The following is a 72,089-nucleotide window of genomic DNA, read 5'->3' as shown; positions in this document are numbered from 1 at the left end:
TTAAATATTAGACAAAGATAATACAAGTTTTTAAATGAAGGTCTTTATAATTAAGGGAAAAATATATCCAAACCTACAGGGCCCTGTGTGAAAAAGTGATTGCCCCCTAAACCTATTAACTGATTGGGCCCCCCGTAGCAGCAACAACTGCAATCAAATGTTGACAATAACTAGCAATGAGTCTTTTTCAATGCTCTGGAGGAATTTTGGCCCATTCATCATTACAAAATTGATGTGATTCAGCCATATTGGAGGCTTTCCGAGCATGAACTACCTTTTAAGGTCATGCCAAAGTAACTCAGTCGAATTAAGGTCAGGACTTTAACTAGGCCACTCTGAAAGTCTTAATATTGTTTTTCTTAAGTCATTCAGCTCCAGATGATTACATCACCACCACCACCATATTTTACTGTTGGTATTATGTTTATTTTCTAAAATACTGTGTTAGTTCTACGCCAGATGTAATGGAACATACACCTTCCAAAAAGCTAAAGTTTTGTATCGTCAATCTACAGAGTATTTATCCCAAAATTCTTAGTTTTGCCAGAAAACATATTGATGATCCCTGAGATAAGCCTTTATGTTGTTATTGCTCAGCAATGGCTTTTGTCTTGGAAATGTACCATGCGGGCCATTTTTGCCCAGTCTCTTTCTCATGAATACTCACCATAACTGAGGCAAGTGGTGCCTGCAGTACTTTGGATGTTGCTGTGGGGTCTTTTGTGTCCTCTTGGATGAGTCATCGTAGTGCTCCTGGGGTGATTTGGTTGGCCGGCCAGTCCTGGGAAGGTTCACAACTGTTCCATATTTTCGCAATTTGTGGATAATGGTTCTCACTGTGGTTCGCTGGAATTCCAAAGCTTTATAAATGACTTTTTCAGACTCATAGATCTCACTTACTTTGTTTCCTAATTGTTCCAGAATTTGTTTGACGTCTTGCTTTTGTGGATCTTGTTGTCTGTTTCTCAGGTAGGTCCTATTTAAGTGATTTCTTGATTGAGAACAGGTGTGGCAGTAACCAGTTCTGAGTATGGCTAGGGAAATTGTACTCAGTTTACCAAAGATCTGATAAACCACAGATAATTTATGCTTTAAGGTGGGGGAGGCAATCATTTTTTCACACAGAGCCCTGTAGGTTTGGATTTCTTTTTCCCTTAATAATACAAAACCTTCATTTGAAAACTGTATTTCTGCTTACTTGTGTTATCTTTGTCTAATTTTTACATTTTTGGGGGATCTAAAACATCTAAGTGTGAAAAACATGTGAAAGAATAGCAATTCACGAACAGAGCAAACATTTTTTCACACAATTGTATGTCAACTTGGAGAATATTTTCAGAGCAAAAAAGTGCAACAGATTTTGCTGTAATTCTGCTATATAATCTTCATAAATTATATGTGGATTTGCTATGCATTTCATGGTAGATTTTGAGGAATTCATACTATGTATTGCAGATTTAAATAGCTGGTAATAATTAGCAGGATAAATTGACAGTCTGATCATTTTAAATACACACTGCAGGTCTAATTCTACTTAAAAGTGGATCAAAATTGTATTACTCAGTATATCGTAAAATCTGCAGTTTATGCATTCTAATGTATGTTAACATGTCTGAAAGAAAATACTCCACTTCTTTTTTACTCTATCTTTTCCATTGAAAATATGCAAAAACAATTGGTGTTTGCTGAATTTTACAGTCTTAGGTCTTGATCGAGAGTATGAAAAATTGTCTGTATTTATTTGAAAAAAAACCCTAATGATTAATCTGTATGTTCCATTTGTCAATTGTTTTCAGATTTGTATACATTCTATAAATATCTTTCTGATATCCATCTTAGATCTTTTTGTAATATTGACAATTAAAGTAAGTAATAAAGAGCCTGTTATTGTTTCGTATATAATCTTAGAAATTGATCTGTAAAAAGATGTTATATGAATGGTGTCATCATGGCCTCATTTTTTATGCACCCATTCAAAAATTTAAAGGGACTAGTGCACACTGTGTTTTTTACATGAATACTCATTCAATAAAGTATCCCTTTCAAATACATTGGTCTGTGTTGTCTCCTTATGCTTTTTTATTTTGCACACTTGTAATACACCAACCTAATAATTGCTGAATATAGGCTTACTATCTGAACAGCATGACTTAAAATTCTTTCCCAGGAGTGGGCAAATCTTATAATGGGCAATAAATGTGATGTTCAAGAAAAAAGCTGGAAATTCCAATAGAATTATCAGCCTTATTCGAAATCCATTAAAATATCATCAAGGTAGTACATCTAAACAGGAAGTTGACACATCTTAACCCTCTGATCTTAATTGTAACATGTAGAACATATGTAACTGGATCATTTATAAAAATGTTTACCACTCCCCCATTCATGACATCACTTAATAAAAGGAGTGGTCTGGTATCAAAAATGTCCTTTCTAAATATCACAATAACCATTTTTGTAATTAGCTTTATTATGCAAGACCCTACATTTTGCCTTATCTAGCTGATCTCAAAATGTGTTTTTACGTCACTTTCTGGGACATTTCATTTGAGAGGAGTCTCAAGGTGACCGGGGTTGCACTCACTTCTCCAAAGCATCTACCACCCTTTATCAGAGGGCAGTACCGCAGTTTACTGCAGTTTTTTTGCATCACTGCACTCTGGAGATGTCCTGGATTCATTGTGATAGAATCCGTGGGAGAAGCGAGAACAGCATCGGCAAGAGGGCGAAGATAGAAGCAGTGAGTGACACCAGTACGGCATCAAGACTTCTATCATTTATCTGAAAAGAAACATCAACAGGGGATAGTGAGAGACACTGGTGGTACCCCATAGCTTCAGCACTTACCACAAATCAATCATTATCAGGAGCTGTGATAAAAGCAGTGAGTGAAACGAGCACGACCCCACTTCTTCTATTACCATCTCCTGATGACGATATTTTTGAGGGCAGTGACAGAAGCTTTGGGATGGCGCACGTGTTACTTACTGCTCCTATCTCCATCCCCTGACAACATCTTCTTCAACAATTAGCAGCAGAGTGCCTGAGCTGACTCACACCTCCCACAGATTCTATCATCATGACCATGTATTCAGGATATCTTCAGAGGGCGTTGATGCAAGAAACTGCAGTAAGTAATTGTTCCAGAAGGTGTGATAGACGCTGCAGGGATGTGAGTGCAGCCCCAGCATCCTGTAACATCCTGTTTGACACTCCTCTCAGAAAAATGTCACAAAAATGTAGTAAAAAAAAAGCACAATTAAGGTATAAATATATAGGGAGAAGTGTAGAGTATTGCATAAAAAAGCTAAGCTCGGTTCCCACTGCGTTAGTGTGACCCGTTTAACGGATTACGTTACACCGCGGCATAACGCGGTGTAACGTAGTCCATTAACGCCGCCATTACTTTCAATGGCGGACGCATCGCTAGCACACACCCACAATGGGCATGCGCTAGCGATGTGCTATCATTGAGTGACGGACCCGAGACGCGGGCTGCAGCGTTTCCGGGTCCATCACTGCTAGCGCACTGCTAGCGAAGATGGAGCTAGCAGATGCTCCATCTGCGCTAGCGCTGTGCAAACATCGGCACTTGCGTTAGTGCAGTCCGTTTAACGGATGTGTTGAACGGACTGCACTAACGCAGTGTGAACTTAGCCTTACAAAAGTGGTTAGGGTGTAAAAAATAGATATTTGGAAAATACATTTTAGTTATCGGACCACCCCTTCAGCTGCAAATATATATGAGGAAAAAGATTTAAATTACATTAGAAATGTGGAAAATCATGGTTGTTTTTAGTAAATATACATCAGATCGCTGGGAAGACCCAAGGATCGAGTTGTATCAACATCTTGTTTTATTGTTCTGTTGTGATGATAGTAGTTGGTAATCGCTAATTGTTTTTTCTGGGATTTTCAGCTTTTTTCCTGGGTTTGCTGGATTTGTTGTGCTATATTCAGTGGTGGGGAAACGATATTTGTGATCTTAACTCTCTTTTGCTGCTAATTGTAATGTTTGATCTGTAAATGTTAAACACCATCCCTCATTCTGCAGAATAAAATGGCCACCACTGAGTCACCTTTAGTTCCTTTCCAGACAAAGAGGGACATCTTTAAATGTGTCTTTGATGGTACTACTATTAACCCATAAAATCCATATTATTGCCGGGGAAATTGCTGGAAAAATATTGAAGGGTCCAACTCTAAGTCTTATGTTGTTTATCTTAGAATGTTAGTATTTATTTTTGCTTTTCAATTAATGTAGTTATATAATGTATTTTATTTGTTACTGTTCAAATGGTCATATTCATTCACATTCACATATCATCATAGCGTTACAAGGGACTTGAACTGACTCAGACATTTAAATATATAAAAGTGGTGGTTGGATGGTTACATTTCTAAAGAAACATTTTGCAAAATAGCATATATGTGCTGTTATCTACAGTTGTAAGATGCTCAATCTCTCATTTATTCATCCTTATCCTTGGCCATCGAGCTATTCCGTCTTCACGTATGCTATTTTCTATAAGAATAAGGTTTCAGATGCATAAACACTACATTTCACTAACTAGCTCCTTCCCATTTAAAGCACCTAAGAAATATTCTTCTAATTAATTAAAAGATGAAACCAGCCAAACATTTCCTATTAGCATTGCTAATTTCATTGAAAAGTCAATTAGACTGTTTCATTTTTCACAAAAGGTTGTCTCAGCAAAGCTCGGAATGCTCTTTTTGTATCATTTACTCTAATGTAGCAGAAGATAATTTTAAAGATCAGAAATTTGGAAAGGAACTCAAAAATGAAAAAAGGAAAACCCAAACAACAACAACTTTAAATTAAAGTACGGAAATTGCAGCAAGAACAACCACTTTTCTATTATAGCTTAGTGTAATGAAGATAGAAATTCTAGTAATGTTGAAAATATCTCACAGAAAAGAAAAAGTTTGAATGTCAAAAAAAATGTCAAAAAGTTAGCTCAAATTTATAGTGTTAAGTCTAGAAATAGTTTTTTGAGTCATTTTCCTTAAGCAATTCTTCAACTTTACACTTAGAATTTCCAACTAGAGCGATAGGCTCTCTCTTTTTATGACTGCTGAATTCTATTAAGTGTCCAGATGTTGTTGAAGTGACCAAAAAAGTATGACAAATAATTGGCAAAATTGTAAACAAATAAAATGTAATTCACATGTAATCAAGAAGTAACAACTGGAAAGAAATCTGTGTACATCAACTTTTCTCATTTTATATGTCAAGCTCCTTAGGTCTAGGTCTTTTCGCTTGGAATCTCCAATGAAATCACTATATGCTTTTTTAATCCTGTAATTGAGATTTTCCTCATGTAAAGGTCTGTAATTTCTAATGGCCGTCAGCTCTTCCAGTTGTGCTGTGATGGAAATTTACTGACTAAACAGATATATATATATATACATTTTTTTTTTTTTTAAGAACCCATGAATTGTGCTCTAAACATGAGTGTATTTAAAATAGTGACAAATGTAACAAAACTTTCACTATCATACTATGTACTCAACCATAACCTTCTGTAAAAAGAGAAGAGCGCTCGATAAATCTGTCCCTGTCCCTCCGTGCCAGAGGGCCGCAGTATGGGTCAGGGACCAGTAACCCTTCCTAGCCAAAGTCAAGGGAGACACAATCTCCCTTGGCTTTGTCATCTTGTTCTCAACATCTGCCTAGTTTCCACTCAAGAAAAATTAGGAGTTATCTATGGTTGGCTCCCTTTCCATAAGAGGATTGGCAGGGTTTTTCAGGGGAAATGGAACCTGATGACCACACACTCCCCTTAAGAAAATTAGATTGGAATCCATAAGGGAACCACATGCTAAGAGGTCTTATTTACAAGGACACACATGCAAAGGGTGAAAAACAAGTGAAAAGCAATTAAATAAATAGCAAAGTTTTTCTAGTGTAATACTAGCCAGACTTTCTACTGGAAATTAAAAAATTCCCCATTGTAGCAAAAAAAAAACCTGGAAAGGGTGAATTCTCACTAAAAAAAAATTAACATCTTAAGTACAGTGCAAAAGTGGCAAAAACTCAACTGGGTTTCCCATGCCCAGTGAGTTAAGGCACCCCAGGGTCACTACTCCTGGGGAACTTGACACCTCAGACTCTCAAACTTGCCCAATCTAGTGGCTTTGATCTTGGAGGGTCAGAGTTTCCACCGATGACCATATAAGACAGTCTTCATAGTGCCTAGCGCACTGTGCCCAGTGTGCACGGTGTATTGATCAACTAGGTCGGCTCAGGCTAGACGCCTTTTAGAACAAATGCTACACTTGATCTTGGCCCAAATGCCAAGAAGCGATATGGCTTATTTGGCTAGAGTGAATTTCCAAGAAGATAAATTGAGACACTAGCAAATAGATGAAAATCCGATAAAGATGCAATACTTATCCAAATTATGGTTACTCTTAAGGGCATAACTACTAGGCTAGAAGGTGTAGATACTATAATGAGGACAAGAGAATGAGTGAGATATGTCAAATGTTAAAGGGGCAATCTAACCCTAACATCACTATTGACATTTAAGAATGGTAGCTAATATCCTCAAATCAGATTTTCACAATATTGTGGCAGAAATATTGTCTTTTATGAGAAATGCCGCAGTTTGTAATTTTCTTTAGATTTGCCTTTAACCAGCGGAATTCACTGCTATTAATTTCCACAAACAAAAATTGAATTCTATTGATTCAGAATATTGAGAGATTTCATTAGCAAAATCCATTTAGCTGGATTTTGAGCGCTAGGACGAGATTAGGAAACCCAAATTTAATGGGGCTCTGTCAGTGGTTGCCAGGCAGCTCTAAAATGGCTACATTGACAGGCGTAGCACAAGCCATTCTGCATACCAAATCTCAGGGGTTACCTTGGCCTTCACTCATTAAAGTCTATACAGGGAGCTGGACTACAGTGGGTACAGAAACTATTCAGACCCCTTTAAATTTTTAAGTCTTTGTTTCATTGTAGGCATTTGGAAAATTCAAAAAAGTTCATTGTTTCATATTACTGTGTCCTCTGCACCCCATCATGGCTGAAAAAAACCCAGAACTGTTGTAATTTTTGCAAATTTAATAAAAAAGAAAAACTGAAATATCACATGGTCACAAGTATTCAGACCCTTTGCTCAGACACTCAAATTTAAGTTACATGCTGTCCATTTCCTTGTGATCCTCCCTGAGATGGTACTACTTTTTCATTGGAATCCAGTTGTGTTTAATTAAACTGATAGGACTTGATTCGGAAAGACCCACACCTGTCTATACAAGACCTCACAGCTCACAGTGCATGTCAGACCAAATGAGAATCATAAGGTCAATGGAACTGGCCAAGAAGCTCAGAGACAGAATTGCGGCAAGACGCAGATCTGGCTAAGCTTACAAAAGTATTTCTGCAGTACTCAAGGTTCCTAAAAGCACAGTGTCCTCCATAATCCTTAAATGGAAGAAGTTTGGGAGCACCAAAAGTCTTTCTAGACCTGGCCATCCAACCAAACTGAGCAATTGTGGGAGAAGAGCCTTGGTGAGAGAGGTAAAGAAGAACCTCGAGATCACTGTGGCTGAGCTCCAGAAATGCAGCAGAGAGATGGGAGAAAGTTCCACAAAGTCAGCTATCACTGCAGCCCTCCACCAGTCTGGCCTTTATGGCAGAGTGGCCTGACGGAAGCCTTTACTCAATGGAAGAAATATGAAAGCCCGCATAAAGTTTGCTAAAAAACACATGAAGGACTCCCAGACTATGAGAAATAAAATTGTATGGGCTGATGAGACGAAGATAGACCTTTTTGGTTGATAATTCTAAGTGATATGCGGGGTGTTTTTCAGCTGCAGGAGCAGGATGACTGGTTGTCATTGAAGGAAACATGAATGCGGCCAAGTACAGAGATATCCTGGATGAAAACCTCTTCCAGAGTGATCTGGACCTCAAACTTGGCCAAAGGTTCACCTTCCAACAAGACAATGACCCTAAGCACACAGCTAAAATAACAAAGGAGCACCTTCAGAACAACTCTGTTACCATTCTTGACTGGCCCAGCCAGAGCCCTGACATAAACCTATCTTATATCACCAGTGCTGCCGCAGAATGAATACTGTGGCACGTGATGACACAAGCAGAAGTTGAAGAGCAGGTCCTGTTGGAGATTTGACACAAATAAACTCTTATGAACTTCTTCATTGTCCTCCGCATACCTGTGTTGCCACATTTGCTCTTTGTATGGACTTATCGCTGGTCTTTTTCTCCCTCCTGATCAATAACATCAAACATGTGCTTTGCACAACACATGTCCTTGTGGGACTAGGAGGAGAAGGACACTGAGGAAGAGATAAGCAGTGGACAAGGTGGGTACAGGTGTTGGGAGGGTCAAGGAACCCTCGCGTCTATTTGAGGTTTTTTTTTTTTTTAAAAAGGCGTTTCTTCGCAGATTAAATTTGCGCTGATTGTATTGATGCAAATTGAATTTACCAAATGCTCCCACTCCCCTGAATTGAAGAAATCTTATCAAGTCAAGTTTAAAAAAATTTTCTTAGCAGCACTCTTCAAGCATCTTGTGCAAGTATTGCTATTTCATTGAATACATAGCGCACAGATGCCATTAAATCTAGAACTGGCCCCGTAACCCAGAACTACTCCCAGACAGAAACAGCATTTCTGGAATATTACAAATCCCTATACCACCTATGCCCAACTGAAACACCAAAAACAAAAAACTCAAAGAAGCCAAGATATTAGAACATTTTTAAACAATCTAAATCTCTCTAATTTACATGACTCCCATCAACAACTCACTAGACCATTCTCTCTTGGGGAGCTCCAGTCTGCCCTGTCGAGTTGCCCTAAAGGAAAAGCCCCTGGACTGGATGGAATCACTGCTCATTTTTTCAAATCCTTCACTATAACACTATTCCCCACCTTCTTAATATGTGTAACTCTCTTCAAATGGGCGAAGAGGCTCCACGTCAGTTTCTGGAGGCCAGGATCTCACTGATATATAAAGAAGGAAAAGTTCCGGAGCAGTGTGGCAGTTATAGGCCAATTTCATTGTTTATTACAGACCTAAAATTGTATGCAAGGATGTTGGCCAACAGAATTGCGACTATGTGTTGCCTCTAATAATCTCTCAAAATCAATGTGGATTCATAAAAGGGAGAGAGGGAAAGGACAATACTTATAAAATATTGCATTTATTACAGTATGCAAAAATTCATAAAACCCCATTAGTATTAATGAATGTTGATGCAGAAAAAGCATTTGACAGGGTACACTGGCTGTTCCTAAGAGAGGCATTAAGAAAATTCAATTTTCCCTCATCAACAATAACCACAATTTCGGCAATGTACTCAACATAGTAACATAGTAACATAGTTAGTAAGGCCGAAAAAAGACATTTGTCCATCCAGTTCAGCCTATATTCCATCATAATAAATCCCCAGATCTACGTCCTTCTACAGAACCTAATAATTGTATGATACAATATTGTTCTGCTCCAGGAAGACATCCAGGCCTCTCTTGAACCCCTCGACTGAGTTCGCCATCACCAACTCCTCAGGCAAGCAATTCCAGATTCTCACTGCCCTAACAGTAAAGAATCCTCTTCTATGTTGGTGGAAAAACCTTCTCTCCTCCAGACGCAAACAATGCCCCCTTGTGCCCGTCACCTTCCTTGGTATAAACAGATCCTCAGCGAGATATTTGTATTGTCCCCTTATATACTTATACATGGTTATTAGATCGCCCCTCAGTCGTCTTTTTTCTAGACTAAATAATCCTAATTTCGCCAATCTATCTGGGTATTGTAGATCTCCCATCCCCTTTATTAATTTTGTTGCCCTCCATTGTACTCTCTCTAGCTCCATTATATCCTTCCTGAGCACCGGTTCTGTTGTGAATTCTGTGGCAGAGCTCCCTCCTGTGGTCACAAGTGGTACTTCGGCTGATTCTCTCTGTGAGCTTCTGTTGGTGGAGGGAAGTGGTACTGCGGCTTCTGAGTTTCCTCCCTCAGGTGATCTGGTGAGGTCGTTAGGTGCTTCTCTACTTAACTCCACCTAATGCTTTGATCCTGGCTTCCTGTCAATGTTCCAGTGTTGGACTTGCTTTTCCCTGGATCATTCCTGTGGCCTGCTGCTCTGCATAGCTAAGTTCTTCTTTGCTATTTGTTTGCTATTTTTTCTATCCAGCTTGTCTAATTTTTTGCTGGAAGCTCTGGGACGCAAAGGGTGTACCTCCGTGCCGTTAGTTCGGTACGGAGGGTCTTTTTGCCCCCTTTGCGTGGTTTTCTTTAGGGTTTTGTGTAGACCGCAAAGTTACCTTTTCTATCCTCTATCTGTTAAGAAAGTCGGGCATCACTTTGCTGAATCTATTTCATCTCTACGTTTGTCTTTTCATCTTAACTCACAGTCATTATATGTGGGGGGCTGCCTTTTCCTTTGGGGTATTTCTCTGAGGCAAGGTAGGCTTACTTTCTATCTTCAGGCTAGTTAGTTTCTCAGGCTGTGCTGAGTTGCATAGGCAGAGTTAGGCGCAATCCACGGCTGCCTCTAGTGTTGTTTGGAGAGGATTAGGGATTGCGGTCTGCAGAGTTCCCACGTCTCAGAGCTCGTTCTATGATTTTGGGTTATTGTTAGATCACTGTATGTGCTCTGACCGCTATGTCCATTGTAGTACTGAATTGCCTTTCATAACAGTACAGGAAGCCAAAAGTACTAATGATTCTCAATAGAGGGAAAAAAGTTCTGAGACCATTTTTTTTTCTTTGCACTGTGTTTTGCCTTTTTTTTCCCCTAGACATTTGGGTGGTTCAGTACACAGGTGTAGCGATGGACATTAGAAGTCTGTCTTCATTTGTGGATCAGCTCTCGGCAAGAGTACAAAAGATTCAAGACACTATTGATCAGAAAGCTATGTTGGAACTAAGAATTCCTATTCCTGATTTGTTTTTTGGAGAAAGAACTAAGTTTCTGAGTTTCAAAAATAATTGTAAATTATTTCTGGCCTTGAAACCTCGCTCCTCTGGTGATCCAGTTCAACAGGTTTTGATTGTTGTTTCTTTTTTGCGCGGCGACCCTCAGGACTGGGCATTTTCTCTTGCGCCAGGAGATCCTGCATTGAGTAATGTCGATGCGTTTTTCCTGGCGCTCGGATTGCTGTACGATGAACCTAATTCAGTGGATCAGGCAGAGAAAAATTTGCTGGCTCTTTGTCAGGGTCAGGATGAGATAGAGGTATATTGCCAGAAATTTAGAAAGTGGTCCGTGCTCACTCAATGGAATGAATCTGCGCTGGCAGCTATGTTCAGAAAGGGTCTCTCTGAAGCCCTTAAGGATGTCATGGTGGGATTTCCTATGCCTGCTGGTTTGAATGAGTCTATGTCTTTGGCCATTCAGAACGGTCGACGCTTGCGTGAGCGTAAATCTGTGCACCATTTGGCGGTATTACCTGAGCTTAAACCTGAGCCTATGCAGTGCGATAGGACTTTGACCAGAGTTAAACAGCAAGAACACAGACGTCTGAATGGGCTGTGTTTCTACTGTGGTGATTCCACTCATGCTATCTCTGATTGTCCTAAGCGCACTAAGCGGTTCGCTAGGTCTGCCACCATTGGTACGGTACAGTCAAAATTTCTTCTGTCCGTTACCTTGATCTGCTCTTTGTCATCGTATTCTGTCATGGCATTTGTGGATTCAGGCGCTGCCCTGAATTTGATGGATTTGGAGTATGCTAAGCGTTGTGGGTTTCTCTTAGAGCCCTTGCAGTGTCCTATTCCATTGAGAGGTATTGATGCCACGCCTTTGGCCAAGAATAAGCCTCAATACTGGACCCAGCTGACCATGTGCATGGCTCCTGCACATCAGGAGGTTATTCGCTTTCTGGTGTTGCATAATCTGCATGATGTGGTCGTGGTGGGGTTGCCATGGCTACAAGCCCATAATCCAGTATTAGATTGGAAATCCATGTCGGTGTCCAGCTGGGGTTGTCAGGGGGTACATGGTGATGTTCCATTTCTGTTTATTTCGTCATCCACCCCTTCTGAGGTTCCAGAGTTCTTGTCTGATTACCGGGATGTATTTGATGAGCCCAAGTCCGATGCCCTACCTCCGCATAGGGATTGTGATTGTGCTATCAATTTGATTCCTGGTAGTAAATTCCCAAAAGGTCGACTGTTTAATTTATCCGTGCCTGAGCACGCTGCTATACGCAGTTATGTGAAGGAATCCCTGGAGAAGGGGCATATTCGCCCGTCATCGTCACCATTAGGAACAGGGTTCTTTTTTGTAGCCAAGAAGGATGGTTCGCTGAGACCTTGTATAGATTACCGCCTTCTAAATAAGATCACGGTTAAATTTCAGTACCCCTTGCCATTGTTATCTGATTTGTTTGCTTCGGATTAAGGGGGCTAGTTGGTTCACCAAGATAGATCTTCGTGGTGCGTATAATCTTGTGCGAATCAGGCGAGGAGATTAATGGAAAACTGCATTTAATATGCCCGAGGGTCATTTTGAGTATCTAGTGATGCCATTCGGACTTGCCAATGCTCCATCAGTGTTTCAGTCCTTTATGCATGACATCTTCCGAGAGTACCTGGATAAATTCCTGATTGTGTACTTGGATGACTTTTTGATCTTCTCGGATGATTGGGAGTCTCATGTGAAGCAGGTCAGAACAGTTTTTCAGGTCCTGCGTGCTAATTCTTTGTTTGTGAAAGGATCAAAGTGTCTCTTTGGTGTGCAGAAGGTTTCATTTTTGGGGTTCATCTTTTCCCCTTCTACTATCGAGATGGATCCTGTTAAGGTCCAAGCCATCCATGATTGGACTCAGCCGACATCTCTCAAAAGTCTGCAAAAGTTCCTGGGCTTTGCTAATTTTTATCGTCGCTTCATCTGCAATTTTTCTAGTATTGCCAAACCATTGACCGATTTGACCAAGAAGGGTGCTGATTTGGTCAATTGGTCTTCTGCTGCTGTGGAAGCTTTTCAAGACTTGAAGCGTCGTTTTTCTTCTGCCCCTGTGTTGTGTCAACCAGATGTTTCTCTTCCGTTCAAGGTCGAGGTTGATGCTTCTGAGATTGGAGCAGGGGCTGTTTTGTCGCAGAGAGGTTCTGATTGCTCAGTGATGAAACCATGCTCTTTTTTTTCCAGGAAGTTTTCGCGTGCTGAGCGAAATTATGATGTGGGCAACCGAGAGTTGCTTGCCATGAAGTGGGCATTCGAGGAGTGGCGTCATTGGCTTGAAGGAGCTAAGCATCGCGTGGTGGTATTGACTGATCATAAGAACTTGACTTATCTTGAGTCTGCTAAGCGGTTGAATCCTAGACAGGCTCGTTGGTCGCTGTTTTTTGCCCGTTTTGACTTTGTGATTTCGTACCTTCCGGGCTCTAAAAATGTGAAGGCGGATGCTGTGTCTAGGAGTTTTGTTCCTGACTCTCCGGGTTTGTCTGAGCCGGCGGGTATCCTCAAGGAAGGAGTAATTGTGTCTGCCATCTCCCCTGATTTGCGGCGGGTGCTGCAAAAATTTCAGGCTAATAGACCTGATTGTTGTCCAGCGGAGAGACTGTTTGTCCCTGATAGGTGGACCAATAAAGTTATTTCTGTGGTTCATTGTTCGGTGTTGGCTGGTCATCCTGGAATCTTTGGTACCAGAGAGTTGGTGGCTAGATCCTTTTGGTGGCCGTCTCTGTCGCGGGATGTGCGTGTTTTTGTGCAGTCCTGTGGGATTTGTGCTCGGGCTAAGCCCTGCTGTTCTCGTGCCAGTGGGTTGCTTTTGCCCTTGCCGGTCCCGAAGAGGCCTTGGACACATATCTCTATGGATTTTATTTCTGATCTTCCCGTTTCTCAAAAGATGTCAGTCATTTGGGTGGTCTGTGATCGCTTTTCTAAGATGGTCCATCTGGTACCCTTGTCTAAATTGCCTTCCTCCTCTGATTTGGTGCCATTGTTCTTCCAGCATGTGGTTCGTTTACATGGCATTCCAGAGAATATCGTTTCTGACAGAGGTTCCCAGTTTGTTTCTAGGTTTTGGCGAGCCTTTTGTGGCAGGATGGGCATTGACTTGTCTTTTTCCTCGGCTTTCCATCCTCAGACTAATGGCCAGACCGAACGAAATAATCAGACCTTGGAAACATATCTGAGATGCTTTGTTTCTGCCGATCAGGATGACTGGGTGTCCTTTTTGCCTTTGGCTGAGTTCGCCCTTAATAATCGGGCCAGCTCGGCTACCTTGGTTTCGCCATTTTTCTGCAATTCTGGGTTCCATCCTCGTTTCTCTTCAGGACAGGTTGAGTCTTCGGACTGTCCTGGTGTGGATACTGTGGTGGACAGGTTGCAGCAGATTTGGACTCATGTAGTGGACAATTTGACCTTGTCCCAGGAGAAGGCTCAACGTTTCGCTAATCGCAGACGCCGTGTGGGTCCCCGACTTCGTGTTGGGGATCTGGTTTGGTTATCTTCTCGTCATATTCCTATGAAGGTTTCCTCTCCTAAGTTAAAACCTCGTTTCATTGGTCCGCATAGGATTTCTGAGGTTCTTAATCCTGTGTCTTTTCGTCTGACCCTTCCAGATTCTTTTTCCATACATAACGTATTCCATAGGTCATTGTTGCGGAGATACGTGGCACCTATGGTTCCATCTGTTGATCCACCTGCCCCGGTTTTGGTGGAGGGGGAATTGGAGTATATTGTGGAGAAGATTTTGGATTCTCGTGTTTCTAGACGGAAACTCCAGTATCTGGTTAAATGGAAGGGTTATGCTCAGGAAGATAATTCCTGGGTTTTTGCCTCTGATGTCCATGTTCCCGATCTTGTTCGTGCCTTTCATGTGGTTCATCCTGGTCGGCCTGGGGGCTCTGGTGAGGGTTCGGTGACCCCTCCTCAAGGGGAGGGTACTGTTGTGAATTCTGTGGCAGAGCTCCCTCCTGTGGTCACAAGTGGTACTTCGGCTGATTCTCTCTGTGAGCTTCTGTTGGTGGAGGGAAGTGGTACTGCGGCTTCTGAGTTTCCTCCCTCAGGTGATCTGGTGAGGTCGTTAGGTGCTTCTCTACTTAACTCCACCTAATGCTTTGATCCTGGCTTCCTGTCAATGTTCCAGTGTTGGACTTGCTTTTCCCTGGATCATTCCTGTGGCCTGCTGCTCTGCATAGCTAAGTTCTTCTTTGCTATTTGTTTGCTATTTTTTCTGTCCAGCTTGTCTAATTTTTTTCTGGAAGCTCTGGGACGCAAAGGGTGTACCTCCGTGCCGTTAGTTCGGTACGGAGGGTCTTTTTGCCCCCTTTGCGTGGTTTTCTTTAGGGTTTTGTGTAGACCGCAAAGTTACCTTTTCTATCCTCTATCTGTTAAGAAAGTCGGGCCTCACTTTGCTGAATCTATTTCATCTCTACGTTTGTCTTTTCATCTTAACTCACAGTCATTATATGTGGGGGGCTGCCTTTTCCTTTGGGGTATTTCTCTGAGGCAAGGTAGGCTTATTTTCTATCTTCAGGCTGGTTAGTTTCTCAGGCTGTGCCGAGTTGCATAGGCAGAGTTAGGCGCAATCCACGGCTGCCTCTAGTGTTGTTTGGAGAGGATTAGGGATTGCGGTCTGCAGAGTTCCCACGTCTCAGAGCTCGTTCTATGATTTTGGGTTATTGTCAGATCACTGTATGTGCTCTGACCGCTATGTCCATTGTAGTACTGAATTGCCTTTCATAACACGGTGCCCAAAGCTGGACACTGTACTCCATGTGCGGTCTATCTAGGGATTTGTACAGAGGCAGTATAATGCTCTCATCATGTGTATCCAGACCTCTTTTAATGCACCCCATGATCCTGTTTGCCTTGGCAGCTGCTGACTGGCACTGGCTGCTCCAGGTAAGTTTATCATTAACTAGGATCCCCAAGTCCTTCTCCCTGTCAGATTTACCCAGTGGTTTCCCGTTCAGTGTGTAATGGTGATATTGATTCCTTCTTCCCATGTGTATAACCTTACATTTATCATTGTTAAACCTCATCTGCCACCTTTCAGCCCAAGTTTCCAACTTATCCAGATCCATCTGTAGCAGAATACTATCTTCTCTTGTATTAACTGCTTTACATAGTTTTGTATCATCTGCAAATATCAATATTTTACTGTGTAAACCTTCTACCAGATCATTAATGAATATGTTGAAGAGAACAGGTCCCAATACCGACCCCTGCGGTACCTCACTGGTCACAGCGACCCAGTTAGAGACTATACCATTTATAACCACCCTCTGCTTTCTATCACTAAGCCAGTTACTAACCTATTTACACACATTTTCCCCCAGACCAAGCATTCTCATTTTGTGTACCAACCTCTTGTGCGGCACGGTATCAAACGCTTTGGAAAAATCGAGATATACCACATCCAATGACTCACCGTGGTCCAGCCTATAGCTTACCTCTTCATAAAAACTGATTAGATTGGTTTGACAGGAGCGATTTCTCATAAACCCATGCTGATATGGAGTTAAACAGTTATTCTCATTGAGATAATCCAGAATAACATCCCTCAGAAACCCTTCAAATATTTTACCAACAATAGAGGTTAGACTTACTGGCCTATGACTTCCAGGTTCACTTTTAGAGCCCTTTTTGAATATTGGCACCACATTTGCTATGCGCCAGTCCTGCGGAACAGACCCCGTCACTATAGAGTCCCTAAAAATAAGAAATAATGGTTTATCTATTACATTACTTAGTTCTTTTAGTACTCGTGGGTGTATGCCATCCGGAGTCGGAGATTTATCTATTTTAATCTTATTTAGCCGGTTTCGCACCTCTTCTTGGGTTAGATTGGTGACCCTTAATATAGGGTTTTCATTGTTTCTTGGGATTTCACCTAGCATTTCATTTTCCACCGTGAATACTGTGGAGAAGAAGGTGTTTAATATATACTCAATACCTACAGCAAAAATTAGACTGAATGGCTCCCTTACTGATTTGTTTCAAATTTGTAATGGTACAAGGCAAGGCTGCCCACTGTATCCGTTGCTTTTTGTTATGGCAATGGATCCTCTCTTACAAGCTATTCAGCAGTGTTCCGAGGTAGAAGGTATAAAAATACAAGACACTCAGTATAAATCAGCTGCTTTCGCTGACGACTCTTTATTAGTATTATCAAATCCACTGAAGGGCCTACCTGCAGTAATGAGAATTTTGGACCACTATAACAGTCTCTCTAACTTTAAAATGAATGAAGCAGAGTCCTGCGCCTGGGTTTAACCAAATATGTTGTAGATAGACTTAAAGTTCAATACCCCTTTGCCTGGCAATCTAGGAGTTTAACGTGTTTAGGTATTAAGTTAAGTGCCTCAGATAGAGATTAGTGATGAGCGAGCACTGAAATGCTCGGGTGATCGTTGCTTGGGTCGAGCAGATTGGAATACTCGGGTACTCGGCCAGAGCAACGAGCCCAATATAAGCCTATGGGATACCCAAGTATTTTTACTGCGATCCCCCTGGGGGTCCTTTTAAGCTCTAAAAATGTCTGAAGATGATGGAAACACTGCTCAAATGACACTGGGACATTCATGCCATTTTTCTCGGTGCAACAAAAAACACACTAAGACAAAACCAAAATGGATTTTGCTGGGAAATATGCCAAGGTACATCCTTTGAAGGTTAATGTCTTGCCTGTAAGGCCAAATAATTAACCCCTGGCCGAAAATTTCCTCCCCCCCTTGGGCTTACTTCAGAGGCAGCGTTTTTAAAGCGTTTTTCAACTTTAACATTGCTTTCAAGCACTACAAATACATTCACCGTGAAATGTCACTGTAACATTTAACACCCCTAGCTGGCAATGTGGTGTGTGACACACAAACAGACCCATCTTGTTTCATTTATGAAGGAGGGACTCTTAAAGTCACAGAGCCTATTTTTACTGGTGCATCAGGCAGCATTAATCTTATTAACCCCTTTCTGACTTCGGACGGGATAGTACTTCCGCGTTCAGAACCCCCGCTTTGATCAAAGCCAGGACATGTCAGCTGTTTTGAACAGCTAACATATGCCCGCAATAGCGGCGGGTGAAATCATGATTCACCCGCCGCTATTAACTAGTTAAATGCCGCCGTCAAACGCTGACAGCGGCATCTAACCGGCACTTCCGGCCGTCCGGCTGGAAATAAGCGCATCGCTGACCCCCGTCAGATCGGGGGTCAGCGATGCATCAGAATGGTAACCATAGAGGTCCTTGAGACCTCTATGGTTACTTATCCCAGCTAGCTGTGAGCGCCACCTTGTGGTCGGCGCTTATAGCATACCTGCAATTCTGATGATCGCTGCTATGTAGTATCGAGTTGTGCCTGCTTCTAGCCTCCTATGGAGGCTATTGAAGCATGGCAAAAGTAAAAAAAAGTTAAAAAAAGTAAAAAAAAAAAAAAAAAATAAAAGTTTAAATCACCCCCTTTCGCCCCATTCAAAATAAATCAATAAAAAAAAAATCAAACCTACACATGTTTGGTATCACCGGGTTCAGAATCGCCCGATCTATCAATGAAAAAAGGATTAACCTAATCGTTAAATGGCGTAGCGAGAAAAAAATTGAAACGCCAGAATTACGTTTTTTTTGGTCGCCGTGACATTGCATGTATCTGCACCAAAATGGTATCATTAAAAACGACAGCTTGGCACACAAAAAATAAGCCCTCAACCGACCCCAGATCATGAAAAATGGAGACGCAACGGGTATCGGAACACGGCGCAATTTTTTATTTTTTTTTAGCAAAGTTTGGAATTTTTTTTCACCACTTAGATAAAAAATAACCTAGACATGTTAGGTGTCAATGATCTTGTAATGACCTGAAGAATCATAATGGCAGGTAAGTTTTAGCACTTAGTGAACCTAGCAAAAAAGCTAAACAAAAAACAAATGTGGGATTGCACTTTTTTTGCAATTTCACCGCATTTGGATTTTTTTCCCGTTTTCTAGTACATGACATGCTAAAACCAATGATGTCATTCAAAAGTACAACTTGTTTCACAAAACATAAGCCCTCACATGGCCATATTGACGGAAAAATAAAAAAGTTATGGCTCTGGGAAGGAGGGGAGCGAAAAACGAACATGGAAAAACGGAAAATGCCAAGCTCAAAGGTCATTATTAAACAGTGGGTCTCCTAAGCTGTTGCAGCCTATGCTGTGAATGGATGAGCTGCCAAGAATTACAACGCACCACAATACCCCTTTCATAAGATGTCCAGGGGGGACTCCTGAAATGTGTTGCATTGAATTCAAGGCCTGCCCTGCTACAAATTCATTATCACCCCAAAAAGCCTTTGAACCCACATACTGGTTGGGCCCCTGAAAATCCATTTCACAAAATGCATTTTGTACTCCGTACTCCTTTGTTTTACACATTGACAGCAAGGCCAGCCCTGCTGCATAGTCATATGCACCCCTTTACGCCTTGGAACCCAAATGCTGGATAGGCCCATGAAAATCCACTCGTATTTTATGATGGATCCCTCTTTTCAGAATTATTTACAGGAGAATTTGGCAATTTAAGTTCCATGTTTTTAACACTAAGGTTCAGATACAGCTTTAAATAAGGCTAATACTTGCAATACAACGCAATTGTATTGCAAACTACAAAATTCAAGGAATAGTATGGTTGAATAGTGTGAGTGCGTACACTTTTGTATATCTTAACATACAAAGGTTAATAAGTGCATATAAGGATTGCATACATATAGTGATTACGTATATATGAAGATTAACTACATACAGTATACTTACATCATCCACAAGAGGCTTTTAAAAGCAACACCAAGACAGAGAACCTCTGGGAGATTACTTACACTGCATGGGCATCCCCAATTATGCAGGTATCAGCACACTGTACATGTACAGGAATCCGAGTTTTGGAATCTGTCTTAGTCATGTTTCTCTGGTCTTATATAGTGATTTACACTATGTAGTAACTCTAGTTTCACCCAGACCTTTAAGTGGCCAGCTTTCAAGTTCGTATGATACTGAGATATCATGGAGTCATCAGACAAGGAGCCATAAACCCCTAGAAAATAAAAGCCACCAGGATTTAGATCAAACCACCACAGGCAGAGTTCCAGTAAACCTTAATGTTTTACAATGACAAACAGCAAACATATAGAGGCTTAGAACTGTTTGTGAAGTGTATAAACAAACATTTCTCAAGATTGTGTCACTATGATCATTGTCTGTCACATCTGTAAATGTTTAACAAGAAATGCAGCTATGTGATTGAATGCATTCGGTATACAGTATTTTAATCTGGATTCCAAATCTCCATTTGTATATTCGCTATTTGTACATTTTAGGTAGCCAAAGTTATCGCTCTCAAGGAGAGAAACTAATATAGTCGACAAACAAATATTTGAAAATGAACTACTGAGCCAAACTAACAGCATTGCTATATCAAATTTATATGAAGTGTATTGAGTCCAATGTGAGCAACCAGGCAACACAAAAAGGAGCTTTTCAAGTGAGCTCTTTAAGGTACACAAATGTTATGAAGTCTTTGCCAACAAGGATGTGGTTTCACCAATGGGGGTACCTTTTTTAAAAATATACTATTGCAATCACAGCCCCCCTTGCTCAAAATTCTGTTGCCTACAAAAGTACAGAACACATTCACCCAGGCCATGTTGTTGGAGATAAGGAAGAGACATTGCACGAAGCAGAGTTAAGAAGAAGGCCCAATGTAGGGGTGTGGGTCTCTGAGACTTGTAATGGAGGGCATGAGCTGACAAACAATTCCCCAATGTGGGGTCCTTTTTTTATTGCCATCACAGCCCCATTGCCTAAAATTCACCGTACAGAGCAAGTTCACCCTGGTGATCTGGTGGCAGTTAAAGGACAAATTGCAGGAGACAGAGTTAAGAAGTAGGCCCAATGTAATGTAATGCCCAATTCCCCAAGTTGGGGTCCTTTTTTTACTATATAAAATAGTGCCATCACAGCTCCCTTGCCCAAAATGCACCATATAGAGCGTTAGGTGTCGAGTTGTGGTCTCCCATTCTCCTGCAGCCGCAGTGGAACCTGCTCAGCGGAGACGTCGGTCCCAGCATCTGGCTCAGCCTGATACTGTGCAAATGGTTACTGTTGCCTTTCCAGGCTCTGCCCTTGTAGCCAGCACTGGTCAGCGGCGAGCAGGCTTTTCTGGAACTAAGTCCTGCTTTTCACGCACTGAGCATGCCCACGGGAGGACCTCTCATTGGAGGTCAGGGATCACACGCTCAGGCCCTGTTGCAGCTCCTATTGGTCCACCTGGAAGGTCCTGTAGAGCTGCAACTATAAAAGGCTTGCATGGCCGCACGGCCATGCGCTAGTATCAAATGTATTTGGCTTATGCCAGTGGATACTATAACACTCTTTACATATGTGGTGTGAGGCTGTAGCTTTGGGACTGTACACTCAGGCAGGCAGCTAGCGTCAGTGGGGGCAATTAGCCTTGGCTTAGTATCTAGTTCATTCATGTGTGCGGTTATCACAGAAGAGTTCCAGAGCAAGCACAAACCTTAGTTAGAGTAATAGTTTGTGTACAGCGCGACTCTGTGAGTCAACAGAGATCGCTTCCAGTTCACACGGGGTGAAGCTTAACCCACGGGTGAGCTCAGACTTTATCCGCCATTACTTTGCAGCAGATTTCTCTGCAGGGTGGACCCCAGACTGCGAACGCACCTTGTAGCTACCAATCTATACTTGGTGCGTTCCGCTAGCCCTAACACAGAGCACATTCACCCTGGTGATATAGTGGCAGGTAAAGGACTCATTGCAGGAGACAGAGTTAAGAAGTACTAATAGATACAGAAAAGACAGGCTAACGAAGCGCCAGGCTGGCGGTCAGGGGAGATGTTGCTTGAGAAAGGTCCGATGCAGCTCCTGCCGGGTGCCTCAGGAGAGGAATAAACAGTGAGTTGCAAAATACGCCGGTCACATGGAAGCGCACAGGACACAGATGAAAGGATTAAAAGTTTCTTTGTTTATTGAAATCCACAACGCGCTTCGACGGAACAGCTCCGTCTTCATCAGGTGGCGCCACCTGATGAAGACGGAGCTGTTCCGTCGAAACGCGTTGTGGATTTCAATAAACAAAGAAACTTTTAATCCTTTCATCTGTGTCCTGTGCGCTTCCATGTGACCGGAGTATTTTGCAACTCAGAGTTAAGAAGTATGCCCAATGTAATGTAATTCCCAATTCCCCAATGTGGGGTCCTTTATTTACTAAATAAAATAGTCCCATCACAGCCCCTTGCCCAAAATGCACCGTACAGAGCACGTTCACCCTGGTGATCTAGTGGCAGTTAAAGGACATATTGCAGGAGACAGAGTTAAGAAGTAGGCCCAATGTACAACATCTACACTAAGAAGATGAAGATCACAGCTTCAAAACATGTGCAAAAAAGGCCGGGAATGTCTGGAAAATCATTTTTTCTTGGGCAAACTTTCCCTCTTACTAAATTTGTACCAAATGATGCATACACAGCTGTCATGTCTATTTAGCGTGAGATGGTTGAAAGATGATGTATTCTGTTTTGTCCATGTCCACTTTTTGAAAGCGAGAAAAGAAGGATGAAATAGCGTGAAGACGTATGATTTTGGTCACTAAGGAGGTGATCTCCTGATGATATAGCAAACCATGCCATTACATCAGCTGTCGCAGGCCGAAGGTGTAGATGGAGAAGACTAATGGTCCTAGAACTGAGCCTTGGGGAACAACGAAAGACCGGAGTCAAAGTGAGGAGGTGCTGTGGGAGAGGGAGACACTGAATGTCCCTGTAACAGCCTGGTGGTTTTTTAAAGACTGTGCCGATAAACCCAAAAAGGCCATTTGCAAACTGGCCATGCCCGTAGCAGCAGGGGTAGCAAACTCCCATCCTAACCACCACAAGCATGATCCGGCACATGACAGCAAAGCACCTGACTTTGTTGGTTGAACTCAAGGTTCCATGAACAGTGTCTGCGGGTGATACCACTGCTTCTTTCAATGTTGTGCGTGCAAGCCAATCCACTGTCCATGGTGCATTTTAAGATCCCTCACTCCCTGCATCTGCAATTGCACACAAGTGGAAATAGCACCATCAAAAAGCACGTCCACATCCTTGTTCAAGCGCAGTGTTCAATTGTCCATACCCCAGTCCTTGAAACACAAGCCGAAATATGCAACCAACGCCACAGTACTAAATTCACACATTTGTCATATTTGCTTGCACTGGAAATGTTGCATTTTATGCCCGTGGGAGATATAAGCTTTCCTCAACCTGATGGTGGTGACCATCACAAGGTACTCGTTACCCAGTCACCACAATTTTTCCCAGTATGCTGTCACGACATCACACAAGCAAACATGTGTCCCACAACATTACCTGTGCCCTCCACAATGCTGTTATTGGTAAAGTCCACCGAACCACAGACACGTGGACAAGTGCATGTGGTCAGGGATTGTACATTTCACTAACGGCACACTGGATTAACATAGTGGAAGCCGGGACCCAGTCCGACCTTGGGATGGTGCACATCCTCCAAACCCCGAGTATTGGAGGCCTTACGTCAATCTGGGTTGCCCCCACAGTCTACATCTCCTGTACCTCCTCTTTCGTGTCTTCTTCAGCCTCCATATCCAAAAGTAACACATCAGTCACAAGCTGGAAGCACTGCAGCACTGCCTCAGCCAAGCGGCAACAGGCTGTGCTGAAGGTTATATGCTGTGACAAGCCGCACAATGATGAAGAGTTGTGGACAGCTCTGAAAGAGCAGGCAGATCTGTGGCGGACACCGCTCAACCTTACAGCCATGCATGGTCGTGTGTGACAATGGCTGAAACCTGGCGGCTGCTCTGTGTCGATGCAAGCTCACACATGTGCCATGCCTTGCCCTTGTGCTTAACCTCATTTTTGAACGTTTTCAGAAAAGTGACACGGAGGTGCCAGATCTGCTAGGAAAAGTACGAGGCTCTGCTTACCCATTTTAGAAAGTCAGCTACAGCTTCATCAGCCCTTGCTGTGATTCTGCAGCACTTGCAGCTTCTGGCTCATCGACTGATGTATCATGTCCTCCCCATGCATTTGAACTCTACACTGCATATTTTGGAAAGGATTTGTGAGCAGAAGTAGGCATTTGTAGACTACCAGCATCAACAAGGCCGTCAGTATTCAGTTCTGACTTCACACATAAGATATCAGGTGTGGACATGGATGTCAGACATATGCACCATCCTCCAAAACTTTGAGGAATTCACCAAGATGGTAATCGGCAATGAAGCCATAATTAACATCTCCATCCTTCTTTTCTGTGTTCTAATATCAATATTTATAGTTATTTATATAGCGTTAGCATATTTACAGTTTCAAACACAACAACCCTAAGTAACAACGATAACAATACAATAAATAAACAGAAATCAAAATACCCTGCTTGTGACAGCTTGCAATCTACACTAAGTAACAATGATAACAATAATTACCCCCCCCCAAAAAAAAATGAGTGTGACAACTTACAATCTACAATGAGGTGGGGGAAACAAAACTACAGGGAAATGTATTTACAGTGATGTATTTACAATGATATTTGTTGTGAATTCTGTGGCTGAGTTCACTTCTGTGGTCACAAGTGGTATTGCAGTCTCTGGGCTTCCTCCCTCAGGTGTTTTGGTGAGCTCGTTGGCTGCCTTGCTATTTAGCTCCACCTGAGTCTGTCTTCCTTGCTCCTTGTCAATGTTCCAGTGTTGGATCTGAGCTACTGCATCTTTCCTTGGGCCTGCTGCTCTGCTAGATAAGTGCTTCTAGTTTGTTTTCTGTTTTTTCTGTCCAGCTTGCTATTAACTTTTGCTGGAAGCTCTGAGAGGCAGAGGGGTGCACCGCCGTGCTGTTAGTTCGGCACGGTGGGTCTTTTTGCCCCTTTGCGTGGTTTTCGTTTTAGGGTTTTTTGTAGACTGCATAGTTCTCTTTGCTATCCTCGCTCTGTCTAGAATATCGGGCCTCACTTTGCTGAATCTATTTCATTCCTACGTTTGTCTTTTCATCTTGCTAACAGTCATTATATGTGGGGGGCTGCCTATTCCTTTGGGGTATTTCTCTGAGGTAAGTCAGGCTTGTATTTCTATCTTCAGGCTAGTCAGCTCCTCAGGCAGTGCCGAGTTGCATAGGTAGTTATAGGCGCAATCCACTGCTGCTTATAGTTGTGTGAGGATAGATCAGGTACTGCAGTCTACAGAGATTCCACGTCTCAGAGCTTGTCCTATTGTTTTTGGTTATTGCCAGATCTCTGTATGTGCGCTGATTACTGCACGCTGTGTTGCCTGATTGCCAGCCATAACAGTACAAGGAGCCACACCAATGATTCCCAATAGAGGGAAAAAAGAAATCCTGACATCATTTTTTTTTTCTTAGCTCTGTCTTCAGTCTTTTTTTTCCCCTAGACATTAGAGTGCTTCAGGACACAGCTGTGGACATGGATATTCAGGCTCTGTGCTCCTCAATGGATAATCTCGTTGTAAATGTACAAAAGATTCAAGATACTATTGATCAGAAATCGATGCTAGAACCAAGAATTCCGATTCCTGATTTGTTTTTTGGTGACAGAACTAAGTTCCTGAGCTTCAGAAATAATTGTAAGCTATTTTTGGCCTTGAAACCTCATTCTTCTGGTAATCCTATTCAACAGGTTTTGATTATTATTTCTTTTTTGCGCGGCGACCCACAGGACTGGGCGTTTTCTCTTGCGCCAGGAGACCCTGCATTGAGTAGTGTCGATGCGTTTTTCCTGGCGCTCGGATTGCTTTACGATGAGCCTAATTCAGTGGATCAGGCTGAGAAAAATCTGCTGGCTTTATGCCAGGGTCAGGATGATATAGAAGTATATTGTCAGAAATTTAGAAAGTGGTCAGTACTCACTCTGTGGAATGAATCTGCACTAGCGGCTTTGTTCAGAAAGGGTCTCTCTGAAGCTCTTAAGGATGTAATGGTGGGATTTCCTATGCCTGCTGGTTTGAATGAGTCCATGTCCTTGGCCATTCAGATCGGTCGTCGCTTGCGCGAGCGTAAATCTGTGCACCATCTGGCGGTATTGTCTGAGAGTAAACCTGAGCCTATGCAGTGCGACAGGACTATGACTAAAGTAGAACGGCAAGAACACAGACGTCTGAACAGACTGTGTTTCTATTGTGGTGATTCTACTCATGCTATTTCTAATTGTCCTAAACGCACTAGGCGGTTCGATAGCTCTGCCGTTATTGGTACTGTACAGTCCAAATTCCTTTTGTCCATTACCTTAATGTGCTCTTTGTCATCGTATTCTGTCATGGCGTTTGTGGATTCAGGCGCTGCCCTGAATCTGATGGATTTGGATTATGCTAAACGTTGTGGATTTTTCTTGGAGCCTTTGCGGTGTCCTATTCCGTTGAGAGGAATTGATGCTACACCTTTGGCCAAGAATAAGCCTCAGTACTGGGCCCAGCTGACCATGTGCATGGCTCCTGCACATCAGGAAGTTATTCGCTTTCTGGTACTGCATAATTTGCATGATGTGGTCGTGTTGGGGTTGCCATGGCTACAAACCCATAATCCAGTATTGGATTGGAACTCTTTGTCGGTAACCAGCTGGGGTTGTCAGGGAGTACATGGTGATGTTCCATTTTTGTCTATTTCGTCATCCATTCCTTCTGACATCCCAGAGTTCTTGTCGGACTTTCAGGATGTATTTGAAGAGTCCAAGTCTGATGCCCTACCTCCGCATAGGAATTGTGATTGTGCTATCGATTTGATTCCTGGTAGTAAATTCCCTAAGGGTCGTTTATTTAATTTGTCCGTACCTGAACACACCGCTATGCGCAGTTATGTGAAGGAGTCCCTGGAGAAGGGACATATTCGCCCATCGTCGTCACCATTGGGAGCAGGGTTCTTTTTTGTAGCCAAGAAGGATGGTTCGCTAAGACCGTGTATTGATTACCGCCTTCTTAATAAGATCACTGTTAAGTTTCAGTATCCCTTGCCATTGATTTCTGACTTGTTTGCTCGGATTAAGGGGGCTAGTTGGTTCACCAAGATAGATCTTCGTGGTGCGTATAATCTGGTGAGAATCAGGCAAGGAGATGAATGGAAAACGGCATTTAATACGCCCGAGGGTCATTTTGAGTATCTGGTGATGCCGTTCGGACTTGCCAATGCTCCATCTGTTTTTCAGTCTCTTATGCATGACATTTTCCGTGAGTATCTGGATAAATTCTTGATTGTTTACTTGGATGACATTTTGATCTTCTCAGATGATTGGGAGTCTCATGTGAAGCAAGTCAGAATGGTTTTCCAGGTACTGCGTGCTAATTCCTTGTTCGTGAAGGGATCAAAGTGTCTCTTCGGTGTGCAGAAAGTTTCATTTTTGGGGTTCATCTTTTCCCCTTCTACTATCGAGATGGATCCGGTTAAGGTTCAGGCCATCCAGGATTGGACTCAGCCGACATCTTTAAAAAGTCTGCAGAAATTCCTGGGCTTTGCTAATTTTTATCGTCGCTTCATCTGTAATTTTTCTAGCATTGCCAGACCATTGACCGATTTGACCAAGAAGGGTGCTGATTTGGTTAATTGGTCTTCTGCTGCCGTGGAAGCTTTTCAGGAGTTGAAGCGTCGTTTTTGCTGTGCCCCTGTGTTGTGTCAACCTGATGTTTCTCTTCCGTTCCAGGTCGAGGTTGATGCTTCTGAGATTGGTGCAGGGGCGGTTTTGTCACAGAGAGGTTCTGGTTGCTCAGTGTTCAAACCATGTGCTTTCTTTTCCAGGAAATTTTCTGCTGCTGAGCGTAATTATGATGTGGGCAACCGAGAGTTGCTGGCCATGAAGTGGGCATTCGAGGAGTGGCGTCATTGGCTTGAGGGTGCTAAGCATCGCGTGGTGGTTTTGACTGATCATAAGAACCTTACTTATCTTGAGTCTGCCAAGCGCTTGAATCCTAGACAGGCCCGTTGGTCGTTATTTTTTGCTCGTTTTGATTTTGTGGTTTCATACCTTCCGGGCTCTAAAAATGTGAAGGCGGATGCTCTGTCTAGGAGTTTTGTGCCCGACTCTCCGGGGTTATCTGAACCGGCGAGTATCCTCAAGGAAGGAGTCATTGTGTCTGCCATCTCCCCTGATTTGCGGAGAGTGTTGCAGAAATTTCAGGCTAATAAACCTGATCGTTGTCCGGCCGAGAAACTGTTCGTCCCTGATAGGTGGACTAGTAAAGTTATCTCTGAACTTCATTGTTCGGTGCTGGCCGGTCATCCAGGAATCTTTGGTACCAGGGAGTTGGTTGCTAGATCCTTCTGGTGGCCATCTCTGTCACGGGATGTGCGTGCTTTTGTGCAGTCCTGTGGAATTTGTGCTAGGGCTAAGCCCTGCTGTTCACGTGCCAGTGGGTTGCTTTTGCCCTTGCCGGTCCCGAAGAGGCCTTGGACACATATTTCGATGGATTTCATTTCTGACCTTCCCGTTTCTCAAAAAATGTCGGTCATTTGGGTGGTCTGTGATCGCTTTTCTAAAATGGTCCATCTGGTGCCCTTGGTTAAATTGCCTTCCTCCTCTGATTTGGTGCCTTTGTTCTTCCAGCATGTGGTTCGTTTACATGGCATTCCTGAGAATATTGTTTCTGACAGAGGTTCCCAGTTTGTCTCGAGGTTCTGGCGAGCCTTTTGTGGTAGGGTGGGCATTGACCTATCTTTCTCCTCGGCCTTCCATCCTCAGACTAATGGCCAGACCGAACGAACCAATCAGACCTTGGAAACATATCTGAGATGTTTTGTTTCCGCTGACCAGGATGATTGGGTGTCATTTTTGCCGTTGGCTGAGTTCGCCCTTAATAATCGGGCCAGCTCGGCTACCTTGGTCTCTCCATTTTTCTGCAATTCTGGGTTCCATCCTCGTTTCTCTTCAGGACAGGTTGAGTCTTCGGACTGTCCTGGTGTGGATTCTGTGGTGGACAGGTTGCAGCAGATCTGGACTCAGGTGGTGGACAATTTGACCTTGTCCCAGGAGAAGGCTCAGCTTTTCGCTAATCGCAGACGCCGTGTGGGACCCCGACTTCGTGTTGGGGATCTGGTTTGGTTATCTTCTCGTCATATTCCTATGAAGGTTTCCTCTCCTAAATTTAAACCTCGTTTTATTGGTCCGTATAGGATTTCTGAGATTCTCAATCCGGTGTCTTTTCGTCTGACCCTCCCAGACTCCTTTTCCATACATAATGTATTCCATAGGTCGTTGTTGAGGAGATACGTGGCACCTATGGTTCCATCTGTGGAGCCTCCTGCCCCTGTTTTGGTGGAGGGGGAATTGGAGTATATTGTGGAGAAGATTTTGGATTCTCGTGTCTCTAGACGGAAACTCCAGTATCTGGTCAAATGGAAGGGTTATGCTCAGGAAGATAATTCCTGGGTTTTTGCCTCTGATGTCCATGCCCCAGATCTTGTTCGTGCCTTTCATGTGGCTCATCCTGGTCGGCCTGGGGGTTCTGGTGAGGGTTCGGTGACCCCTCCTCAAGGGGGGGGTACTGTTGTGAATTCTGTGGCTGAGTTCACTTCTGTGGTCACAAGTGGTATTGCAGTCTCTGGGCTTCCTCCCTCAGGTGTTTTGGTGAGCTCGTTGGCTGCCTTGCTATTTAGCTCCACCTGAGTCTGTCTTCCTTGCTCCTTGTCAATGTTCCAGTGTTGGATCTGAGCTACTGCATCTTTCCTTGGGCCTGCTGCTCTGCTAGATAAGTGCTTCTAGTTTGTTTTCTGTTTTTTCTGTCCAGCTTGCTATTAACTTTTGCTGGAAGCTCTGAGAGGCAGAGGGGTGCACCGCCGTGCTGTTAGTTCGGCACGGTGGGTCTTTTTGCCCCTTTGCGTGGTTTTCGTTTTAGGGTTTTTTGTAGACTGCATAGTTCTCTTTGCTATCCTCGCTCTGTCTAGAATATCGGGCCTCACTTTGCTGAATCTATTTCATTCCTACGTTTGTCTTTTCATCTTGCTAACAGTCATTATATGTGGGGGGCTGCCTATTCCTTTGGGGTATTTCTCTGAGGTAAGTCAGGCTTGTATTTCTATCTTCAGGCTAGTCAGCTCCTCAGGCAGTGCCGAGTTGCATAGGTAGTTATAGGCGCAATCCACTGCTGCTTATAGTTGTGTGAGGATAGATCAGGTACTGCAGTCTACAGAGATTCCACGTCTCAGAGCTTGTCCTATTGTTTTTGGTTATTGCCAGATCTCTGTATGTGCGCTGATTACTGCACGCTGTGTTGCCTGATTGCCAGCCATAACAGATATTACTGAGGTTTGCCAAAAGTCGTGGAGGCCTGAAGACAAGGAGGAGGAGGAGTCCATGATCAGTTGTCCTCTTGGTGAGGACATGGAATTATTGACTGTTAGCAGTCTTGCACGCATGGCTGAGTTTATGTTACGCTGCCTTTCCCATCACCCTCGCGTTCTTAAAATTTTAGGTGACAGGAAATACTAATTGTTGACAATTCTAAACCCACTCTACAAGGAGAACTTTATATCTCTTATTCCAGAGGCAGACAGGTGTACTACAATGTTGGAGGACCATTGGGTCCTTCATGCTGAATTAATAAAAAAAATTCCCATCTGAAAATGCTGGCAGAAGAGGTCACAGTTCATTGGCCAAGCAAGGAGTACAGGTGAGAGAGACACAACTCCAATCCAGCAGAGGCAGTGGAACACTGACAAAGTTCAGGGAGAGTTTTCTCAGACCCTCCTATCGCCCTGGCCCTGAGGCGTGGGGGACTCTCACAAGGAATGCTTTGTTAGGGAAAATGCTGAGGGACTACCTTGCTGACCGTACCAACGTCCTCTGTCATTCCTCTGTGCCCTTTCATTATTGTTTTGCAAAGCTGAACACGGAGCATGAACTGTCTCTCTCTACTGCTAACGTGTGGTGTACTCACGGTCATGGAGCGCACGGTGCCTCACTTTCTGGCAGTAACTGTGAACATGGCTCCTCGCTTTCTGGCAGTACCGCTTTTATTGGCGGGAGCAAACGCCTTCGTAGTAGAGAGACAGAGTACAACACAGCCCAGGCATTCACACTCTGCTCCTCAGACTTTCTATGTGACTAAGTGACTGCCTATAGGCAGAAGATGATGATGGTGGTAGTAGTAATTGGAGCATTTAGCAAAGTCATGAAGCAGCCATAACAACTTGAAAGAGAAGTATTTTTAATGAGACACCACACTGTTCGATGTGTGGCCTGTATTTCTTAATGTTTTAAACTAAAACAGTGTAACAAACTAGGGTAAAAGACAGCAAATAAAGCTGAATGTAGGCCTGAATTTCCACAATTTGTAGGCCACAAATACATCAGACGTCTGACAGCGATAACACACTGCCAAATATGTGGCCTGTATTTTTTTAAATGCAAAAGAATGCTGTATATAAATAGAGTAAGAGACAGCAAAAAAAAGTGGTACACCGGCCTACAATCCCCAAACTTGAAGCACGCAGATATATGAGGCCTTTTTAGGTGAATTTAAAACACACAAAAAAAATAGTAGAACAAGGCTAGCACACACAACTATGCTACATATGCATGAAAAACTATGATTTTTAAACAGGCCTCTGTCTGACAGAACAGACTATATTTTTTGGGGGGGATTAATTTTTTTGAAAAAAAAAAATTGCAACTAGGTATATAGCAAAGAAGCTGCAGCAGCAGACAGTTATGGAGCTTTGGGAGATATTCAGTGGAGGCTATATACGCACATACAGTGCCTGCAGGCCTTACACTGATGTGGATATGCCATGCCCTGCCTACCTAGAGCTGCAATATCGGGACCCACAAATTAGCCCTAAAAAGGACTATTGGTTTCTCAGGAGCTGTGGATTTAAGAGCAGGTCGTGCGGCTGTATGCGGATGCTTCCGCATGCGTCATTTTGACGATGTGGCGACCAGCGTAGGACGCAGCTGGTAGCAATTTCTTTTTTGGTCCGCATCGTCAAAGCGATGCATGCGGAAGCATCCGCATAGAGCGGCACGACCTGCGTACCTAATGTTAAAGATCAGTACGCAGGCCGCATGCAGGCCGCATGCAGAAGTAGGCGGAGCTAGCAGCGGAGGTGCGGCTGAGGGCGGGGCTTCACAGAGGAAGTCCGCTGCCCTCCACAGCTCCTCAAAATGCTAGTGTGAAACTAGCCTTACTCAATCTTAAATGCAGATCCCAGAGTGCTATCTCCTTTCCCCCTATACCCCTACCTTCACAACTTCATCCTTCTCTCACCTTAATCACTCCCCTTGCCCCCTGTCCTCTCCTACCCATCTCTCCTCTTTCCTTCTTGATGGTTCAACTTCTCTCCCTCTTTAAAGCGAGTTATAGCTCTTTTGCCTTAAAGTATTTGAGTCTCTTTTCCCCCTTATCTTCTAGTTTTTCTCAAACTTGTCTAGAATAAAGACACTTATTTACTATTATTATAAATGTTAACTGCACTTACTATTGTCATAGAGCATATCTCTAATCATTGTTATCGCATTTAAACTTTTCAATAAAAAGAGCATTGAAAGAAAGAACACAAAGCGCACAGAGACATCGACAACAAAGAGAAAGACACGCACTTATATTATCCCTTAGGGCAATGTAGAACGTGCTATAAAAAGTAGGGTCATCTCTGGACCTCCCCATGCCCCTGGACCTTGGACACCGACAACAAAGATAAAGAAACTCACTTATATTGTCCCTTAAGGCAATGCAGAACCCAATTGTAACAAGTAGAGTTATCTGTGCCCTGCATCTCCCTTTACTCCTTCACCTTGGACCTCTGGACCTTGGACACCAACAACAAAGAGAAAGACACTAACTTACATTGTCCTTTGGGGCAAAGCAGAACCTCATTATAACACAAAGTCCTAGATTTCCCTTTACTTCTGGACCTTGGATAAACAGATCAGTATAGGAAGCATTAATGAGCATTAATATGTATTTAATATTATTTATGAATGTTTTCCCACAATGAAGACCCCTACTGTGGCAATTAAGGTCAACATTGGATCTCTACTAGCCTTTGGACCTTGAATAGGTAGATTCATTGATTACTAGAAACTATTAATGTGCATGTATTATTAGTTATAGTTTTAATTCTAGCTCATTTTGACAAATTCTGCTCCAGACAGGTGTATTTTTAGATCAAGCATTGTTTACAGCATTACCATATACAAGCCGGTGATAGCGCCATCATTGTACTGCACCCCCGACAGATTAGAAGGAACTTGTAGAAGAATAAACTGTACTTCGCTCTATTCCCGTCACATCTCCTTGCCTGTATTTTGGGACACCAGATGTTCTTGTTCTTTCATCTCCCCCAGTCATGTCCTTGTTTGGAATACTGCACAGTAGGGCTGAAGCACAAACAAAAAGTGTTTTTCTATCATTTGAGCAGAGCTGCTGTCCTGCTATTTTCATGTGTTTTCTAAGAGCGAAATTCTCCTGTGTGCTTGAGACACATTAGTTCAGCCTGCTGTATATTATCAGCACTCCGGCATACCCCTCCCCTGTCATACAAGTGAAAAGATTAGCTTCCTTTTGACTGACAGATCTTTAAATGCTAGAAAAGAACACGGTTTTAGTCCTTTTGTCTGAGTTCTTCTGGGGATAACGGCTCGGCGATATTTTCAGAATGAACTTTAGCAGAAGTTAGGCCAATTTCAAACTATATTTTCTGCATTCAAAGAATTAAAGAACAAAAAAAAATGTGGTTGACTATAGAAGAAGGTTACAATAAGAGGTAGAGTGTCCTTCCAAAAATGTGTAAAGAAAAATGACGAGTTAATATTTAATGGGATATTCCATTTTGAACATAGAACAGTAGACACATTTACACCCATCAGTATTCCCTTAAATGTTTTCCCTAAACCAATCAAGTATTGTGATCCGTTGCCTTTTTTTACTTTTAGTTTAGTTGGAACTACTGTATTATGGAAACCATTGAATTTTCCAAACAGAAGACTTAAGTTTGTAATATCAGCTTCTGGCCCAAACTAAGGACTGAGGACATTATTTGACATTGAAACCATGCTAAATTAAAGTTGTACATACCACCGAGAAAGACAAATCTGATAGTCTGGAGTTAGAGATGAGCAAATTATCAAAATTTGAGTTCCCCAAATACACTTTTTTTTATCATTTACTTACAGTAGTGAAAATCCTGCAAAATGGTGGTAAACCACCATTTTGCTAGATTTTAGAGGACCAGAAGTTAAAATGAGGACATTTATTTATTATGATTTTCTTATATAGAGCTATCATATTCAGCAGTGCTTTACATACATTATGGTCACTGTCCCCAATGGGGTTTAATATCTCATTTCTCTATCAGTATGTATCAGAGAAAACCCACGCAAACACATAGAAAACATACAAACTCTTTGAAGATGTTATCCTTGGTGGAGTTTGAACCCAGGATCCCAGCGCTGCAAGACTGTAGTGCTAACCACTAAGCTACCATGCTGCCCGCACATGGGGGTATACTTGATACCAAAGATGCCAGGAGCTGGAGGAGGACACTGTACCACAATGATGAAGAGACCACACTGGAGAAAAGAAGGCCACCAGAATAGAGCTGTGCATGGAAAAGATGAGGGCCAAGTGAGTATAATTTTCAATTTAGTTGTATCTGTTAATTAGGCTTTGGGGTCAGTTTGAATAAATTTGATGCTATTAAAATCTGGCCTTGAGCAAATTTGATTATTCATTGCAGACCATTGTTCAACATTCCTTGAACTTCCCTATCCATTTATATGTAAGGAGGAGAGACGGCCACGGTGTGCCTTTTCCGGTACGAGTGGGGAATCATCGGTGCTGTCACCCATGTTGCAGGGGTGAGTTTAGCTCCCCGGACAGACTTTTGAACTTAAGACCAGGGGGCGTGGAGGACATAAAAGGACGACAATACACGGGAACCAGATCAGTTTTGGTGGGAAGCAATAGTGTACGGGAACAGAGTGCAAGCCTTCCTGCACAGCATGGTCAGGACAAAGTAGGCCTAAGCCAGAGGGGCCTATGCCAGCTTACCGGAGACCACAGGTGCAGACGCTTCCAGAAACCTCTGACCGTGCTGACTCCTACAGCGTTACCAACCGTAAGTGGTTCCTCTCTGCAGCCAGACCGTAGAGGGCGCACTGCCAGAAGGGATCAACAGACCGCAAACAGAGTGCTGCTACCTGATATACCCGCCCAGTACACTCTCGTATTGTGTCGGTACTTAAGAGAAAGGGCAGTTCCTCCTTCAGTGAATCTTCCCCTTGAAACCAGAACCAGAGACCGGACATTCCAGGACAACCGATGACACCAGAATTCAAGGCCCTTTCCTACAAGCTTTAAGGCCGGAATGCCACCGCGACCATCTCAGAGTTTACTCCTCATTAACGCTGGATTGATAAGTTTGATGCTTTGAACTCTTCTTTATCTATTCATATACCTGTTGCCCCTAAGTTAACCGTACACAGTTTTACTGCCCTATCCATTTATACCCTCCCTGGGTGGAGTAACACTGCTAGATTAAATTCCTCTGCTAACCGTTGCTCTACCTCCGACCATTACTGCATCCGCTCACCTGTTTTCACTTGGCGTAGTTGGCAGGATGCAGTTTTCAAGTTCATAGGTGGAAGACCAAGCATCTGGTGCACTCCCCAGGTCCAATATCTCCCTGGGGGCTATGCTACCTAACTTACCAAAGTTTAATGGGAACAATATCATGTTGGGGAGCTGGACTGAATGTATCAGGGGATGATGAAAATTCACCCTATGATGCCCACACGGCAGGTGGAAATCACCATAATGGCCCTAGAGGGAGAGGCCAAAGATTCAGTGATGTTGAGACCCCCCCGACAGAGTGACATGTTTGACATGGTCCTATACTGTAATAATTGGACAAGCCTGCCAAAGATACAAGCATTGTTTGGTGATGGTGGATCATTTTACTAAATTTGCGGTAGTAACTTCAATTAGAGACCAAACTGCAGAATCTGCAGACCATGCTATCTGGAAGAATTTAATCCAATTGTATGGTTATCTGATTCAGAACAGGGGGCCTGCTACCTGGGGAACGTAATGGAGGAGATACATGGCTTAATTCGTATTGAAAAGTCATGGACAACCCCTTACCACCCTCAGGGCAAAGGGGCCTTTGAATGTTTCAACTGCACTCTCATCCAAATGTTGAGGACCATGGAGGAGGATCATAAGGCCCCTTAGCCAGAATTTTTGTCAGAGCTAGTGTGGGTATATAACAACAGAGTCCATAGCACTACAGGACAAACCTTACTCACTACTTTTTGGCAGGTCCAGCAAGGAGATTACTGAGCTGGAACTGGACCCAGAGGGGGACTACACATGGACAGGAGTGTTCAACTGGGTGCGAGTACATCGGCATTGATTGCAGACCCTGTTTCACCTGGTACAAACTATGTTTCAAGAGTTGGAACATGTTGCAGTGGTCCTACTGCGAGGGACAGTTCTACAGACCAGAGATGGGGTGCTGGTGAGAAACAAGCGTCCGTGAGGTAAGGTCGGCTATCGGTGGGAAGAAACACCACACTGGGTCATACGTCTGGCCCTCCCTGGAGGGCCAATCTATAAGATTCAACCCGAAGAAGAAGAAATTGCCCCTCCTGAATGGTGCATCAAAACTTGCTCTGGTCGTGTGTATCTCACGATCCGTATCTAAAAGAAGAAGGGGTTTCTCCTTTCGGAAGCCATCCATTAATTCAGGTTGAGGAAGCGGAAGATGCGGAACGATTGCCAGCAGGAGAGAAAAAAGAACAGACAACTGAGACTCCTGTAACTCCAGAAATGACTGTTCTAACTTAATCGGGCATGTCCCCAGCCCTGTCGGTCCAACCACTTCTCAGGACTTGACAGAGACTCCCAGTTTGCGTCGCTCTGAACGCTCCACCTCAGGAAGACCTAGCTGATTTGATCAGGAACATTTTGTCTAGCGACAAATTGTGAAAGGAATAGGAGAATGCAAATGCCTGCAGCAAGAAATCTCACCAGTGGAATGGCGAGCACAAAGAAGGGAGAATGGAAAGAGGAGAGACAACCACGGCGTGCCTTTACCAGAATAAGTCACCCGTGTTGCAGGAGGGATAGTTTAGTTCCCCGGACAGACTTTTGAACTGAACACCAGAGGGCATGGAGGACATAAAAAGGTGACTATAAGCGGGAACCATGAAAGTTTTGGTGGGAAGCGATAGTGTGTGTGAGCAGAGTGCAAGCCTTCCTGCACAGCACAGTCAGAACGAAGTAGGCCTAAGCCAGAGGAGCCTGCGCCAGCTTACCGGAGACCACCGGCACAGACATTTCCAGAAACCTCTGACCTTGCTGACTCCTGTAGCGTTACCAACCTCCCAGCAGCCAGATCGTAGAGGGCGCACTCCCAGATGAGATCACCAGGCCGCAGACAGAGTGCGTCTACCTGACATACGCGCTCCCGTACACTCCTGTACTGTGTCGGTACTTAAGAGAAAGGAATGTTCCTCCTTCAGTGAATCTTCCCCTTGGACCCAGAAACTATGACCAGACTACCAACCACACCAGAATTCAAAGCCCTTTCAATATCAGGACAACACCGGATTCTTTAAGCATTCAGGCTGGAATGCCACCACGACCATCTCAGAGATTACTCCTCATTGATACCGGATTGATAAGTTTGATGCTTTTGAACTCTTCTTTATCTATTCATATACCTGTTGCCCCTAAGTTAACCGTACACAGTTTTACTGCCTTATCATTCATTTATCATCTCTCTGTGTGGAGTAACGCTGTTAGATTAAATTCCTCTGTTTACCCTTACTGCATCCTCTCACCTGCTTTCACATATACACTTGTTCTCGACAAAACACTTTCTCCATTCTGTGCGCAGAGTCTTTGATCACAAAAATAAAATCACTCCACACTGTTTATCATGCAAATTTCAAGTGGGGCCGCCATTGTTTCTCGAACCGCAAGAACATATAAACTAGGAAAAGAGTAACCGGGAAAGCAACAACCTTGTACGTAACATGCTGATAAGACAATGTGGCCGAAAAGTTTTAACATAACCGGAATGTGAAAAATTTTGAACTCAATTTTGTATTTTTGGTAACATAGGAAACACTGAAAAACAGTCAGTACTTATGCCATAAGGTAATAAAACCTTCAAGTACATAAAACCCTTCGTTTCAGAGTCTGTTATATCTTGCGCTCTCTAATCCCAACATGTCTCATTATATTCAGTATAGCATATTAATATGAAAATGAAACACAATCTATTAAACATTATAAACTTTATCATCAAGTTTGATGCATTTGACACAAGATTACAAAGTAGTCTATGTTAATGTGTATCCATTTCTGGTTTCAATGATGCAAGCAGGTATGCAAATGAAGACAGTTATCAATTATCATTGTCATCCAAGTGGAAGGAATTCTTTTCTTTACTCCTCCTGCTGCCAATTACAACCACTCTTCGCACACGGTGTTGATGCAAATGATGTTAAAACAATGAGCGGGATCATTGCTGCTTATCATATTAGCATAGCTTTACGCTTCCTCCATACGGAGCATATGGATTGCATAGAAGTCACGTGCCCATACGGTAAATGAGGCATACGTTCTGCAACATATTTGTTGTCAGCTTTTAAGTTGTGCTTTTCTATTAAATCTGGTATTTACAAGCTACTTTATTAAGTGGTGTTAAGACGAGATGCAGACTATTACATGCCTAATGGTCAGTAAAACGACATATTTTTTGCTGAATTTAACAATTATGTAGTCCTGAGCGGGTGCATTAAAGAAAGGTATCAAATGCTTTTGGTTTCGAGATCCCAATATATTTACGGTACGGCTCAAGATAGAGTCAAGTTTTAATAGTGTGAAAAAGTCATCGGTTAATGCTACTTTGTGATTCGCCTTTTTTCATATTCTTCAAAAGTCGTTCCTTAGTTTTATATAGTTCTAGGAAAGTTCTAGGTTGATTGTGACAATCAACAGTCGCTGCTCCTCTTTCCCTGCCTATCTTATGGCAAATTCCCAATCCTTGAAGCTACAAAGGGGTTTCCTGCTTCAGATTATTGTTTTTAGTTAGTAAGCAATTCCCCTGCCGGACCCCCACAGGATAAATATAATATTACATGGTAATCGTGAAATTCAATAATTGGTATGTGAAACCAATGAATATATTGGGTCATGCAGACCAAGAGACAATCTTTATAGCTGTTCTCTGTTCTGACTGTTTAAGGATGCCTGTTATCGACTGACTGGGTTGAAGTAGTGATATTGCAACCACATGGGGCAGCACCGGCCGGTATCATAGTCCCGGATAGCTAAGGAGTCGGTGCACAGGAACAGCAATGTAGTTTGAAGGAATAAGCAGGAATCGTAGGCAAGGAAGCCGGAGGTCATTTACCAAGAGTGGCAGTGTGGTTTGAGGGAATAGCAGTTGGAATAGAGCTTGACTAGAGGTAAGTAGCTCAATAATAACACAAGGAAGTAAGAGCAAGGCCAGGTTTAAATAGGATGTGTAATCAGGGTGAGCCAATCACAAACTCAGGGTGGTAACCACCAGAAAACTCAGGGTGGAGACATCAGCAACAACATGGGTACAAGTATTTGGGTTTAGCATGCAACTGTCCAACGAGCTGAATAGCTCAGAAGGAAGAGCTGCCGTCTGGTGCACAGGAGCTGCTAGGTCTGAATCCTTACAACAACTATGAATTGTGAGATCCTCTCTTTTGTTAAAGGGAATCTGTCACCAGGCTTTTGCTAGCTCATCTGAGAGCAGCCTAATGTGGGAAAAGAGACCCTGATTCCAGAGATGTATCATTTTGTTTACTGGGTGCAGCAGTTTTTAGATGTAGCAAGTAATATAGTTCAGAAAGCTAACCCCGCTCATGTTCGGCAGTGCTAAAGGTGCGTGGGGCTCTACCGATATTTTCTGAAGGCCCATAACCCCGCACATTCATTGCTGTGATGCGGTGGCATCCAGGAAATCCCATCCCAGGCTGGTGTGGCAGGTTTGGCAGTGCTTTGTTGTGCGGGGGATGCACCAACATTTTGTGAAAGTCCAGAGGCCCAGCACATACATTGTTCAGCTCCGAGATCTCATCTCCCGAGATCTCAGAACGAGATCTCATTGCCGAAAACTGAATCAGAGCATGCGCCGTCCTTGGCGGCCATTTTCCCGTAGGTGGAATGTGCGGGGCCTCCGGGCTTTCACAAAATGCTGGCTCATCCCCCGCACCATAGAGAACCGCTGATCCTGCCGCATCAGCCTGGGAAAGGAGTGTGATCAACGCCCTGCGGCGTCAGAACGCCTCAGAGTCGCCCGACTCATGCTGCCGCCACAATACTTGTAAGTATATTCCGACTATAAGACGCACCCCCATTTTCCCCAAAATTTTTTGGGGAAAAAAGTGTGTCTTATAGGCTGAAAAATACAGCAATAATCTCCTGGTGAGAAAACATTCATTGTATGGAAAGAACAGCACACAGCCTAATAAGTGACACATCCCTGAATTGTGTCAAAGCCCATACCTTCAGATTGCATAGTAAAAACATACTGACAGTCTCCCTTTAAGTTAGACAAACAATTTATGGGTGTGTGCACACATTAAGTATTTACAGCGGACTTTTCTGTACCAAAAAATGTCTCTCTTGGCAGGAAAATGCAGCAAAAAAAAAAAGAAATCTGCGTTTTGCTGAGCTTTATTGAATATTTATTCAATTGGGTCAAAAACACTGCAAAAACAGTGAAAGAATTGACATGCTGCAGATTTGAAAGTGTTTGAAATCTGCAAGGAAAAAATAAGCAGCATGTGCACAGGATTTCAGAAATCTCATTCACTTTGCTGATCCAGTAAAAACATGGAAAAAAGGCAACATGTGAAGCTGTAAAGTGGTTTTCCTGAAAATTGGACCCAGAGTATGCAATTTTTATAATAAAAAAAAAAATAGGAATAGCATTTGCTTAACCCGTAAATCTTTACAGTGGTCCCTGCCGGTGCTCTAAGAATGTTGTCCTTTGCCACAGGCATATGACTGCTGCAGCCAATCACTTTCTCCAGCGGTGATGTTTGCTTGCGCAGCATGTGGTGACTAAGTCTAGTAATTCGCTAAAGAGGAAATGTCATTAAATGAAATGACATCATTTATGCAGGACTATCGGGAATCAGTGAAGCAGTTTGGATTGTTATATCTTCATAACATTTCCTACCTTAGGGCTGATTATGTATAATTCCAAAAAATCCATGTAAGGTGTGTAGAAAAGTTGGATGACTACCCTGATATCCCTGATTTATTGTTTTTGCATTTTGAACCTTTTTAGATATTAAATATTTCTTTCAGTGGTAGACACTAGTGATGAGGGAATATACTCGTTACTCGAGATTTCCCGAGCATGCTCTGGTGACCTCCGAGTATTTTTTAGTGCTCGGAGATTTAGTTTTTACTGCCGCAGCTGGATGATTTACATCTGTTAGCCAGCATAAGTACATGTGGGGATTTCCTAGCAACCGGGCAACCCCCACATGTACTTATGCTGGCTAACAGACGTAAATCATTCAGCTGCGGCAAGAAAAACTAAATCTCCGAGCACTAAAAAATACTCGGAGGACCCCCGAGCGTGCTCAGGAAATCTCAAGTAACGAGTAAATTTGCTCATCAGTAGTAGACACACATTGTGATTTGTGGTGGAAACTATGACTAAATGTAAAGTTACCAAGAGGTTGTCCACTACTTTAGCATTGATGATGACCTATGCCTCGTCAATGTCGGAATCCGGCACATAGAGTGACTGTAGACTTATCGTTTTGAGCAGATAACCCCTTAAAGTGTGCTCTTGTGAGAATTACCAAAACCTGTGCGATTTGGCAGGTCTGAACACATTAACCCATTCCTTACTCTAAGGCTGGGGTCACACTTGTGAGTGTTATTCGAGAAACTCGCATCAATACCCGGCACTGCCGCCGGCACTTGGGACCGGAGTGTGCGATTGCATTGAAATACATGCAGCCGCGCGCTCCGGTCCCAAGTGCCGGTGGCAGTGCTGGCCATTGACTCGTGAGAGTCTCTCGCATCACACTCGCAAGTGTGACTCCGGGCTAACACCATATTCCCCAGTGTCCAACAGGAGGATCTAGAACTAAAACTTAGACTTCCTCAAAATGATTTATAAAAGTGGGTTTTTAAAACCTTACGGACTCCTCTAACCCACCAATTACTGACATTAGGGTTGAGCAAAACGGGTCGGCAATTTTCAGAAGTCGACGACTTTTGGCAAAGTTGGGTTTCATGAAACCCGACCTGACCCCTGTGTGGGGTCGGCCACGAAGTCGGCGATCTTCTGAATCTGGAATCGGAATTCCGATACCGATTCCCGATATGTTTAAGATATCGGGAATCGGTATCGGAATTCAGATTTAAGTGTAAAATAAAGAATAAAAATAAAAAATATCGCTATACTCACCCTCGGACGCGCCCTGGTACTAAGCGGGAACCTTCCTTCCTTCGAATCAGCGTTTCCAGGACCTTGCGGTGACGTCGCGGTGACGTCGCGGCTTGTGATTGGTCGCGCGACCACCCATGTGACCGCTCGCGCGACCAATCAGAAGCCGTGACGTCACCGCGACGTCACTGAAGGTCTTGGAAGCGCTGATTCTTAGGAAGGAAGGCTGCTGGAAAGAAGCAGGGCGCGTCCGAGGGTGAGTATATACTAGGATATAATAGGATATAATAGGAAGTATATAATAGGAATATACTCACCCTCGGACGCGCCCTGCTTCTTTCCGGCAGCCTTCCTTCCTAAGAATCAGCGCTTCCAGGACCTTCGGTGACGTCGCGGTGATGTCACGGCTTCTGATTGGTCGCGCGAGCGGTCACATGGGCGGTCACGTGACCAATCACAAGCCGCGACGTCACCGCAAGGTCCTGGAAGCACTGATTCGAAGGAAGGAAGGTTCCCGGTTAGTACCAGGGCGCGTCAGAGGGTGAGTATAGCGATATTTTTTATTTGTATTCTTTATTTTACACCTAAATATGGATCGCAGGGCCTGAAGGAGAGTTTCCTCTCCTTCAGACCCTGGGAACCATTGGAAACCCAATGCACTGCATTGGGTTTCGAGTTTCGGCCGACCCCAACTTTTTTATAGGATCAGCCGATTTCACTCGACCCGACTTTTGAAAAAGTCGGGTTTCGTGAAACCCGACCTGATCCTATAAAAGTAAAAGTCGCTCAACACTAACTGACATCATTTGTGAGAAAATAAAAAGTTTTGTAACTAACGCTGATGTCATGCAATAAATAAACCTAATGAGCGTGATACAATGTAGCGCTTTAAATGTGTTACTTCTAATTAGAAAGAGCTGGAAAAAAAAACCTGTTACTATGGAGACTGATTTGAGAATAATCCGGGGAATTGAGGGTGTAAGGACAATTGACAAATGCTATAAATCTTGTGAAGCATAGCCAAGCGGTATAACAAACAGAGAACACAGCTTTCAACTCATCCTTTAAGAATTGCCAGGCCCACGGAATCCACTATCAAATCGTAAGCCATGCCTAGTGGAGATTTTACATTATCCGCAACCATATTTCCTCACATTGTGTTTTTACAGCCCCTGCCATTGTAAGACAGAAACAGCAGTAAAAATAGGAGTGCGCCATATATTTTATTGATCTATCACATTTTGAATGTCTCTGCTAATACAGTGTAAGACTGTAGCGAAAGCTTTTCTAAGCAGACATAAATTCTATAAATGTGCGGCGAGGTTTCAGCTGCTTTTTTATTTTTTTATTTTTTACATTTTTTTCCCTTATCCTAGTGACGAGTTCATTATCTTCAAAGTATATTAAAGGCTCAGTGGGCTGACAGAAATTCAAGGCCTTTCATCGGAACCACACAGAACGGCACATCCTGGATTATCTTTGATTATTAGACACAAGTTAAATCATTCCGTGAATACATAGGTGGATGTCGTGTTTGTTTGGCATTATGGCAGGGTATTGATTGACTTGTTTTATATTTAGCAGAATAAATGTGAACAACGTAACCAATAAACTGAATAATTGCCTTAACGGGGCTATCTAATCTTGGACTATAAGTCTTCATCTATACAATTTGCATCCTTGGAGCCACATTCCGACTAGACGTGCCCGACCTTGCGCAATATGCTTATGAACATCTAGTTGGAATGTGACTGCGTGTACACAATCTGAAAACTTGTGGTCAAGCGCCCGGCACCAGGAACAAAGAATCCTCACAATATGCAATGTGCATGATGTGAGGATTCACAAGTCTGCAGTCACATAGAATGACCCTAAGGCCGGAAAACCCCTTTAAACCTAAAACATCTTTGTACATTCACAAACCAGTCCCCCAATTATCTTTAGTCTTTCTCAGATAAGCACAGGAGAAAAGATTGAAATCCTAAAGCTGGTCGTCATTAAACATGTGATTTCTTTCAGCCAATGTTTGTATATGAGACAACTACCTCTCCAGCCCCCCCATACATATGAGCAGATGGATCAGCGGAGCATTCATGTGTTTTAAGTGGAGATAGTAGAGAAGGACATTTCCAGGCACCTATTGTTAGGCGTCGGGATTTTCCCACCACGCGGGATAGGTCCCAAGCATTATCTGCTCCTGTGGTCTCCCATTCAGGTCCGGCCGAGGCGGATGCTGCTCAGTACAGACGTCAGACCCAGCGTCTTGCTCAGGTTCGCGGTACATACTTGGTTACTGCTGGCCCTCCAGCCTAGTCTATGGTAACCAGTGGTATGCAGGTGCAGCCTTGTGCTCCGGAGTCTAAGTCCAGAGATCACCTTACTGAGCATGTCCATGATGTGGCATCTTCTCATTGGTGGTCGGACGCTAGCTGCTCTGGTGATGTGGCAGTCCCGGATTGGTCTGCGGACGATGCCTCAACAAACTGGGCATGAGTGTTTGGGGTGGAGCCTAACATAAACGCTCTCAGCGGTGCCCACGGACGCGCTAGTGTCATTTATGTTTGGTGTGTATGGGTGGATACACTGCCACTCTGTCTGCACATTCATGCAGTTTTGTTCCCTTGGCTCTACACCAGAGTCTCTAGCCTGCTACATGCTTTGGGTGCCAGCTAGGCACAGGTTCAGTAGTATCAGGATTGGAGTAACCAGCTGCTTGACTTTGCATCTGCTTCATTCATGTGTGCGGTTAGCACAGTTTAGTCACAGAGCAAGCTCAACCCTTACGCTTTATTTCTAAGTGGAGGCAACAGGGTATTGTATCTAGCGTCATAAGAGTTTTATCTATTGGCTCAGCATCTGCTTCATTCATGTGCGCGATTGACACAGTTTAGTTGCAGAGCAAGTCTAATCCATGTGCCTACGTCCCTGTGTCGTGAACAGGGTTTACCACTTTGCATTCTAAATGTAGTACCTCTCGTGAAGTAACTGATCTTGGTACTTGGTGTTCCAAACACACTGTGTGGCGTAAACGCTGTGTGTCTAGGGTAAACGCCCACTCCTTGGTTCCGTCATTGTTCACACTAGCAGCAGGTACATCTCTGTACGGTGGACCCTGGGTTGCAATTGCCCTTTAATTTATATTTTATTTTGTGCAATCAGCCAACCCTAACACCTATGGAAGTGGACTATATCCCATAAAAAAGGAAGATTGGCTGTCGGGGGAGAGTTAAGGGGCTCCCATACACTTTAGATGGTTAGTTTGTCCTACTGAAACTAGAGGGATGAGGTAACCTTTATCTAATGTATATGGGTCTTTACTTCCTTCACTTCCATTACTTCTAGAAGAAATATGTTGCTCAAACATGGATTTTATTTTCAACAGGGAGAGGGGTGCATTTGCTATATCTCGCTAATTCATTATATCTCTAAGGGCCCTTTCAGGCTGGGTTCTTTCCTACATACGGCGGAATCTCTTGCTGTCCGCCTTGAATAGGTTTATATAGCTAAAACTGAAACATGTCGGAGCACATGGTGAATTCTTCTGCATCATTATAGTCAATGGCCAAGTTGGCATATACCCTCTTATACTATTCTCAAGAACGGTGCTGGGGGGGGGGGTTCAGAAATATGCCACAATGGGGCCACTGAATGTAGGAAAAAACACAATCTGAATGGACTCTTAGGTGAATTAAGGATAGTACATGTTAAAAATCAATCAAAGTAGTGATGAATATGTTTTTTTACTGAAGATGGAAGGGGCTACTTGGGTCTTACTCCATAAAATGTAAAAAACTATGGTGCACACACAATGATACACCACTCTATAAAATGTAAAATACATATCAGTATAATGCACGTATACACAGTGAGGATATACTGTTATATGGCACACAATAATACCGCTCTTCTGTAACATATATAGTATGGCTTTATCATACATACATGCGTTGCTTATACACAATACACACATACCCTTCTCACATTACGCATATATTTACACACATTGCATACACATTATATGGACTTCTACTGAAGTACTTACACATGTATGCAATGGAGAGGGAATATACTCCAGAAGAAGCCACAAGTGGGTGAAGCCTAGGGAAGGGTTGAGTCTTGCAATCAATTTAGAGCAGCCGGTAAAAAAACTCCAGCTGCTATAACTTGCAAGACCATGGTCAGTAGATGGGAGAAGGCATTTTTTGCCCACCCTCAAATCAACTCTTACTACCACCGCAACACGACCTCCACAAAAATCCCCTAGCACTATGCTCACCTGCCTGTCCATGCTACAGGCACTTCAGTACAGCTTATCTACATGAATGCCACTTCGTTCAACTATGAGTGAGTGGGTTACATCTCCAACCAACAGAAATGTTTACAGTGTTCTCAATAAACATCAGTACCCTTGACTATTTGGTAAAATCTGAGCCCAGGATCATCCTCCATGTCATCCGAAGGGAACTGCACAGCTTACACCACTGCCGCGAAGGCCTTCAGTAAAATATTAGTATGTAGTTGCATTCATGCAGTAAGTTACATGGGAAATTGAGAAGTGAGGTTCCAGGTGAGCTAGGAGGCACGTAAACAGCGTCTGCTCCTGGCATCACAGGGCACCTGAAACCTATATTTGATCATTGCCCAGAATATTTCACTTGAAGAGCCAGAAAGTCACAGGCTAGAGTGCCGTCATACCGTTGTGGCGCATGACCTGATGTCTCGGGCCCGGTTACATCTGGAAGCCCCGGCCTAATGTGAAGGTCTTGAGAATAAGCAATCAGTGGTAGCAAGAAGAAGAGGCAAGTCCATACAGTGAAGGTGGCTGGCAAAGTGATAGATTTTTGTTAGATTTTTAACCTTTTCTGGTCATTTATGTTTTAGCAATATGGTGGCCAGCCGACTAGAATCTTTCTGCCATCTATACATCATATATATTTTTGTATGTTCTACTACATAGTTTAGCAAAGTAGGTCCTCATTGGTCCAGAAAATGTAAAAAGGACAATTGACATATGCTGGGTGATGGGAGCCTTTGGACCCAGTTAGCCTGTATGCTGGGAACACCAAAGACAAAAATGTGCCAAAAAGGAGACATGAAGAGTATTTTATTACTGTATGTGTATTAATTCATCAGCAACCAAAACAATCTTGTCTCTATCATTATTAAGTTGAAATAAATATGGCTTTATGTTGGAAACACACCTGAGGCTGCATCTTGATCTTAGCCTGGAAATCTTTAGTAAGTTTTACTTTGTTTTAATTTTAAGATGCATTGACCCATCAAAATCCATTAACCAAAGTGCTCACTTAATTGTAAATGGTTATTGATTGTCATCCTTGGATTAGCAAGGCTCGTGAACACCTTCAAGCAGCTACATTAAGCATTATTTAGTCCCCAGATAGCGATGCATACTTACTTATGTCCAGTCCATTTAAGGTGCCGCTATGAGGATTGTAATCTACAAATACAGAATATTAAAGGAAATATTATAGTCATGAAGTCAAATCGCCTCCATAATCTGTAAACAGTAGTACAATATACCTAGCAGATGTGTTTTTTATAGGTTTATGATTAGTGATGAGCGGACCCATGGATATTAGTGTTCGTCGGGTACGACCAAACTTTAGTCCAAAATTCGGTTCAGGTACCAGAACTCTACCCTAACCCCACAGAAGCCAGTGGGGACCTGAACTTTGGTGCTGTAAATTGGAGGGCCTGGGTGCTGCCAAAGGAAGCAGGTTACCATCACAGAATCTCTCTTGCTCTCACTTACGTGAGAAGTGCTTTTTTGGAATTTAGCTTTACAGTTCAGGGGTGTTTTCTTTGAGGATCACGCCCCGTTTCCAATCTAGACTAGGTTTAAATACAAGAGGGGGAATGGAGAGACACGGGAAAGAAAAAACAACTAAATTTATGAGAACAGCAAAACTTAGGCCAGATTCAACAATTAAACATGATTGGTACATTATTTAATCCCAAGAAGCCAATAAGGCAACAATGCTAACCACTAAGCCAACGTGTTAACTATATATTTAGGTATTCATACCTAAAAACTGTAATAGACATCCAAACCACCCATTTAATAATCGGATGCAAAGAAGTCCAAAAATGGGAATTGTGAGGCAGTTAAAGGAAACCAAAGTGAGAACATTCTCCTTTGATATAACGATGCAAAATGTGTGTCGGCATGTTCCACCATCACAGGGTCTGTATGGATGCTATGACTAAGTTGTTGTTCTTTCAGTGTTTTGCTTCCATTCCCCTTACTATCTTCAGGGCTAGATTACTTGTTTGTACTGTTTAGTAGAGGTGAGCGAACTTTTTTAAGGTTCGATTCATCTCCGCAAATGTCCCAATGTTCAGTGAACATAGCCGACCCCCATTGAATTCAATGGGAGGAAAATCCAAAAGCATAGACAACACCTTTAGGGGGTCCTAGAATCTGCCAAAACAGCTCAAATTAGGGGCATATTACAGGAAAAGTGTCATCAATTGACTCAGACTACAAATAGTATAATTGTGCAACATGGATGAATGGGACAGGGCCTGGGACAGGACTTGGACCAACATTTCTAGCTTAAAAATTGTAACAGGTGGATGAGTGACAGGTGTAGGCCTGGTGCTCTGAGAGCCCTGTCAAATTCAGGCAACACACATGAAATAAACCCAACTTGGAGTCCAAACATTTCCAAAAATTAAGGGCAGCCACCAGGAAAAGTGGCATCAATTGACTGACAGTAGAAGTTTTATAATGATGCAGCAGTCAGGCATGGACCATGCATGAGACAGGGTCTGGGCCATCATCTACATCTTTGAATTTAAATTAAAATTAAGAGGTGGGTGAGAGTCCTGAGGGTCTCACTGGCTTCTCTCATCTGCAACTTTATTGATAGGTTACTGTATACCCATACATATGTAGCAGCCTTTCATTTACTGCTGAGAGAGAACAAGGGGATCTTCATAAATAGATCATATTCATCTATTTGCCACCTTTTCCAAATTTGCCAAGTCTAGAAATTTGAGCCACCAAAAGGCAAAAAGTGGTCATCCTTGGCGGATTTGGAGATTTCTTGACAGATATTAGGAGTTGGGATTAAGACAATTATTTTCAGCCAAGTGTTGCTTTGATAAGTATAGACATATAAACTTTGCATCCATTTCATCCTGCTGACTCCACAGGGCAGTAGAGGCCTCAGCTGTTCTGCTCATTTGGGACCAAGGTTCACTGAGCGTCCTGACTCTTTGCATCTTGCAGGCTGCATGGGTAAGGCATCTTATGGCCAAAAATGGCATGTCAGGTAACCAACAGCAATCTGTAATACTAAAGGTTTCAACTATATTTGCATCCTGAGGACATGAATGCAGTTGAATGTGGCTTTGCCCCGGTAAAAAACATCTCAACGTCGACCCTGTTCTAGTTTGTCTCATTATAAAGCTCTGATATCTGTATTGTAATTGTAATGAGTCAAGCATCTGTGTGGTCATCATATGACCTGTATGTGATATAAACTGGAAGTGACCACTAAATCAGGGGTGTGTGGTGTGAATTGCTAGCACCTGGAAAAGGCTATTGCACCCCCTACCATAATAATAATGATCTCCTTGAATATCCCATTGTGGGTTGTCACACCTTACGCTGGAAGTGTGTAATCACTCTATGTGCCTGCAGACTTGTGAATTCCCACATCATGTGCACAGCACTCTGTGAAAATTTTCCGGTGCTGGCGCCAGGAGCGGCTAGTCATTTTGCATACTTCCTGCAACATTCCAACTAGACATGTCCAGCCTCATTTGCAATGAACGATGCTACACAATCTAGTCCAGGGGTGTCAAACTGCATTCCTCGAGGGCTGCATACAGGTCATGTTTTCAGGATTTCCTTGCATTGCACAGGTGATAATTTAATCACCTGCAGAGAATGATTCCAGCACCTTGTGCAATGCTAAGGAAATCTTGAAAACACGCATGGTTTGAGGCCCTCGAGGAATGCAGTTTGACACCCCTGGTCTAGTCGGCACAATACCGCCTATATGCAAATTACATACTTGCAGTCACGCACACACCATTCCCTGCACCAGCACCGGAAAATCCTCACAATGCACCGTACGCGTAATGTGAGTATTCACAAGTCTGCAGTCACATAAAGTAGACTTGTAGTCTAAGGCCGGAAAGTGATTTTAATATAAATAATGTTTGAGTTTCCCACTTAGAAAGTATTAATTTCAATTTAGTGTCACCTTAAAAAGTAGTAATCAATCCTGAGTACACCTTCTTATAATTAAAACGCTACCCCTTGCAAAAAACTAAAGTTTATATGCCACCCCCATAAAAAAACAAGCTTATTCTCACTTAAAGGGAACCTGTCACTGGAATTTGGCGGGACCAGTTTTCAGTCATATGAGCAGAGTTTTCGGGTGTTTGATTCACCCTTTCCTAACCTGCTGGCTACATGCTGGCCGCAATATTGGATTGAAGTTCATTTTCTGTCCTCTATAGTACACGCCTGCGCAAGGCAATCTTGCCTTGCGCACACGCAGAATGCTTTGCCCAACTGCGGGCAAAGCTGAAAAGCATTAGTGCGCATGCGCCGGCGCACTATGTCCCGGAACACATCGAAATACTTCCGGGACATAGTGCTCCGGCGCATGCGCACTAATTGTTTTCGGCTTTGCCCGCAGTTGGGCAAAGCATACTGCGCATGCGCAAGGCAAGATTGCCTTGCGCAGGCATGTACTATGGAGGACAGAAAATGAACTTCAATCCAATATTGCGGCCAGCATGCAGCCAGCAGCCAGCGGGTAAGGAAAGGGTGAATCAAACCCCCCAAAACTCCGCCCATATGACCGAAAACCGGTCCCGCCAAATTCCGGTGACAGGTTCAGGTGACAGGTTCCCTTTAATATGAATAACTGAGTCCTCCTCTCTCCGGCACAGAGTGGGCTGGGACATTCGGCGCAATTCATGATATAAGCAGCATCCTTCAGCCTACAGGACAGGGAACGTATGACATCATCACGTCATTTTGATGTCAACACTGTTTATAATTGATCTCAACCAGAGCTCCAGGGCACCGAGCCAGAAGTCTAGGACTTGTGCCCTTGTGGCATCTGCACACTATGAAATAACAGCTATGGTCCAGTTATGTCAATTCTCAAATGAATTTTTAAGTCCACGAAGAAATTATATAGAAAGTATATGAAAAAAAACTTTAAAACTATTCACCACTTTAGTTTTTCTACTTCCATTTATATTGTTAGATATTTTTTTTTTCAAATAATTCCTTGTCGGAGATAAATACCATATCTTACAAGATGGCAAACAATACACTATTTCATCCCTGTTCACTACATACAATTTCTGACACAGAAGCAGGTAGAATAATAGAGCAGTCACACAGTAACCCCGCACATGTGAAACTGAGTTACAGTTTGTAAACGCAGAAGAATTTTTTGCCTAATATATAGTTGCCAAATGTTGCAGAATGAATAGACCTGGTTATAGAGAACGTGGCAATAGAAGAACACACGTCTGCCATCTGTTCCAGTTTTCATAGACTCAATCTACAAGTTGCCTGTAGTTATTTGGTCCGGTCTTTGCATAAACATGAAAAGCGTAATAAATAAAGATTTGCACGGTTGCCCGGAAAAGAATACTAATACTAAGAATACTAATTTTTTTTTCACAAACATTTTCGATAATTACAATTTCTCACACTCACACCGTAACGCAATGTTTCAGCTTCTAAGAAGGGAAACCTCATTTTAAAAAAAGTTATTCCCAAGATAGTGAGTTATCCTTTATTCGTGGGATAGGGGAATACTTACTTATCGCTTGGGGCTTAACCATGTTGACTTTAGTGAAAAAGATTATAGGGCTCTAATTGGAGAGGAGGTATGTATGTCTTGCCTCTGGTCCATTCATTGTTTATAGACCTGCCGAGAAAGTTGAGTACTGATCTTGGTCATGTCTGGCAGTTCCATAGAGAATAAATGAAGTGGAGGTCAAGCAAGCCTACCTCTGCTCCTATCAAGGCAAGAGTCCCCAGCCCAGTTCAAAGGTTTTCAGAGCCCCATCCTTGTCCCAGAAGTCTGTCTCTCCGAGATCAGTAAGCTATCATCCATCCTAAGGATTGGAGATATCTTGCTATGTTGTGAAGAAGTCTTTAATATAATTTTACAATTCACTTAAAGATGTTATTTTCATAAAAGCGGCTAGCTTTGTAATTATACTGGCCAAATTATCTTGCACCGACTACTTACACCATGTGTTATGCTTCAGAGCTGCATTCAAACTTCTGCTGACTACTATTGCAAGCAATTAACATATAACGCAGTAGGATAGTAATTTTTTTTCACAGTAGCTTACTGTTCAGTAGTTATCTGATTACATTTCACAGAATGCAATCTGTTCAGTTTGGTAAATATGAAGCCTGTAGAATTGAGAATGTCGCTCTGGAGTATAAACCAAAGTCCTCCTGGGTACTTAGCAATACTGTTGTCAAAGTACTCTACAATCTCTATAAAATGGGTAATCTTACCACAAACAATTTTTTTTGTTGCATGGATGCCATCAAGTTGTTAACTGCTACTTCTGTTCATGGTCTGTTTTCTTGCTTTAGGGTATGTCCTAAATTTTGTCTTGGATTGTGTTTGATGACAGCTGCACATTGCTCTTGTGCCAATGTTGGTTCCGGCTCATTTCTTTTGTTTTGCTTTACTTTTTTTGTACTTTCTACGTGTAAATTGCGGCAGAGAGGTAGTTGCAGCAGAGCTGTTATTCAGTTTTGCTCTGGCACTTTACCGACAATGGGTGTCCCAGTTCTTGTGTGCTGCAGGGTGTGACATGCATCACACTCACTTGTAGGCCACAGGCATATTCTGCCTCCAGACTTCTGTCCTTAGGAGCCACCACACTTAATACATGGGACACCAGGTTCTTTGTAACAGTCAAACTTTTACTAAGGAGTCCAAGTCTATCAGATGGCGAAGGTGGGATAGGAAAAACAATTCACATTTTCCTCCTTCTTAACACAACTTCTCTTCAATCCTGTCACACGCTTATCCTGGATCATCTCCGAGCCCACTGATTCTATAAGTCTCACGGATTTCTTCTCCACCTCATCACCTACCATCTATGCGGGTCACTGTCCATCTTCCCCTACAATCGAGATGAACCCGGGAGTCCTACAGCCCCTATGCCAGACCTTAGGTCCTGATGTGACAGTAATCCAGTAACGCCTCCCACTGCCTGGAACAAGCGATATATGCTCTCCCTTACAACCCACCGCTCCTGAACTTGAACCCACTCCACACTTCACTGGAGGACTCAAAACTCCCTCTAACCAGAAAGTGCCCCCTTCTTATCAGCACTAGTGCCCTTCCACTTGCCTAAACCTATTTTTAACAATTTCTTATCTCTATGCTAACCTGATCTATATCCTATGCTGTCCAAAGCCTATCCAAATGTCACATTCACATTATGTCCTACACTCTATATACTATACATAACCATAATACATTACATTACTTTTCCATAAAAAAACCGCACTACGGTATTTGCACAGTGTATCTGTTTTCTTCAGGGGCAGGAACAGGGTAAGACAGTCCACATCCCTACATACATACAAGTACTTGGCTCCCCATTTTTGGACTAGGCATTTAGTCCTACTCTACCTCCATCTATTGAAACCTGTAGGCACAAAGAGAGGTTTAATACTTGGGATAGGACTGTCCTGATTGGGTACTCCTTTCTGCGGTTGGATGGCTTTTACACTTTTTTGATCAAAATGGTGTCAACCGGGCATTTCATTTTCATGTACTATTGCGTTTTTCCTTTTTTTCTTGCTGGAGGACATTTGCTTATTTTGTTTTTGCCCTGGGTTTTCTTTCTAGGTGGCTTCAGTGCGAGTGTGCACCTATTCGTAGCATTTGTGGAAACATTCGTTCCAGCTCATTTCTTTGGTTTTGCTTCTGTACGTGGTCGTCTAAAGTCTACCAAAGTGTCTTGTCTCAAAAAGGGGCTTTCTTTGTGAAGGGGTCTCCATTATTTTGACACTGAAGTGCTCTAATAGGGCAAATAGAAGGGGATTGTCTTAGGGAAGAATTAAGAATAAGCCTTTGGCCCCACTAAAAGCATGGTGGCCTCATTAATGGCGCACCATCATACACTATGTATATATATATATATATATATATATAAACACTGAGAAAGCACTTGAATGTGTCATTACCGTATGCCTGAAATCTTGAAATGCTTTAAAACCATACAAGAAATTATACTTTACGCTGACACACATTCAAAGCGGTAACAAAAAGGAATCAACAGCTATGTATGGAGCAAAAATGCCTGGAGTGATTTGCATCAAGTCAAAAGACTCATCAAAACCATTTGTGGTATGTATTTATGTAGCAAAAAAAAATAAAAATAAAAAAAGCCGGATAAATGGCTGCTTATATCGAGCTCCATTCCCGAAGATCAAGGGGATTTGAAATCACTGTAACGTCCCGTCAGCTATAATATTTTACATTTCTTTAGATGATACAAATTGCTTTGATTGAGAAGCAATGGAGGCAGGTAGCGGATACCTCTGTTCGCGTCAGGATATTTACCATTGTGAGTCACTTACCTCGACGTTTGGGAAGTTAGACGGAACATCTGCATGGAGGAAGGAAAAAAAAAAGAAGAATTTGAGACGTTATTGAAATTCATGGGTTATCTATTCGGAGGATCTGTTCTGTTGATAGAGCCTCTAGCTACGGCTCTGCTAATTGCAATGCTTTTGTAATTTGAAATAAGACTTGTGTCCCTTGATTTCTTTATGGATCGGTGTTAATAAAGATGTGTTCCTCTGAATAGGGAATTCAGCCTTGTGCAAAATGAGGTTAAATAAATAGCTTATAGGAGCACTCAATAATTCACAGCAAGGGATGCATCCCATTAAGCAAAGAAACCCCAGATCACAATGCGCTATGTGTTATATCATAGGCTGTAATTAAGTAATATTCGCTCTGGAATAAATGATAGATTTTAATTCCATACATGTCTCTCTGTCTCTCTCTCTCTCCGCGCGCCTCAGCAGAGTGAATGAGACGACATTTATGACATCACCGTACCGGCATAGCATCGGACAAGAGCGAAACCGAGGGTAATTGAATAGAAACACATTTGCTAAGCCTTAGTGAATAATAATGGAGTTAACTTGGTTTATTTGGATGAGCAACTCAATGTTCTTGGTGAATGATAACAATGTTAATGACAAGCACAGAAAACCAGAAAGCAAACGGAGGAAAATAAATGTTTAGATAACACGAAATGACATGTTACATTCAATAATTAGAAATAACACTTTCCACCTTGTTGTTTGCATGGCATAGAAATACAAACATAACAGGCATCAACAGCCTATTTAATTCCTCTGTGCTTCTTATGTAATGGTTGTTGCTTATAATTGTGTTCTGCTGGCTGCTTAGGCTTGCAGTTCCACTTTTTACCGTATGGTGTGCTGTTTAGGGAAATCAAGTTCCGAAGATTGACATTCTACTTTCATTGATGGCAATGAAACTCTACAAAGCACCGAATGGTGAAGGCAAAGATCCTCTGACCCTAACTGATTTCTAAAACTAAGGCAAAATAACCCATCTGAACTCTTCGAACTGATTGAGCTGAGCCCTATCTTGGCTCTTCTTGGGTGTACCGAGTACATCTTTTCTTTGGTTTTAGTACCTACAATCATTGCCAAATATTTTGATACTGTCACACATATTGGTTTGCACAAAGTTTTATTGCTGGTGTTAGATCTTTTAGTCCAAATTTTCTCTGGTTACTGAAGAATGATCATCAGCATTTCATAAGTTTTTAAACTTTTATAGACAAAATACACCAAGTTTATTCAAAGACTCGATGTTTACTGTAGTGACTAGAGATGGGTGGACACCTGGATGTTCGGGTCCAAAAAAAACGCTGCGGATCCGCAACGTGTGCACATACACTGACACAGACTTCTTGGTGTAGTCCTTGTTCAATGTCTGTGCCCGAAAAGTAGGTGTACGGTACGGAAACCAAACTTTGCTGTTTGGGTTCGCCCAACTCTTGTGGTGACCCTTATTTTTCAAAACATCTAGCCTTCGACATGGCAGCTGAATATCAGTTTCTGGGACAAATTCTAATTGATGGCAAACTATTCTTTCCTAATCGATGCTTGGAGTTTTTCCCAGTTTCTCTATTTTTGTTTGTCCAAGCACTTTTTGAGGATTGACTAAAGTTTCTTAATGGCATTGAGATCTGGTAGGTTTCCTGGTCATGGACACAAACTTTCAATTTTATTGTTCACATTGTTCATCCCCTAAATTGCTCCTGTATTGTTAGGAGAAGTTGGTCTTGATGGATGTTAAATACCATTATTTATTTATGACAGGGTTCTTAGGCAAAATTGAGAAGAAGCACCTTCCTTTAAATGAAAACAACCTCAAACATGAATGGTCTCAGGATGCTTTACTGTTGGCATGATGCAAGACTTATGGTAACGCTCACCTTTATTTCTCCAATCTTTAAAAAATTAATTATTGAGTGATACCATTTCCATTTTTGCTGAGTAGTCAGCATATTAACTCTGACAAGGTCTGGTCAGTAGGGTATGTGGACACCACATCTTTTTTTCAGGTGGGTTTTCTACCTTAAACCCACCAGGAAAAGGTTTAAAATATCTTCGAAAGTAATGCATCCATATTTTGTCACTTCTTTTAATCACTTCCGGCTTAGAAAGCGGTGCAGCAGCTAAAAAAAAAGTGCCCAATCTTTTCATCTTATGGCTTCTGCTAGAAAGCCACCCCCATTTATACTTAGCCGGTAAAAAGAGACGTTAGCAGCAAAGCCACAGGTAAAGTCATAGAAGCCGCAGTTCACCATCACCAACATTTTTCTTAAGTATCATCCTACAGTAAAACCATGTGAGTTCACTGGCATCTAAAAAACACCATGTGTACGTAGCCTTGAAGAAATAATCTAGCACATTTTTATTTGAAAAAAAGCCCCATGGAGGTATAAAAACAAAAAATCCACACATACTCATCTACTAGACTGCTTCACCACTGCCTTAACTCTTCTCCATGGAGATGTCACTCGATGTGTTACAGCTTTCACATTCCATCCAATACAGAAGAGAGATAGTTTCTTCCAGCTCAACAAAAAGTGAAGGCTGCAGCCCATCAGTGGCTCCTGATTGGCTACAGTACTCATGTTATCCTCTGTGCCATAATGAGAAGCCAGGAGATAGGCAGAATGTATGTGTAGCCTCTCCATTAGGTGTCTTTTTTTCTTGTTTTAAATCCCCATGACTCCTTTTAAATAGAAAAAGTACCAATTTTTTCAAGGGCAGGGGCAGAAGACCATTTTCTCTCCATCCAATGAAAGTGGTCCGATTATGCTAATCAGACTTTGATCAGAGTTTGATTTGAGTGGGATCTGATTTTTTCAGAGATGGAGAAAAGAAAAGTTTCTCCACCTTCTCCATTATGCCAATCTGTCAAAAACGGATCACACTTGTATGTCATCCAAGTGTAGTCCAAGTTTTTCCATTGACCCATAGACTTGAATGATTCTCAGAGGGAATGTGAGCAGGCTATGCTTACTTTTCCTTGGACCATTTGGTCTGAGGGAGAAATCAGACATGTTCACTTCTTCATAGAATAACATGGGTACCAGTGCCATCGATCAAAACCATGGATGGAACTATTCCGATTTAAACGGTGGTGTGCAGGAGCCCTAACGGGACACACCCTATTGACACTAAGCAGCACTCATTGTACATTTCCAAGGAGAATAGAGGTATGGTTCAAGGAAGACTTCTACTGGAAAAATGCACCTGACTTTCTTTAGGAAGAATTCGATTATTCGCTACAAAACAGACGCCAGAAGAATCGTCAGCAAAATAAAGTGAATGATCTTCGCCTACATTGTACCCGGCCTTGCTATATTTGTAGGCGTCACTGGTAATTCAAGACAATTTTCTAAGCAATACATTATAACAAGTTAGAGAAATTAGTTTTAATCCTCCGAGGGAGTCCAGGTAGCGTAACCTTTCCAATATGCTCCAATTAACCAGCCATTGTTGTATAAATTCAATGCACAAAGACTTCTTGCCGGCAAAGGACATGCATTACGAGCAAAACAGGGGATTACTTGACAGATTTCAAAACACAACAGTGCTATTAAAATGTCCTTTGAGTACGGTGCCACGCGATGGAAGCTCTATAAGGTTCACATTAAAGCCTGATTATAATCACTTATATATTATACACCCGAGGTAACACCGTGTTATTCTTTTTATCACTTAAACTACCTTGTACCCACTGGGGGACGTTAATAAGGATGTAACATTAAGTATCAGTGGAGCGCAGCAATGCAGTGTACCTGTCTGACCTCTTTATAATCCTACCACTTGCAAGCAAAAGCATTAAAATAACTTCTTTCAATCTCTTGACAAACAGATGAAAGTGGGGAAAAAAAAACACCGAACGGCTTAATCTGGCTGCGGAACAATAAGAAAAGTGCTAAGAAATCAGCTTTGAGTGTGTGAGTCTTGAACATCTGACAGGTAGGAGAACCTCTAAGTCATAAAAAAGGCTTTCATTTTTTTTATTCTGGTACGTCGAGATGCCACTTCATATTTGTACGCTTTTCTTGAAGTTTATACTGTCTCTTTTAATAACTTTTTTTCTTTTTCAAGTGAACAGAAGAGTTCCATAAAAGTAGTAGTCACTGTGTTATTACTGCACTCGGAATAGTAATAAATCAGATCCACCACATTTATCCAGGAGAATCAATGATAAAGTAAAAAAATTTAATAGCTTGAGTTTGAGTCTATTTTTTTTTTCAGTGACTATTTTTTAATCCCCTCTCGACACAACCAAGTTCCTTTTTTTCGCTATTTCAGATTTTTCTCCCCTTCTTCCAGGGGCCGTAACTTTTTTTGTTCATCTTTATGCCAAAAATAGCCATTGGTGATAAGCGAATGTGCTCGGATAAGGTGATATCTGAGCATGCTCAGTTGCTAACGGAGTGACTTCAGCGTGCTTGAAAAATATGTTTGAGTACCCGCGGCTGCATGTTTCGTGGCTGTTCGACACCTACAACAAATGGAAGGATTATCTAACAAACAGGCAGTCCCTGCGTGTGTTGCGGCTGTCTAACAGCCACAAGACATGTAGCCGCGGGGACACAAGCATTATCTACAAGCACGCCAAAGTCACTCGATTAGCAACCTAGCATGCTCAGATAACACCTTATTCGGGCACGCCCGCTTATCACTAGTGATGAGCGAGTGTGCTCGTTACTCGGGTTTTCCGAGCATGCTCGGGTGTTCTCGGAGTATCTTGGGCGTGTGCGTAGATTTTGTTTTTGTTTCCGCAGCTGCATGATTTGCGGCTGCTAGACTGCCTGAATACATGTGGGGATTCCCTAACAAACAGGCAATCCCTGCATGTATTCAGGTTGTCCTGCCCTATCTCTCCCATTATCCTGCCCCATCTGTCCCCATTATCTTGCCCCATCTGTCCCATGATCCTGCCCCATCTGTCCCCATGATTCTGCCCCATCTGTCCCATGATCCTGCCCCATCTGTCCCATGATCCTGCCCCATCTGTCCAATGATCCTGACCCTTCTGTCCCATGATCCTACTCCCCATCTGTCTCCATCGTATCCATCCTGCACTATGATCCTGTCCCATCTATCTCCATCCTGACCCATCTGTCTCCATCCTGCCCCCCGGGTCTCCCATCCTGCCCCCCTGTGTCTTACATACTGACCCCTTTGTCTCACATCCTGCCCCCTGTGTCTCACATTCTGCACCCTGTGTCTCACATCCTGCCCCCCTGTGTCTCACATTATGCCCCTGTGTCTCCCATTCTGCTACCTGTATCTCACATACTGCCCCCTGTGTCTCACATCCTGCCCCCTGTGTCTCACATACTGCCCCTGTCTCACATACTGCCCCCTGTCTCACATACTGCCCTTTGTGTCTCACATACTGCACCCTGTGTCTCACTTACTACCCCCTGTGTCTCACATACTGCCCCCTGTGTCTCACATTCATCCCCTGTGTCTCACATACTGCCCCTTGTGTTTCACATTCTTTCCCCATGTCTCACATTCTGACTCCTGTTTTGTTTGCATTCCTTCCCCCTGTGTTGTTTCCATTCGTGCCCCCTGTGTTATTTCCATTCCTGCCCCCTGTGTTATTTCCATTCCTGCCCCCTGTGTTTTGATTATTGCCCCCTGTGTCACCATCAAGCTCCTGTGTCTCCCATCCTGCCCCATGTCTCCAATCTGCCCCGAGCTTTCTCCTTACTTGGCCACTGTCCAGTGCCGACGTCCATTCCAGGCATTTCAACGCGGACTCGCTGGCGAATGACGATGACATCATATGCCGGCGATGTGCGTACTGATGTCAGGTGCCAGCCTCTGATTGGCTGGCGGCATTAACTACTGCCTTGCGGGCCCGGACAGGCCCAAAAGGCAATACAACCTGCGTTTCGGGGCTCGGGCCCGAACGGCAGTTGATGCTGGCCCCCTCTGCCCACCTGGCCCCATACGCCAGTCAGGGCAGTAATACTTTTGGTTGTTTTATCCCTTTGCTGGCCTTCTATCGTTAATCAATATTTGCGTGGAGCAAATGATAAAATATCTGCATTCTGGAGAATGCGTATTTTTCTAAGACTGAACTAGAATTCAGTTCTTCTCAAATAAATTCACCCAATTTTAGTCCTGTCACAACTCAGTTCACCAACTAGAACTCAAAATCCTACAGTAGTGGCACCTCACCTCTCGAAATCTGCCTATTGGGTGCCATATGAGGAGGGCACTACAAATGTTGAATCGTACCACAGTTTGGGGATCCTTGTTACAGATTCTTTTTTTGGAGCCCAAGAATTTCAAGTTACAGTACATGATTTGATCAAAGAAAAACTATAAATCTTTTTTTTCTTGGCTAAATTATTTATTGATTTTAAGATATGCTGATGATCCTACAGACTTAGGCTGGCGTCACACTAGGCATAAGTAAATATGGTCCGTTTTTTACCGCTGTAATACGCAGTAATTGTCCCAAAACACTGTTCCGTATTCAATGCGAGGATGTGATTTTTACGCACAAATTTATCCGTGTGTCATCCGTATGGCTCCCGTACGGCGATTTTTTCTCGCAGGCTTGCAAAATGGACATATTATGGATCCATCGGCTCAAATATTCTTAAAAATAAATATGCAGTCTATATATATATATATATATATATATATATATATATATATATGTCAGTGAGACACACACATATATATCTATATATATAATTGCCTAAAGGTTATTCCGTCTGTCACTCTGTCTGTCTGTCTTTCTGTCTGTCTGTTTGTCTGTCTGTCCTGGAAATCCCGCGTCTCTGATTGGTCGAGGCCACCAGGCCTCGACCAATCAGCAACGGGCACAGCGACGATGATGTCATAAAGGACGTAGACATCTCACGTTTCTGATTCAGCAATGGGCACAGTATCGACGTTGATGTCATAATGGTTGCCATGGCGACAAATGATGTCATAAAGGTTGCCTCGACCAATCAGCGACGGGCACAGTCGAATTCTGGAATCATCATTGTCCATATACTACGGGGACATGCATATTCTAGAATACCCGATGCATTAGAATCGGGCCACAATCTAGTATACAGTTAGGTCCATATATATTTGGACAGAGACAACATTTTTCTAATTTTGGTTATAGACATTACCACAATGAATTTTAAACAAAACAATTCAGATGCAGTTGATGTTCAGACTTTCAGCTTTCATTTGGGGGTATCCACATTAAAATTGGATGAAGGGTTTAGGAGTTTCAGCTCCTTAATATGTGCCACCCTGTTTTTAAAGGGACCAAAAGTAATTGGACAATTGACTCCAAGGCTGCTTCATGGACAGATGTGGGCAATCCCTTCATTATGTCATTCTCAATAAATCAGATAAAAGGCCTGCAGTTGATTTGAGGTGTGGTGCTTGCATTTGGAAGGTTTTGCTGTGATGTAAACATGCGGTCAAAGGAGCTCTCCATGCAGGTGAAACAAGCCATCCTTAAGCTGCGAAAACAGAAAAAACCCATCCGAGAAATTGCTACAATATTAGGAGTGGCAAAATCTACAGTTTGGTACATCCTGGGAGAGAAAGAAAGCACTGGTGAATTCATCAATGCAAAAAGACCTGGGCGCCCACGGAAGACAACAGTGGTGGATGATCGCAGAATAATCTCCATGGTGAAGAGAAACCCCTTCACAACAGCCAACCAAGTGACCAACACTCTCCAGGAGGTAGGCGTACCAATATCCAAATCTACCATAAAGAGAAGACTGCATGAAAGTAAATACAGAGGGTTCACTGCATGGTGCAAGCCACTCATAAGCATCAAGAATAAAAAGGCTAGACTGGACTTTGCTAAAAAAAAACATCTAAAAAAGCCAGCATAGTTCTGGAATAACATTCTTTGGACAGATGAAACCAAGATCAACCTCTACCAGAATGATGGAAAGAGAAAAGTATGGCGAAGGCGTGGTACAGCTCATGATCCAAAGCATACCACAGCATCTGTAAAACACGGCGGAGGCAGTGTGATGGTTTGGGCATGCATGGCTGCCAGTGGCACTGCGTCACTAGTGTTTATTGATGATGTGGCACAGGGCAGAAGCAGCCGAATGAATTCTGAGGTATTCAGAGACATACTGTGTGCTCAGATCCAGCCAAATGCAGCCAAACTGATTGGTCATCGCTTCATACTACAGTGTTATGAAAGGCAATTCAGTACTACAATGGACATAGCGGTCAGAGCACATACAGTGATCTGACAATAACCCAAAATCATAGAACGAGCTCTGAGACGTGGGAACTCTGCAGACCGCAATCCCTAATCCTCTCCAAACAACACTAGAGGCAGCCGTGGATTGCGCCTAACTCTGCCTATGCAACTCGGCACAGCCTGAGAAACTAACTAGTCTGAAGATAGAAAATAAGCCTACCTTGCCTCAGAGAAATACCCCAAAGGAAAAGGCAGCCCCCCACATATAATGACTGTGAGTTAAGATGAAAAGACAAACGTAGAGATGAAATAGATTCAGCAAAGTGAGGCCCGACTTTCTTAACAGATCAAGTATAGAAAAGGTAACTTTGCGGTCTACACAAAACCCTAAAGAAAACCACGCAAAGGGGACAAAAAGACCCTCCGTACCGAACTAACGGCATGGAGGTACACCCTTTGCGTCCCAGAGCTTCCAGCAACAAAATAGACAAGCTGGACAGAAAAAATAGCAAACAAATAGCAAAGAAGAACTTAGCTATGCAGAGCAGAGCATCAACCTCGACCTGGAACGGAAGAGAAACATCTGGTTGACACAACACAGGGGCAGAAGAAAAACGACGCTTCAAGTCTTGAAAAGCTTCCACAGCAGCAGAAGACCAATTGACCACATCAGCACCCTTCTTGGTCAAATCGGTCAATGGTTTAGCAATACTAGAAAATATGCAGATGAAGCGACAATAAAAATTAGCAAAGCCCAGGAACTTTTGCAGACTTTTCAGAGATGTCGGCTGAGTCCAATCATGGATGGCTTGGACCTTAACAGGATCCATCTCGATAGTAGAAGGGGAAAAGATGAACCCCAAAAATGAAACCTTCTGCACACCAAAGAGACACTTTGATCCCTTCACAAACAAAGAATTAGCACGCAGGACCTGAAAAACTGTTCTGACCTGCTTCACATGAGACTCCCAATCATCCGAGAAGATCAAAATGTCATCCAAGTACACAATCAGGAATTTATCCAGGTACTCTCGGAAGATGTCATGCATAAAGGACTGAAACACTGATGGAGCATTGGCAAGTCCGAATGGCATCACTAGATACTCAAAATGACCCTCGGGCGTATTAAATGCAGTTTTCCATTCATCTCCTCGCCTGATTTGCACCAGATTATACGCACCACGAAGATCTATCTTGGTGAACCAACTAGCCCCCTTAATCCGAGCAAACAAATCAGATAACAATGGCAAGGGGTACTGAAATTTAACCGTGATCTTATTTAGAAGGCGGTAATCTATACAAGGTCTCAGTGAACCATCCTTCTTGGCTACAAAAAAGAACCCTGCTCCTAATGGTGACGATGACGGGCGAATTTGCCCCTTCTCCAGGGATTCCTTCACATAACTGCGCATAGAGGCGTGCTCAGGCACGGATAAATCAAACAGTCGACTTTTTGGGAATTTACTACCAGGAATCAAATTGATAGCACAATCACAATCCCTATGCGGAGGTAGGGCATCGGACTTGGGCTCATCAAATACATCACGGTAATCAGACAACAACTCTGGAACCTCAGAAGGGGTGGATGACGAAATTGACAGAAATGGAACATCACCATGTACCCCCAGACAACCCCAGCTGGACACCGACATGGATTTCCAATCCAATACTGGATTATGGGCTTGTAGCCATGGCAACCCCAACACAACCACATCATGCAGATTATGCAACATCAGAAAGCGAATAACCTCCTGATGTGCAGGAGCCATGCACATGGTCAGTTGGGTCCAGTATTGAGGCTTATTCTTGGCCAAAGGCGTGGCATCAATTCCTCTCAATGGAATAGGACACTGCAAGGGCTCTAAGAGAAACCCACAACGCTTAGCATACTCCAAGTCCATCAAATTCAGGGCAGCGCCTGAATCCACAAATGCCATGACAGCATACGATGACAAAGAGCAGATCAAGGTAACGGACAGAAGAAATTTTGACTGTACCGTACCAATGGTGGCAGACCTAGCGAACCGCTTAGTGCGCTTAGGACAATCAGAGATAGCATGAGTGGAATCACCACAGTAGAAACACAGCCCATTCAGACGTCTGTGTTCTTGCCGTTTAACTCTGGTCAAAGTCCTATCGCACTGCATAGGCTCAGGTTTAAGCTCAGGTAATACCGCCAAATGGTGCACAGATTTACTCTCACGCAAGCGTCGACCGATCTGAATGGCCAAAGACATAGACTCATTCAAACCAGCAGGCATAGGAAATCCCACCATGACATCCTTAAGGGCTTCAGAGAGACCCTTTCTGAACATAGCTGCCAGCGCAGATTCATTCAATTGAGTGAGCACGGACCACTTTCTACATTTCTGACAATATACCTCTATCTCATCCTGACCCTGACAAAGAGCCAGCAAATTTTTCTCTGCCTGATCCACTGAATTAGGTTCATCGTACAGCAATCCGAGCGCCAGGAAAAACGCATTGATATTACTCAATGCAGCATCTCCTGGCGCAAGAAGAAATGCCCAGTCCTGAGGGTCGCCGCGCAAAAAAGAAATAACAATCAAAACCTGTTGAACTGGATCACCAGAGGAGCGAGGTTTCAAGGCCAGAAATAATTTACAATTATTTTTGAAACTCAGAAACTTAGTTCTATTTCCAAAAAACAAATCAGGAATAGGAATTCTTGGTTCCAACATAGCTTTCTGATCAATAGTGTCTTGAATCTTTTGTACTCTTGCCGAGAGCTGATCCACAAATGAAGACAGACTTCTAATGTCCATCGCTACACCTGTGTACTGAACCACCCAAATGTCTAGGGGAAAAAAAAGGCAAAACACAGTGCAAAGAAAAAAAATTTGGTCTCAGAACTTCTTTTTTCCCTCTATTGAGAATCATTAGTACTTTTGGCTTCCTGTACTGTTATGAAAGGCAATTCAGTACTACAATGGACATAGCGGTCAGAGCACATACAGTGATCTGACAATAACCCAAAATCATAGAACGAGCTCTGAGACGTGGGAACTCTGCAGACCGCAATCCCTAATCCTCTCCAAACAACACTAGAGGCAGCCGTGGATTGCACCTAACTCTGCCTATGCAACTCGGCACAGCCTGAGAAACTAACTAGCCTGAAGATAGAAAATAAGCCTACCTTGCCTCAGAGAAATACCCCAAAGGAAAAGGCAGCCCCCCACATATAATGACTGTGAGTTAAGATGAAAAGACAAACGTAGAGATGAAATAGATTCAGCAAAGTGAGGCCCGACTTTCTTAACAGATCGAGGATAGAAAAGGTAACTTTGCGGTCTACACAAAACCCTAAAGAAAACCACGCAAAGGGGGCAAAAAGACCCTCCGTACCGAACTAACGGCACGGAGGTACACCCTTTGCGTCCCAGAGCTTCCAGCAACAAAATAGACAAGCTGGACAGAAAAAATAGCAAACAAATAGCAAAGAAGAACTTAGCTATGCAGAGCAGCAGGCCACAGGAATGATCCAGGGAAAAGCAAGTCCAACACTGGAACATTGACAGGAAGCCAGGATCAAAGCATTAGGTGGAGTTAAGTAGAGAAGCACCTAACGACCTCACCAGATCACCTGAGGGAGGAAACTTAGAAGCCGCAGTACCACTTCCCTCCACCAACAGAAGCTCACAGAGAGAATCAGCCGCAGTACCACTTGTGACCACAGGAGGGAGCTCTGCCACAGAATTCACAACACTACAGATGGAAAATGACCTAAAATATAAAGCCAATGCAACCAAGGAGTTTATTAAAGCAAAGAAGTGGAATATTCTTGAATGGCCAAGTCAATCACCAGATCTCAACCCAATTGAGCATGCATTTCACTTGTTAAAGACTAAACTTCAGACAGAAAGGCCCACAAACAAACAGCAACTGAAAACCACAACAGTGAAGTCCTGACAGAGCATCAAAAAGGAGGAAACACAGCGTCTGGTGATTTCCACGAGTTCAAGACTTCAGGCAGTCATTGCCAAAAAAAGGTTTTTTAATTTTAATTAAAATTATTGAATCTGTCCAATTACTTTTGGTCCCTTTAACAACAGGGTGGCACATGTTAGTGAGCTGAAACTCCTAAACCCTTCATTCAATTTTAATGTGGATACCCTCAAATGAAAGCTGCAAGTCTGAACTTCAACTGCATCTGAATTGTTTTGTTTAAAATTCATTGTGGTAATGTCTATAACCAAAATTAGAAAAATGTTGTCTCTGTCCAAATATATATGGACCTAACTGTATATATATATATATGTATATATATATATATATATATATATATATATATATATATAATTCAGCGCTACATTGCAGAAAAGCTGGTAATTCAATTGCCAGCTTTTCCTATCTCCTTCACAAGCCCAACAGGATATGAGACATGGTTTACATACAGTAAGCCATCTCATATCCCTTCTTTTATTACATATTCCTCTTTAGTAATGTAAGAAGTGTCTTTGTGTCAAATTTGGGGTCTCTTGCTATTAAATGGAAGGGTTAAATCCCAGAAAAAATTGGCGTGGGCTCCAGCGCAATTTTCTTCGCCAGAATGGGAAAGCCAGTGACTGAGGGCAGATAATAATAACCTAGAGAGTGACCAGGGTAAAAGAACCCCCCCCTAGCTAAAAACATCTGCCCCCAGCCACCCCAGAAAAGGCACATCTGTAAGATGCGCCTATTCTGGCACTTAGCCTCTCTCTTCCCACTCCCGTGTAGCGGTGGGATATGGGGTAATGAAGGGTTAATGTCACCTTGCTATTGTAAGGTGACATTAAGCCAGGTTAATAATGGAGAGGTGTCAAAAAGACACCTATCCATTTTTAATCCAATAGTACGAAATGGTTAATAAAACACACATACATTATTAAAAAGTATTTTAATGAAGTAAAGACACATGGTGTTTTAATATTTTATTATACTCTTAATCCACCTGAAGACCCTTGTCACCTGAAACAAAGTTAAAAAAAACAAACAACAATTACCTTCCATCGTTACATTCTTGTCCCACGCTGTAAATCCATCTGAAGAGGTTAACCCCTTTCTGACATTAGACGTACTATCCCGTCGAAGTGGGGTGGGCCCCTATGACCACCGACGGGATAGCACTCATGGGGGAAGCGGACGATCGTGGCCGGGTGTCAGCTGCCTATCGTAGCTGACATCCGGCACTATGTGCCAGGAGCGGTCATGGACCGCTCCCGGCACATTAACCCCCGGCACACCGCGATCAAACATGATTGCAATGTGCCAGGGAAGCAATGTACAGGGAAGCATCGCGCAGGGAGGGGGCTCCCTGCGGGCTTCCCTGAGCCCCCTGCAGCAACGCAATGTGATTGCGTTGCTATGAGGGTCTCCCTACCTCCCTCCCTGTAGCAGGCCCGGATCCAAGATGGCCGCGGCATCCGGGTCCTGCAAGGAGGAGGTGGCTTCACATTTTGGAAACTAAAAATTATAGCTCTCAAAATATGGTAACGCAAAAAATATTTTTTGCAATAAAAAGCGTCTTTCAGTGTGTGACGGCTGCCAATCATAAAAATCTGCTAAAAAACCCGCTATAAAAGTAAATCAAACCCCCTTCATCACCCCCTTAGTTAGGGAAAAATTAAAAAAATATATTTATTTCCATTTTCCCGTTAGGGCTAGGGTTAGGGCTAGGGTTAGGGCTAGGGTTAGGGCTAGGGTTAGGGTTAGGGCTAGGGTTAGGGCTATGGTTAGGGCTAGGGTTAGGGTTAGGGTTGGGACTAGTGTTAAGGCTACAGTTAGGGTTGGGGCTAAAGTTAGGGTTAGGGCTAAAGTTAGGGTTAGGGTTGGGGCTAAAGTTAGGGTTAGGGTTTGGATTACATTTACGGTTGGGAATAGGGTTGGGATTAGGGTTAGGGGTGTGTCAGGGTTAGAGGTGTGGTTAGGGTTACTGTTGGGATTAGGGTTAGGGGTGTGTTTGGATTAGGGTTTCAGTTATAATTGGGGGGTTTCCACTGTTTAGGCACATCAGGGGCTCTCCAAATGTGACATGGCGTCCGATCTCAATTCCAGCCAATTCTGCGTTGAAAAAATAAAAACAGTGCTCCTTCCCTTCCAAGCTCTCCCGTGTGCCCAAACAGGGGTTTACCCCAACATATGGGGTATCAGCGTACTCAGGACAAATAGGACAACAACTTTTGCGGTCCAATTTCTCCTGTTACCCTTGGGAAAATACAAAACTGGGGGCTAAAAAATAATTTTTGTTGGAAAAAAAAGATTTTTTATTTTCACGGCTCTGCGTTATAAACTGTAGTGAAACACTTGGGGGTTCAAAGTTCTCACAACACATCTAGATAAGTTCCTTGGGGGGTCTAGTTTCCAATATGGGGTCACTTGTGGGGGGTTTCTACTGTTTAAGTACATTAGGGGCTCTGCAAACGCAATGTGACGCCTGCAGACCATTCCACCTAAGTCTGCATTCCAAATGGCACTCCTTCCCTTCCGAGCCCTCCCACGCGCCCAAACGGTGGTTCCCCCCCACATAAGGGATATCAGCGTACGCAAGACAAATTGGACAACAACTTTTGTGGTCGAATTTCTCCTCTTACCCTCGGGAAAATACAAAAGGGGGCTAAAAAATAATTTTTGGGGGAAAGTTTTTTTTTATTATTTTCACGGCTCTGCGTTACAAACTGTAGTGAAACACTTGGGGGTTCAAAGCTCTCACAACACATCTAGATGAGTTCCTTAGGGGGTCTAGTTTCCAAAATGGTGTCACTTCTGGGGGGTTTCTACTGTTTAGGTACATTAGGGGCTCTGCAAACACAATGTGACACCTGCAGACCATTCCATCTAAGTCTGCATTCCAAATGGCGCTTCTTCCCTTCCGAGCCCTCCCATGCGCCCAAACAGTGGTTCCCCCCACATATGGTGTATCATTGCACTCAGGACAAATTGGACAACAAATTTTGGGGTCCAATTTCTCCTGTTACCCTCAGGAAAATACAAAACTGGGGGCTAAAAAATAATTTTTGTGGGAAAAAAATTTTGTTTTATTTTTACGGCTCTGCATTATAAACTTCTGTGAAGCCCTTGGTGGGTCAAAGCGCTCACCACACATCTAGATAAGTTCCTTAGGGGGTCTAGTTTCCAAAATGGTGTCACTTGTGGGGGGTTTCTACTGTTTAGGTACATTAGGGGCTCTGCAAACGCAATGTGACACCTGCAGACCATTCCATCTAAGTCTGCATTCCAAATGGCGCTCCTTCCCTTCCGAGCCCTCCCATGCGCCCAAACAGTGGTTCCCGCCACAAACAGTGGTTTACCCCCACATATGGGGTATCAGCGTACTCAGGACAAATTGTAAAACAACTTTTGGGGTCCAATTTCTTCTCTTACCCTTGGGAAAATAAAAAATTGGGTTTATTCCCACATGTGGGGTATCGGTGTACTCAGCACAAATTGTAAAACACATTTTGGTGTCCATTTTCTCCTGTTACCCTTGGTAAAATAAAACAAGTTGGAGGTGAATTAATTTTTTTGTGATAAAAAGTTAAATGTTCATTTTTATTTAAACATTCCAAAAATTCCTGTGAAGCACCAGAAGGGTTAATAAACTTCTTGAATATGGTTTTGAGCACCTTGAGGGGTGCAGTTTTTAGAATGGTGTCACACTTGGGAATTTTCTATCATATAGACCCCTCAAAATGACTTCAAATGAGATGTGGTCCCTAAAAAAAAAATGGTGTTGTAAAAATGACAAATTGCTGGTCAAATTTTAACCCTTATAACTCCCTAACAAAAAAAAATTTTGGTTCCAAAATTGTGCTGCTGTAAAGTAGACATGTGGGAAATGTTACTTATTAAGTATTTTGTGTGACATATCTCTGAGATTTAATTGCATAAAAATTCAAAGTTAGAAAATTGCGAAATTTTCATAATTTTCATCAAATTTTGTTTTTTTTCACAAATAAACGCAGGTAATATCAAAGAATTTTTACCACTATCATGAATTACAATATGTCATGAGAAAACAGTGGCAGAATCACTGGTATCCGTTGAAGCGTTCCAGAGTTACAACCTCATAAAGGGACAGTGGTCAGAATTGTAAAAATTGGCCCGGTCATTAACGTGCAAACCACCCTTGGGGGTAAAGGGGTTAAATCATTTTACACCCAGGAGCTCTGCTAATGCAGCTGTGCTCCTGACTGTAAAACTTGGTGAATGAATGGAATGCAGGGGAATGTACTGTAGTTACCTTGAGTCGCGGTGACGCGCCCTCTGTTGGATGAACTTATATGAACTCGAGCGTGGGGAAATTCCCAATTCATATGAGTTCATCTAGCAGAGGACGCATCACCGCGACTCGAGGTAACTACAGTACATTTCCCTGCATTCCATTCATTCACCAAGTTTTACAGGCAGGGGCGGCTGCATTTGTAGGCTCCTGAGTGTAAAATGTTTTAACCCCTTCAGATAGATTTACAGCGTGGGACCAAACTGTAAAGATGGAAGGTATGGAATATTGTTGTTTTTTTTTTTTTTTAACTTTGTATCAGGTGACAAGGGTCTCCAGGTGGATTAAGAGTATAATAAAATATTAAAACACTATGTGTCTTTATTTCATTAAAATACTTTTTAATAATGTGTGTGTGTTTTATTAACCATTTCGTACAATAGGATTAATAATGGATAGGCATCTTATTGACGCCTCTCCATTATTAACCTGGCTTAATGTCACCTTACAATAGCAAGGTGACATTAACCCTTCATTACCCTGTATCCCACCACTTCCAGATGTGCCTTTTCTGGGGTGGCTGGGGGCAGATGTTTTTAGCCAGGGGGGGGGGGCAATAACCATGGTCCCTCT

The sequence above is a fragment of the Ranitomeya imitator genome, chromosome 4 (assembly GCF_032444005.1).
Source record: "Ranitomeya imitator isolate aRanImi1 chromosome 4, aRanImi1.pri, whole genome shotgun sequence".
NCBI classification, from domain to species: Eukaryota; Metazoa; Chordata; class Amphibia; order Anura; family Dendrobatidae; genus Ranitomeya; species Ranitomeya imitator.
This window is presented reverse-complemented; position numbering follows the sequence as displayed.